Source organism: Loxodonta africana, chromosome 1 (assembly GCF_030014295.1).
Source record: "Loxodonta africana isolate mLoxAfr1 chromosome 1, mLoxAfr1.hap2, whole genome shotgun sequence".
Lineage (NCBI taxonomy): Eukaryota > Metazoa > Chordata > Mammalia > Proboscidea > Elephantidae > Loxodonta > Loxodonta africana.
Genome location: NC_087342.1, coordinates 199,617,162 through 199,689,250, shown reverse-complemented (window position 1 = coordinate 199,689,250; position 72,089 = coordinate 199,617,162). Strand labels below are relative to the sequence as shown.

Here is a 72,089-nt window from a genome sequence, read left to right as displayed (position 1 = left end):
ACACATATTTTTAATAATAATACATGTATCTAAGAAACATAGTATTTTGTAGACAGGAACTTGTGGAATGAAGCCTTCCTTCATCCGTGATGTGTCTTGTTCCAAATGTAACTTTGTACGCAGCTGGCTTACTTTTGTAAATAAATGAGGTGTAGAAAAGAAGAGTGGTGCTGTGCTAATACTCTGGTTAGGTTTGGAGAAAATAACCAAGTACTTCTTAATCAATAGAATTCCTTTCTGCAAGGCTACAAGAAGGGTGGAAAAAGAAACAAGAAAGAGTAAATTGGAAGCATATTCTGTACTTACTGATGTGAATAAGACCTTGAAAACATCACTGGACAGTATTTCTGTAATCAGAATACTGTGTAGTGTGAGTGAACAGAATAATACCTTTTTTAGTCCTTCACATGATTTTCTTTATTATTCACGTGTGTCAGTGAAAGCTGATATTTGCAGATGAGGGAAGGAGCACATGTTTCTATAGAAACAATGCTACCGACTAAGCTGCAAGAGAACAACAGGCTTTGAGCTGCTTCGGAAAGAGTAAGAATCCGGGACCTTAACTGTGATGATTTGCAAGGTGGTCAGCAGACCTGTTTCTTGACATCATGGTCAGAACCTGGAACAGGTATTCTGCCATGAAGACTTGTCTGATGCAAATATTCCTTTCATCCTCTCTTGCCTTTACCATTTTTTCCCTAAATACTCTCAGCTCTGTTTGAAAGGCATTAATGCACAAATATAGAACAGCTTAATCCTCTACAAAGTACTTCCAAACTGGCTTTTATAAAACACATAACATGTAATCTTTATGTGACTCTATGTACCTTTACTTATTCTTTTCATTACATAAAACAAGTTTGATTTATAGAATAGTCTGTGAAAATCAGCTACCTAAACAAACATTTAAGGCAGGATTCAAATATTTGAGAAGGCAAATCATCTTCTTGATAGTTTTCTTGAACTTTTTACTGTAGCCAGAAACACTCAACATATATTTTTAATTAAAATATATGAGAAAACTGAAGGTACTCCTAGTGCATATTGTACCAGTTTGAGGATTTGCAACTTGGACACAATCTTTGGTTATATTTGGATCATGCACGTTAGTATTTCCAAGGCCAAATACAGTTTCTAGTACAAGTAAGAACTCAAAAGTGAAAAAAATTAATTTTAGTTATTAGCTTTTTTGAAAAGTATTTACATCCAATAACTGAAAAAATAAAGTACAGAAACCATCTTTTGGCCACATGCTTATTTTGAATAATAGATGCTACTCTCCAAAAGTAAGATGTAGTGTGGAATCATCAGGACCTTGGAGGCAGCCTAGGTAGCTCTGAACAGGTTGTCCTAAACAGCATGCGATCCCTAAATGTGTTTTTGTGAACACAGTCTCTGTGAAATGGAGAGGAAAACTGACCTGGGAAAAAAGGCAAAACTCCAGTGCTTATCAAACAATCTTCAGTCACTGCTAAATTCCACATCCTGCTCTCTACAAAGTACTTACAGATTGAAAAATTCAAGTTTATAATCTAGTGTTTACTGTTCAAGCAAGATATGCTTTGAAGAAGATTTCTGTCCCCAAAGAATCTAAGATACAGGTTAGAAAGGAGCCCTTCCCCGCTAAGTATTCTTCGCACTGATATGAGTATGGAAGAAAACTGGAAAATTCCAAATTATTTGACGAAACAAGTAGAAATTTCAGAGAAGAAGGTAGAGAACCAGAAAAACCATAAAAGATTACTAAATGGGAAGTTATCAGCAAAGCTTATTCACATAGCACTAGAGTCTTTTTAAAAAAAATTTTTTTCTAATTACACCAAATGCCTTAAATAAACTAACTGTTGATTAGCAAATGATTATTACTCGCCTCTCTAGACACAAGTGGAAACCCTAGTGGCATAGTGGTTAAGTGCTATGGCTGCTAACCAAGAGGTCGGCAGTTCGAATCCACCGGGCGCTCCTTGGAAACTCTGTGGTGCAGTTCTACTCTGTCCTATAGGGTAGCTATGAGTTGGAATCGACTCGACAGCAATGGGTTTAGATACAAGTGTTTGTTTTTGCCCTTGATCTTAATTCCACATTAAATATGAAGTTCCCGCAATAGTCTTTTCAATCTACATCTGCTTCCTTAGTAAACAAATTAATTGTTGATGAGTCACTCCTTAATACTTTGCCACTTACGATAAGTTTGATTGCCTTCCTAAACCACGGGTAAAAGAAGGCATATATCAAGGGGTTCATAGCTGAGTTATAGTAAACACACCACACCAAAATCTCATAAACATAAGGAGGAGTTACGAAATTCACATAAGCATCAATCACTGCATCAATAATGTATGGTAGCCAAGAGACAAGAAACCCTGCCATAACAATGCCCAATGTTTTAGCAGCCTTTCTTTCTCTTTTTGCTACTCTTTCCTTGTAGCTCTCTGAGGAGAACTGACCTTGGCTGGATGTACTTTCTATCTTCCTAGCCTGATGTTTCGCCACATATATAAACATCATGGCAACAGTAGGGATAAAGAACAGAAGGAAACAAAGCAGAACCCAATTTTGATTCAATGGAGCCTGACAACCTCCTACACAGGTGAGAGCCACTACTAATTCCTCTATGCCTTCTTCATTGGTCCCAGTGTAAAAGAAAAACTATACATTACAGAAAAGAACCAAGAGAGAACAATACACATTCCTGAAACCGATACAGTAAACTTGGTTGGATAGGTTAGAGGATAGGTAACAGCGATATACCTATCAATAGAGATACAGCATAAATGAAATAAAGATGCAAAGCAAAAAGAGGTATCAAAGCAAGTATGAAATTTACAGTAACTCTCCCCAAAGTACCAGCAGCTCTCTACAGACCTCACTGTGCTGAAGGGCATGACAGTCACTCCCACCAAGAAGTCAGCGCAGGCCAGGGACACAATCAGAAAGTTGGTAGGCGTGTGCAGCTGCTTGAAATGGAGTATAGCAATAATGACCAGTAAGTTTCCAAACACTGCCAGCACAGCCCCAAAGCCTAGCACTGCATACAGAATTGCCCGAGCTCCAGGTGAGTAAGGGGTTTTGATGCAGGATCCATTCACATTCTCATAGCAGAGCTCCACACCTTCAGTCTGTGAGAAATTATGGATCATTGTTTTCTTTGAATTACTCTAAAGCTCTCAGATGTTCTATTTCAGCAATCTCAAACACAAAAGAGATGGCAATTTCAAAGTCTTCTCTGAGGGAAAAAAAAAAAAGCCTCTAGTTAAAATGAAAGTAACTTTTTTACCTTTTTTTTTTGGGAAACATTAGCTATACCTATTTGTCTTTCCAAAATTTATTGACAAGTTTTTAAAATAGTTAAACTGGGAATTTGATTCAGAAAGCCATTAAAATTGTAGTCAAATATATAACCAAATAAATGGCTGAAAATACACTTAGTCCAATGATATATATTATAGAATATAATTTAGAGATCATTAGGAATAGGCTTATTTATTTATTTTTGTATTACTTTACCTTTTGAAAATCTCATCTGTAACCACCTGAGCTAAGAAATAATTAGGCTTCCAAAGGCTGAGTTTTATTTAGTTAACTCCCCCGAGTAGCCACTTCAGCAGTAATGACAATGTTTCATTTTTTCAAGAAGGAAGAAATAAATTACATCTTCCTCAAATTATAACATCAAAATCCCTATGGTATAGAGTGTGAAGGCGAAGGAAAAGTTTACTCATAATAACTTGCTAGATTTATTCTGGGAATCTGTTTCTTTTATTGCTTATACTTCCAGAGTTTCTGTTATTGTGTTTGTTTTTTGTCTTTTCCCTTAGTGTTCAGTCATGATTTGAACGCCTTGAGATGATTTGAAGAAATATTCTTATCAAATTGATTCCAATAAATTAGGGGCAAATCTGCTGCAAAAACCTCTTTAAAATCGTTAAAAGCAAAGATGTCACTTTAAGGACTAAGGTGCTCCAGACCCAAGTCATGATGTCTGCAATTGCTTCATACGGATGTGAAAGCTGAACAGTGAATAAGGAGGACCAAGGAAGAATTGAGATCTTGGAATTACAATATTGGCAAAGAATATTGAATATACATACCATGGACTGCCAAAAAAAAAATGAACAAATCTGTCTTGGAAGATGTACAGCCAGAATGCTCATTAGAAGCAAGGATGGCAAATTCTGGCGTACATAGGGTCACTATGCGTTAGAACTGGCTGGACAGCACCTAACAACAACAAGAAGAAGCCAGTTGTTAATGCCTAAAATCACTGAGGACTGATGAAAATAAGCAGTAATTCCCCTTGCACCTCACATTCCCATGCTTGAAAGAACAGGATAGCTTTAAACCAACTCTGAAGAGTAGATGTCAACTGGGGTGGACTAGAGTGGTCTTTTTAGATTTGCCATGCCTGGGGAAAGAATGGATTCATGCTGTCATCCAAAATAAAGACCAACTTGGTTCCCTAAAACCATATGCCCCAGAATGAGAGCCATAAATAAGTGCAGCTTTGCATTTAAATCTTAATCTGCTGAGCTAGAGACTGGACTACTTTTATTGCCATTTAATCCATGAGAGAAATCTGGGCTCTATTGAAAGCGCAGGGTCCTATGAAAAGCTATATGCTTACACAAGTGTGTGTGAGTCTTTTGGCACAGTGTGAGAGCTACGGCTGCTAACCAAAAGGTTAGCAGTTCAAATCCACCAGCCACTCCTTGAAAATCCTATGACGCAGTTCTACTCTGTCATATAGGGTTGCTATGAGTTGGAATTGACTCGATGGCCAACAGATTTGGTTTATTGATTTTTTATGCTCTCTAGTACATTTTTTTTTTTTTTTTTTAGTACATAGGTCAAGAGATAACCATTTGAACAGAACAAGGGGATACCATGTGGTTTAAAGTCAGGAAAGGTGTATGTCAGGGTTATACCCTTTCACCATACTTATTCAACCTGTATGCTGAGCAAATAATTTGAGACTAAATAAAGAAGAACGGGGCATCAAAATTGGAGGAAGACTCATGAACAACCTGCATTATGCAGATGACGTAACTTTGACGGCTGAAAGTGAAGAGGACTTGAAGCACTTACTGATGAAATCAGACCATAGCCTTCAGTTGAATTACACCACAGCATAAAGAAAACAAAAATCTTCATGACTGGACCAATAAGCAACATCTTGATAAACAGGGAAAAGATTGAAGTTCTCAAGGATTTAATTGTACTGGGATCCACAATCAACACCCATGGAAACAGCAGTCAAAATATCAAAAGACGCGTTGCACTGGGCAAATCTGCTTCAAAGGACCTCTTCAAAGAGTTGAAAAGCAAAGATGATACCTTGAAGACTAAGGTGCACCTGACCCAAGCTATGGTATTTTCAATTGCATCATATGCATGTGAAAGCTGGACAATGAATAAGGAAGACCAAAGAATTGAAACCTTTGAATTGTGGTGTTGGCGAAGAATACTGAATATACCACAGACTGCCAAAAGAACAAACAAATCTGTCTTTGTAAGTACAAACAGAAAGCTCCTTAGATGAAAGGATGGAGGGACAGCATCTTACATATTTTGCACATGTTGTCAGGAGAGATCAGTTCCTGGAGAAGGACTTCATGCTTGGTAAAGTAGAGGGTCAATAAAAAGAGGAAGACCCGCAAAGAGATGGATTGACACAGTGGCTGCAAGAACAGGCTCAAGTGTAACAAGGATTGTGAAGGAGGCATAGGACCAGGTAGTGTTTCGTTCTATTGTACACAGGATCTCTGTGCATTGGAACTGACTCCATAGCACCTAACAACAACAATAATACTCTCTAGGGGAGCCCTGGTGGCACAGTGGTTAAGCACTATCCAGAGGTCAGCAGTTCAAATCTACTATCAACTCCATGGGAGAAAGATGTGGCAGTTTGCCTCCATAAAGATTACTGCCCTGGAAACTCTATGGGACAGTTCTACCCTGTCCTATAGGGTCACTATGAGTCAGAATCAACTCAGTGGCAATGGGTTTATACTCTCCAGGGGAGCCCCTGGTGGTACAAATGGTTAACATGCTTGGCTGCTAATGTTTGAAGTTTGAGTTCACTCAAAGGCACCTGGGAAGAAAGGCCTGGCAATCTCCTTCCAAAAAATCAGTCATTTAAGACCTTTGGAGCACACTGATAGATACTCTGACACACATGAGGTCACCATGAGTCAACATCACCTGAACAGTAACTGGGCTGGACTCTCTTGGTCATATACATATATATCTCTATGTGTCACACAACTCACCCACCTGTGGTATTTTGAAGCTTCACTACTCAACGAGTTTTAGATCATTTTCATTTCCCAATTTATAGTCAATTAAACACTCACTGGTTTGATGATAGAAAATTAAGTCTCCTCCTTTCAAAGTGTCTCCTGGTTCCTCCTAGTATTCCCCAGATGGATGCATCCCATGTACTTGCAAGCTAGTCTGCTCAATAAAATCTTCATTAAACACAACAATGTTCTTCTGTTTTGCCTCAGGTCTCCCAGTAAAGTCCACCACATCTCTTGTTTCACTCTGAAACCAGCTAAAGAAATTTCACCACTGCCACCATAGATGGTGCCCTGCCTGGGAGTTTGGGTATGTGTACAAAAGATGCTATCTCCCGAAGTTTAAAAATCCCTGCTTCACTAGTGCTCAAGTAATGCTGGTGGTGGTATGCAAAGGAGTGACCCTTTCCTCAGCTCTTTATACTAGGACCCTAAAACAGCACCCTTTTATCTCATAGAATGTCTTTACAGTTGCTCTTCCCTAGAAGCAAAGGCACTTGTACAGCAAGGCGCACTCATAAGAAGTGGAGTTTGGGCCTAAAAATTTACCTTATTATCAAGTACCCTAGGTGATTTTGATGTGTTCTAAAAGTAGGGACCACTGCTCTGGCACTTCTTTAGCCCAAAGCGTACATTTTAGCAACCTGAGAGGATAAAAAAATAACTCCAAATGCTTATACTAGAGTTAAGACAAAGAACTCCGTGAGACATGTCTGAGGATATCTGGACCTTGCAAACTGGCAACTAGTCCAGGAGTACTTTACTTTATATATAATACCTGGCTTTTGAAGTTGTAGTGTGAATATCCTGCTTTCTTTTTCCCCTCTCTGTTAAAGCAAGCGCTGAAACAGAAATGCTAGTGGAAATTATGGAAGATAAAGACATTTTAAAAAATAATTTACAATTTATCTTGTCTTGTGAAACTGTTTTCAAACATTGGGTTTATTACTAGAGATAAATACTTGTTCAAATCTAAGGCTCTAGTAGGAGCTGGAAATAGTTCTAAAATAAATACTTCCATGACCTATGTAAAAGCAATCTCTTCAAGATCTATAGGAGGGATTACGTGTTTTCAAGGTGAAAATACCTTCCCTCTTCTCTTCCACTTGTTTTCAGGATGAGAAAAATAAAAGTTACTCTGAGTCTAACTCTTCTCTCTCCAAGAATTATGTGCTTTCAAGCTAACCTGCTCAATAAAATCATCATTGGACACCAACACGTTTACATGGCAATGTAAACAAGTACTTAATAGCCTGGCTTCACAGCTAGTTGACCTGAATATAAGTCCAGGCATTGCCACCTACTTAGCAGTAACTTTGGGCAAGTTACTTGATCTCTGTGAACCTTAGTTTCTTAATCAGTACAATGCAGATAATAATACCTATCATTCAGTATTATGTAAGGATGATTTATGTCAGTGAATGTGTTGATACACGTAAAACATTTTATGAGACCCTGGCACATAGCAAGTGCCCAGGAATATCATTATTCTTATCCCAAAGGACATCACACAGGGAAAATACATTGATGACATAAAGCCAAAAGAACATGGTTATCAGGAAGCAAGAGATACTCTAGTCTCTTTGGTAGATAAAATACTATAGAAGGTGAATGACAGATTCCTTGAAATACAGGAAAATAAAGTTTTGGGGAGCCTAGGAGGCTGGGCCATATCAAAGTACACCCTTTAACTTGAAGGAAAGTCATTTTACCTTGTGCCTGCCACAAAAAAGTACAATTCTACTCCTCTGTTGCCCTGATTCAATGACATCGATGGCATCATGGGATGTTCCTAATCACAAGGGCCTTATAGCCACACTCAGAGAGGGCCCTGAAGAGCTGTGGAGAAGGGAAATGTCTTTCTTCCAGGGGACAGAATGTTGAGTGGTATGGTACATTTCAGTGCACGCTTTGCCTAGAAAAGGAAATATCTTGAGGAATGGATCTATACTGACTCCTGGATAGGTCTACGGATTTGGCTGGGAGATCTGAGTCTTGGAAGAATCAGAATGAAAGGACTGATGACAAGGAATCTTGAGGGAGAGGTATGTGAATAGACGTGTTAGAGTGGGCTTGGAGGGAAATAATTGTATCCCATGAGAACATCTATCAAATAGGCACACCTGCAGAGTAGCAAAATGGTCCTCTTATGGAGGTCAGTTATTCTCATTCCCAAACACACCAGTGCTTGGTCAATAGTTTTATAAGCCAAGTGGCCATAGTAGCAGAGATGGAGGCCAAGCAGGTTCTCAGCAACATGGGATTCCCCTCAATGAGCTGATCTGACTACCACCACTCCTGGATACACCATCTGACACAGCAACAGGAGGAACAACCAGCCACCTAGAAGCAAGTTAAAGAGAATCCCATCCATCATACAGGAGATAGCCATTTGTTACTATGGGATAGATACTTACCTGGGTTTAGATTTGTTTTCTTTGCTTGCCATGCTCTGTCAGCACCAGCAACTATTGGTCTGCTGAATATCTGACATACCATCCTTACAACTTTGCTTGCAATCAAGGAAAGCTCTTTATGTTGAAAGGAGTGAAGCAATAGGTTGATACTGCAGTATTTGTACAATTGTACTCAAAAATCCAGAAGTGGCTGGTTTTATGAAATGGTGGGATGGTTTATTGAAGACTTAGATACACTGCAAGATGAAAACAACACTTTGGAGATTAGGCTAACGTCCTGAGGCACGCAGTATGTGCTCTTAACCAGCCAGCAGCATACAATGCTCTTTATCGCACAGCCAGTTTATGAGTCTTGGAGCCAAGAGTTGGAATACGGGTGGCATTTCCCATTAGTATCCATTTGAAAAAATATTTTCCTGTGATAACAAACTTGGTCTCTGCTGGTTTAGACATTCGTCATCCAATGGAGGAATGTTCCCACCTTAGTGTCAATGAATTTGACACAATGACTTGATTGGACTTGAAGCTAGGCTTCCCAGCTGGCCGTTTAAAGCTCCTAATGCCACTAGGCAAACAGGAATAAGGGGTCAGAATATTTGCTGCTGCAGCAACAATCCTGAGTGGCTGCTGTATAGTGAGTGCAGGGAGAAGTATAACTGGAACCCACGACCAGTGGTAAATGTTGAAGGAGTAACATAGTGATCCTAGAAAGATGGGATTTCTAAAAAGTAGATTTTCTTGGAAGTGAATTCTGAGAGCACCCCCGCTGCATAGAGAAACCTGATGCCTGAAGGACTGTCTGTCTGAAGGTAAAAGGAAGATGGAACAGGCAGTGGGAAGGAAAAGACAAATGTCAACTACAGCTTCATGACCAGTTGTAGGGAAAATGGGTTGTTTCATTTGAAGTAACATTTTTTCTTGCTATGTAATTTTTAAATGTATATGGAATCATTGTTTTTGCTATTTGCTTTTATCTCCCTCAACTTCACTACATTATATAGGGTACATTAGTGCTGTTTTACTTTATAATTAATTCCACAACTTTCTGAATATTGAGAGAGGATTGTAAGAGAACTAGAGGGAAAACTTACCTTCCCCAGAAATCACACACTTGGATCCGGAAGCAGTAACTGGAAGGACTGAGTTGCCACCTTGTGGGCAAGAGGTAAGTATGTTTTGAGTTACGTACAGAATTATTGCATGAAGAGAAACCGAAGCACTTTTAAACGTAAATATGGAGAAAAGAGTGTGTTGACTGTGGGGGACATGTATTAATCTGAATGCCCAATATTCAGGTATCTTTCACATTTGTGAGGAATACCAAGAGAGAGGAAACCAGGGCCCATGATATAATATGAACCCTTCCTGTACCTCTCACTCTAATGGCTCAAGCATGGATATGTGCTCCCATTCAGAACTTGAAGGGGCGATGCCAGTGCACAGGGTGAGCGAGAGATTCTTCACAGAAGCTACAGTGGAGTCAAGGCAGCAGTGGTCATGCTGTCCCATGGGCAGGGTGACAGTCTTTCTAGCTAAGGTTGAAAGTTCCTGTGGTGGCTTTCTAAGTAGGTTACTCAGTGGTGGAATCTTCCCTCGGTTCTTTTCTGAACTTGGTCTTCCTGCTTTCCTGCAAATTTTAAGACCTATCCTAAACCTTTCTATTAAGTTAAATTCTGCCTAGTACAACCTAAAGATGGCCTAGATGTTGTGGATGAGAAAGAATGAGAATTCCAGGATGATTCTTCACGTTCTGGCCTAGTGGAGGAGAAAGCCTGGGTAGGGGGTGGGAAGGAGAAAGGATTTCCGTTTGGGAAATGTTGAAATTGAAATGCCTTTACACAATTAAAGTGAAACTGTCCAATAGACAAGCGTATACATCTGTCTAGAGTTCAAAAAGCTAGAGATAGTTTTTGGGGGGTCATTATCTTATATGTCACAAGTAATCACTTGGGAAACTAACAGTGTTAAGGAAGGACCATTTTTTATTATAAAGCTTCTGTGTTCTAGGAATCTAAGTGCCACTATAAAATAATGAAGCTGCTTTTCTCAGGTCACAAGAAACTCAGCTAATAACTTTATAATTCCACACTATGGCCTGAATAAAATTGTTGTAGATGCAGGAGTCATTTTTTGAAGTATGGAGCAAGTTATATATAATAATGGATCTGAAATTACCATTATTAGATTCTTTCCTTGACCACAACTTTATTGATACAATGCTTGCCATCATATAGTCCAAATAATACAATGGTTTGTTTTTCAACAATTAAAAAAAAAAATCCACTTTTTGACTCATCAGTTTTCAAAAGTCATGTAATACACTAAAAAGAGATTTTCAGTTGGGATAGTTTCCTTGATATAATAATTTTCTTTTTTTTTTTTTGTACCTCTAAACACTATTTTCGTGGTTTTAAATGAACTTAATCCATAATACTAGAAGTAATTTACTTCACAATAATGTAAATTGTGATTCTTGAAAATAAGATCCTTAAATTAGAAGATGAAAGTATGAAGGCGATTGGGATATATTACTCATCATTTCTTTCTTACTGAACTATTTTAAAGGTATTAATGCCTCCATTCTGTTAAAACAAAACAAAACGACCATCGAGTCTACTCCTACTCTATAAAGAGTAGAACCGCTCCATAAGGGTTCGTACGCTGTAGGGTCGCTCTGAGTCCAGTCGACTCTATGGCAACGGGTGTTTCGAATCTACTGTCCCCAGGAGCGGCTAGCGGGTTCAAAACGTTGACTTTTTTGGTTAACAGCGCATCGGGCTCCTTCCAGTCTGTATTATGGCTCTCTGCTGCCCCTTAGCGTTCACTCTGAACAACGCTGAACTGACTAAACAAAGGACGAGAAGGGAAGGGAAACCCGTGGCGGTGGAGTCGGTTCAGATTCCTTACCGACCAGATACTATAAATAGGACAGAGTAAAACTGCCCCATAGTTTCCAAGGAGCGCCTGGTGGATTTGAACTGCCGACCTTTTGGTTAGAATCCCTAACACTTAACTACTCCCCCACCGGGGTTTCCAAGGGAAATGCCTCCAAAATGAGCCCTCCAACGAGCCCTCCAACAATCACTTTCGAAACAGACCAAGGTGACTATCTACTCTCCCTTCCAAGTCACTTCTCTATAAAAATGACTCAAAGGAGGGTTTTGGAACGAACTCTTGTCTTCATTAGAATCACATGATTCTAATATTAATATTTCCAGGCCCTACACCCAGAAGTTCTAATCTTTAGGACTGAAATGAAACCTGCAAATACGCTTTTTTTTTTTTAAATATCGAACACGATATTGACTAGCGAAATGACTCTAGCACGTGGTCCGTAGAACACATTAGGAGACAAACTCTTCCCAGGGAGTAGCAGGGTTATAAAGGAAAAAGCTCTAAAAGTACAGCTGGAAAAATTGGATTCATTCATTCCACTACTTGCTAAGCCCCTTCTAGTGCCAGTCATGCGAACCCAAAACCAAACCTATTGCCCTTGAGTCCATTTGTACTCACAGAGCCCCTGTAGGACAGAATAGAACTGCCTCATAGGGTTTCCAAGGCTGTAATTTTTATGGAAGCAACTGCCACATCTTTCTCTTGCTGGGTGGTTGGTGGGTTTGAACCACCTACCTTTCAGTTAGCTGAGCGCTTGACCACTGTGCCACCAGAGCTTTTGCCAGTCATGCTAGGTGCTAAGAATGCAGATAAAAGGCACAGTCCCTGGCCTAATTCAGTTCATAGTCTAGTCAGGGAGAGGCTAAGTAAACAATTACAGTGCCCCGAGATAAGTACTCTGGGAAAAGAAAGAAGGCACACTTGAGGGAGTGAAGTGGGGTGCAGGGGAGGGCCTTGGGGACAGCCTGGGTGAAGATATTTATTGTAGAAAGTTCTCTCATGAAAGCAACTCTGAACTGAGTTATTAAGGACAAGTGGCATTCAAGTTTCAAATTTGTGTAACCTTACACATAACCGCCAAACTCTTCAAGCTTCAATTTGTCATTTGCATAAGGAAAAAAAAACAGGTTTTGTACATGTGAATTTGTTACGGTTGGGCTGTTTCTAGTGCTTCTCTCTTTTACTTGATAGTGTATTTACAGTAGTCACAGTGTGTTTGCAATAAGTAAGTGACCCAAAAATGCCCTTCACTGACTCCAAATCAAACTACCCCATTGCCGTCAACTGAATTCCTACTCATAGTGACCCAATATGACAGAGTAGAACTGTGTTATAGAGTTTCCAAGGTTGGAAACCAATTTTCCGATCTTTATGGAAGCAGACAGATCCTTACTCCTGCAGAGCGGCTGGTGGGTTTGAACCGCCGACCTTTTGGTGAGCAGCTGAGCACTTTATCTACTGTGCCACCAGGGCTCCTTGACTCCAAATAATGCCCACTGAATATTTTATGATCCTACTTATATATGTGGAGCCCTGGTGGCACAGTAGTTAAGAGCTACAACAGCTAACCACAAGTTTGGCAGTTTGAAAACACCAGCTGCTCCTTGGAAACCCTGTTGGTTTCAGCAGCAATGGGTTTGCTTTGTTTACTTATACATGTGATCCAGATGTCCTATTAAGAGTAGTTTGCTAGTCTTCCAACTAAAACAGTAAAGATCATAGAACTTCAGTTAACCTTAGTAAGGCCCAAATGGAAAATGAGATGAGATGAAGGGACATGGATATGACAGAGATAAGAGTGAAAGGAAAAGGGCAGAAAACCAAGGATAAGACAGAGCCAGAGAGAAGTAATGTCCCACACTACCTCCATATTTCAGTAATTCTTCCTCCTTCACAGCTCCGCAACGCAAAACTTGCTCTTTCCCAAGAGCCTTCCTGTGAGCCATCTATTATTATTTTACCCCCAGTGAGTCACTTATTTATTTTTATTGTGCTTTAGGCAAAGTTTACAGAGCAAATTGTTTCCCGTTCAAAACTTTATACACAAGTTATTTCATCCCATTGGTTGCAATCCCCACAATGCATCAGCACTCTCCCCCGTTCCACCTCAGGTTCCCCGTATCCGTTTGTCCTGTTTTCCTGTCCCTTCCTGCCTTCTTGTCTTTGCTTTTGGGCAGGTGTTGCCCATTTGGTCTCATATACTCAATTGATCTAAGAATCCAAGAAGCAAGGCCTTTAAAAGGGGAGAGAAGCTCTAAGAAGCAGTTCCTCAAGTATATTATTTGTTTTATAGGCCTGTCTGATCTTTGGCTGAAAGGTGAACTTAGGGAGTGGCTCAGTTCGGAGGCAGAAGGCTGTCAGCGGGCCATAGTCTTCAGGGTTCCTCCAGTCTCTGTCAGACATGTAAGTCTGTTTTTTTTTTTGTGTGTGTGTGTGTGTGAATTTGAATTTTGTTCTATGTTTTTCTTCTTTTCTCACCAGGAGACTCTATTGTGATACCTGTTGGAGCAGTCAGTGGTAGCAGCTGGTCAGCATCTAGTTCTTCTGGCTCGGCTGGTGGAGGCTGTGGTTTATGTAGTCTACTAGTCCTTTGGACTGATAATTTCCTTGTGTCTTTGGTTTTCTTCATTCTCCTTAGCATCAGAGGGGATGGGACCAATAGAAGTTTAGGGGGCTGCTCTTAAGCTTTTAAGACCCTAAACACTACTCACCAAAGTAGGATGCAGAACATTTTATGAACTATGGCATGCCAGTTGACCTAGATGCCCCCCAAGACCATAGTCCCCAGTTCTCAGCCCCAGTAACTCAGTCTCTCAAGGTGTTTGGATGTGTCTAGGAAGCTTCTATGACTGTGCCCTCTTTGTGCTCTATTATACATGTGAATATACATGCTGTACAGATAAATATGTATGTAAAAATATCCACAGCCTAACCTATATATATATGCAGAGCACTGGTGGTGCAGCGGTTAAGAGTTTGCTGCTAACCAAAAGGTCAGCAGTTCTAATCCACCAGCCACTCCTTGGAAACCCTATGGGGCAGTTCTATTCTGTCCTATAAGGTCACTATGAGCTGAAACCAATTCAACAGCAAAGAGTTTAACCTATGATATACGTGGGTATACTCCTATATGTCCTCCTTCCCCTATTCAGCATACTTATCTGCCTGTGAATCTGCTTGTAAGTCATTGTTTTTTTGTAATTGTAGGGTTGTATATTCTATAGTGGAAACCCTGGTTGCATAGTGGTTAAGTGCTACAAATGCTAACCAAATGGCCAGAAGTTTGAATCCACCAGATGCTCCTTGGAAACAGTATGGGGCAGTTCTACTCTGTTCTGTAGGGTCGCTATGAGTCGGAATCTACGCAGTGGCACTGGGTTTGGTTTTGGTTTTTTATATGCTATAGTATTTACTGTGCTTGTGCCTATTTTTGTTTGTTTCTTATGTTCCTCTAAGTGCCTTCCTTTGCCTTGATCAAGTTGTGTGCTGGCTTCCCTTATATCGTGTATGGTCTTTCCCTTCATGAAAGTTAATACTTGTCTACTATCTAGTCGCCATCCGTGCATGGTTTTTATACTTGCCCGTGGCTCTTATAGTAATGAGAACTAACACTTATTGATCACTTACCCTGTGCAAAGTACTTACAAACATTTTAGACTGTTCACTCATTTTATTGTCACAATTATGTGACATAGGCAATTCCACAATCCCTCCCTGACATGCAGAAACCAAGGTATAAAGACCTTGAGTAACTTGTTCAAATTCACACAAAGAGTAAGCAGCAGAACTAGGGTTCAAAACTGTCCTTGTCTTCTATCCTTACTGTAAGCTATTTGAAGAGAAGAATTTTTTTATTTCCGTCTTTTCTTTATCCTCAACTCAATGGCTTTTGAAAACCAAGGCGCCAATAAAATAAATAAATAAAATAAAAAGAGCAGTTGGAGGGAAAGTGGTTTAGCAGGTTTTGAGAAAAATGTGGACTGGCGGTCACAAGTAGGAATGCTTAAGGACAAGGCTCGCCCTGTTATCTCCTAACCTTTAAGTTGTGTATTAGCTGATTAACTATTGTAGGAAGATCTTCAGCTTTTTATAACATTTAAATTCTTAATGCCTTTTTTTTTTTTTACTCTAGAGTGACCTTGCCAAAAACTGAATCTACGCAATCATTCTCTCTTTAACTACCAAAACCAAAACCCATTGCTGTCGAGTCAATTCCAACTCATAGTGACCCTACAGGACAGAGTAGAACTGCCCCATAGAGTTTCCAAAGAGCACCTGGTGGATTCAAACAGCCAAGCTTTTGGTTAGCAGCCATAGCACTTAACCACAATGCCACCAGGGTTTCCTGGCAGGGTGAAATATAGCCCCAAGCTACAGTATCCCCACCCCACCCCACCCCATTCCCTTTCTATCTGCATATCTTTTGTTTATCTTCAAATAGGAGATGACTTTATTTTTCCCCCAATGAATTTTGTAATAACAAAAAAATTGAACATTTTACAAGTATACAAAAGTTACAATTTAAATGTATATTCTTCCAGATATTGTGTATAGTTTTCAAAAAATGATATTTTAATATATATTTCATTTTGTACCTAAATTTCCACATTTAATAATATGTGACAGATAATTTTGGATGTCATAATACAAATCTAATAAACTACATTGTTACTCCTGTATTACAAAGAGTCACGTGTGCTTTGCATGTATTAACTCATTTAATCCTCCCAACAACTCTATGAGATACATATATCTCTATTTCCCAAGTGAGGAAAAAAAAACACAGAGAGGTTAAGTAAACTGCCTGAGATTACACAGCTATAAAAGTCCTGAGGCTAGAGTTTATACCCAGGCAGTGTGGCTCCAGAGAGCATACTCTTCATTACTGGCTGTGTACTTCATCTCTGTTATCTTTTTTTTAATGACCACATAATATTCCATTTTTATATATGTGCAAAAATCCAAATGAATCCCCTGTTCATGGACGTTTATGTAGTTTTTAAATGTTTTATGTCATTTCAACACACTTGGGATAAATTTCTAAAGGTGAGATTGATGGACTGAAGAATTAGTACCTTGCATTTAAAATTTTGCAGAAAGGCTGTGCCAATTCACAGTGCCACCATACTATAAGAGAGTGCTAATGCCCCTAAAGAATTACTGCTTGTCCATGTTGTATATTATCATTTTTTCTCATATTGCTGATCTCTTAGGTCAAAACAGCAACAACAAAATACCTTGTTTTATTTTGTTTTTCTTTGTGCCAAATGTGATTATTGGTTATTTTGATTCACTTGTCCAGTTATGAGCCTTCTCGGGTTTGCTCAGTCCCAGCTTGCCTTCAGGACTTGAACCATGTGTTCCCTGGACAGCCTCAGCCACCAGGGAAGTTACTTTATTATCTAACATGGCTAAGTCTCTAAGCCTTCCCCTGGATGAGGCTGGATTCTAGCAAAGCCTCCATCATGAGCCTTGAGTGAGCCACAGTTCCAAACCAACCAGACCCCCAGAGTTATGGCTCTCCCCCCAGTTCCCACCACAAATGATGCATAGGTCTGTGTTTTGGATCTGACGTTTTCAGGAATGTTGGGCAACACAACTAGAAGTGTAGGGGACTTAATGCCCAATGGTGTGAACTTTGATCCATGTGAAGCAGAAGAGGAAAAGGATGCAACAGGAATACCTTTCCCTTCTCCCCTCTCTCCCACATCCCTCTGAATTTGTTCCAAGCCACAGTGGCCCTACAATACCTGACTGGAAGATTTTCCAACTCACTTGTCCCATGAGACTAAAGCCATGTTTTCTTGGGAGACTGTGACAGTCTTGGTAATATGCCACTTTGTATTTTCCCTCCCTTCTTTCCTGCCTCATATCCCCTTTCATCTTGCTCTTGTTGCCCTAGGATTACACCTCCCAGTAAAGCCTTAGTGTGTTAAATTTTGCCTTAGGGTCTATTTTTTTTGGAAACTTAGACCAAAAAAAAAAAAAAAAGAACACTTCTATTGTGAATTGTTTATTCTGAGCTTTTGCTGATTTTTCTAGTCTGGTGCTTTAGGTCAGTTTTGCTAGATGTAGAGACTGAGGAAGGAAAGAACAGAATTTAGGGGAATGCTTACAGAAGAAGGGAAGTAAGATAAGCAGGGGGAAAAGCTTAGAGTCTCAGTTGGAGACTAGTTTTCGTCTGATTCCACAGGAAGCTCTGGAGTACAATTACACCATACAATTGTTCTACCATAAGTCCAGAAATGGTGTCATTCAGTCATTGGCCAAGGTCTGGGGTACAAGTGATACTGATTCCTGGGTTGGGCAGCTCCCGTGGGCAAAGGACAATTCTACAGAAAAGAAGACAGCTGTAATTTGTTTTCAGTTAATACTCACAGCAATGATGGGGTGGAAAGTAAGGGAATCTGGTCTGGGAATCGATAGCACCTACTACCTGAGGTTTGTGTTTCTTATAATTTATAAGAAGATGTAAATCATTTGTAATAGAGTTTGCAAATAATTTCTCTTCATTTGTCATCTTTTTTTTACTTTATGATTTTAATGAAGAAATTGTAAATGTGTGTGCCATAAATATGAATCATCCTATTTAACATTTCTGTTCTTGCACTTTTCACAAGACTTAAAGAAAAAAAAAGGTAGAAGGAATATGACATAAGTGAGAAACTTGCATCTGCACAAAGAAATAAAGAGCATCATAAATGGAGTAAATGAAGATAAAATTTTTCTCTTAAGTTTTAAATAGCTCTAAAAGATGAATGACTGTGTATAACAAAAATAGAAATATATACTATATGCTTATCCAAAAACCAAACCAAACCCGTTTCCGTCTAGTCAATTCCAATTCAAAGCAACCCTATAGGACAGAGTAAAACTGTCCCATAGAGTTTCCATGGTTGTAATCTTTGTGGAAGCAGACCGGTACATCTTTCTCCCACTGAGTGGCTGGTGAGTTTGAACCTCTGACCTTTTGGTCAACAGCTGAGTACTTCCTATGCTCATAGCAGATGTAGAAGTGAAATGCATGACAACAGTGACACATGGAGTGAGAGAGAGGATTTGGGGGTATACTGTTATAATGTTCTTACAAGTATATTGTTTGATGGTTGTTGTTGTTGTTAGGTGCCATCGAGTCGGTTCCAACTCATAGCAACCCTATGCACAACAGAACGAAACACTGCCCGGTCCTGCACCATCCTTACAATCGTTGTTATGCTTGAGCTCATTGTTGCAGCCACTGTGTCAATCTACCTTGTTGAGGGTCTTCCTCTTTTCCGCTGACCCTATACTCTGCCAAGCATGATGTCCTTCTCCAGGGACTGATCCCTCCTGACAGTGATTTGATGGTAGATTCAGATTAATTTTAGAAAGAAGTATAAATTCTTTTTTAAAGAAGTATAAATAAGTCAATAAAGGAGATAAAATCATTTGAAAACTTTTAATGAAGCCCAGAGAATAAAGAAAAAGAGGAAAAATAAAGAACAAATGGAGTAATTAGACAACTAGTAAGATGGCAGATATTAATTAAAACATATCAATAATAACTAAGTGTAAATTATCTGTACAAAGACTTTAAAATAGAATAAAATAGCAAGACCAAAACATATACTGTCTACAAAATACCTCCTTTAAATATGAAGACACTGATAGAGTAAAAGTAAAAAGATGGAGAAAAATATGCAAACATTAATCAAATGGAAGCTGGAATAGTTAAATTTCAGATAAAGCAGACCTCAGAACAAAGATTATTATCTGGGATAAAGAAGGACATTATATAATGATAAAGGAATCTATTCACTAAGAAGACATAAAAAAACGAAGAACCAAACTCATTGCCATCAAGTCGATTCCAACTCATAGCAACCCCATAGGACAGAGTAAAACTGTCCCATAGAGTTTCCAATGAGTGCCTGGTGGATTCAAACAGTCAACCTTTTGGTTAGCTGTCTTAGCTCTTAACCAGTATGCTACCAGGGTTTCCAAGAACACTTAACAATCCTACATATGTATATATATAACACAGGAACTTCAAAACACATGAGGCAAATTCTCCCAGATCTGAAAGGAAAAACAGGTGAATTTAGTTATAGTTGGAGACTTCAGTTCTCTTCTCTCGGTAAGTGATAAAGCAAGTAGGCAAAAAAATCAGTTAGGAAATAAATGACCTAAACAATACTATCAACCACGAACTGACATTTACACATTCTTTTCTAGTGCACATGAAACATTCACAAAGATAGACCATATTCTGGATGATAAAATAAACCTTAAATTTTTTTTTTTAAAGAATTGATATTATGCAAATTATATTCTCTGACCATAAAAGAATTAAACTAAAAGTTAATAAAAGAAAAATATCTGGAAACTCCACATTCAAAAAGAATGTCTCAAGGATATTTTAAAAATATTTTGAATTAAATGAAAGCAAAAATACAACATATCAAAATGTGTGTGATGCAGCTAAAGTGGTTCCTAAAAAGTTCCTAGAGGGAAATAAATAGCAGTAATTGCTTATATTAGAAAAGGAGGAAGATCTTAAGTCAAAAACTTGAGTTTTCAACTTAAGAAACTGAAAAAGCAAATCAAATTTAAAGCAAATTCTTGTTGTTGGTAAGTGCTGTCATAGTTTTTGACTCATTGAGATCCCATATGACAGAATAGAACTGCCACATGGTGTTTTCTTTTTCAGTGTTTACAGAAGCAGATCACCAAGTCTTTCTCCAGTGGAGCTACTGGGTGGATTCAAACTGCCAATATTTTGATAGGTCATTTGTTGGTCCATTTTATCTAAGTTGTTGAATTTATGTGTACAGAGTTATTTGTGGCATTCCATGATTTTCCTCTTAATGTATCAGGGATCAGTAGTGATAGTTTTCTCTTAGTCTTGGTATTGGTAATTTGCCTCTTCTCTCTCTTTTTTTTTTCTTGGTCAGTCTGGCTGTTGGTTTATCAATGATCTTTTTTAAAAACTAGCTTTTGTTTTAGTTGATTTTTTCCAATTACTTTTCTGTTTTTTATTTCATTGATTTCTCTTCCAATTTCATTGTTATGATTTCCTTCCTTCTACTTGCTTTAAAAAGGAGCCCTTGGTTGCACAGTGGTCAAGCACTTCGCTGCTACCCTAAAGGTTATCGGCTTGAACCCACCAGTCATTCAGTGGGAGAAAGATGTGGCAGTCAGATTCCATAAAGATTACAGCCTGGGAAACCATATGGGGCATTCTACTCTGTCCTACAGTGTCACTATGAGTCATAATGGACTCAACAGCAATGAGTTTGGTTTTACTTGCTTTAAAAGGAGGCCTGGTGGTGCAAACAGTAAAGTACTAGGCTGCTAACCAAAACGGTGCTGGTTTGAACTCTGTGGGAGAAAGTCCTGGTAATCTGCTTCAATATGAGAATATATCAGTAACAGTAATAACTACTATAGGCAAAATATACTGATGACTGCTAAAATTAGCAGGCCAAAACTTTAGGCAGAAATAGGGTATATGCAGATACTCCAAGTAACTCCAAATACTTATTTACAACTGTGGTGCTTTGAACATATATCCACAAAATTTTAATATTCCTCCCTTTATGAAAAATGAAGTGTAGCTTAATTCTCTTTCCCTTGATCATGGGCTAGAATTGGTATTCTTGTCTAATAAATAGTATAAAAATAGAAAGGGGAAAATCGTAACTTCACATTGGAAAAACCTGGAAGGCACCACCTTAACCAAGTCATCAAGGTTAACATCGCTAGTAAATAAATGCTGTTATCCTATAGTCCATGACATGATACAAGAGAATGCTTCATCTCTGTGGTATTCCCAAAAATCTGTAATCTAATCCAAACATGTGAAAATATCAGACAAACCTAAATTGAGGCACATTCTACAAAATACCTGACCAATACTCTTCAAAAGTGTCAAGGTCATAATAAGTAAGAAAATTCTAGAAAATTGTCACAGATTGGAGAAGACAAAAGAAACATGATGTAAAAATACAGTGTGATATTCTGGATTGAATCCTAGAATAGAAAAATGACAATAGTGAAAAAGCTGGTGAAATATGAATAAAGCCAGTAGTTTAGTTAATAGTATTTGTTGTGAGCTGAACTGTGTTCCCAAATAGATATGTTAAAGTCTGAATACTTTGTACCTGTGTATGTGATCTTATCTGGAAACAGGGTCTTCACAAGTGTAATCAAGTTAAGATGAAGTCATAGTGGATTTCTCTCCCCAACTCACACACTCTGCTCTGCCCAAAACATTTTTATTTTAAATGAATACATTTTGGAGCATGTTGCAATTATAGGGATGGCATGAAGCCTAGAGTAATGTTTTCAGATTTGTGCTTCAAATAGTTCAGTGGAGACTTTGAGTTCATTTGGGTAGCAGTAGAGGTGAGGCTGTCGTAGTGACTTAAGACACAGATAATGAGCGACAGACAGAAAAGAGCACACATGAATAATACTGAGAAGGTTAAATTAGAAACAAATTATATCTATAATCATGCAAAATCATCCATGTAAGATTTCTATAGGGTGCCTATTAATTTTCTCTGTCTTTAAAAATTGGAGCCAAATCTGTTGTTTGGTTGGCAAATGACCAAGCATTTGTGAGGTTTTAAATAGATAACATTGCGAAGAATGAAGAATAGGAATTCCAGAACACTTAATTGTGTTAATGCAGAACCTGTAAATAGATCAAGAGGCAGTAGTCATTCGAACAGAAAAAGGGAATACTGCGTGGTTTAAAGTCAAGAAAGGTGTGTGTCAGGGTGGTTTCCTTTCACCATACTTTGTATGCTGAGCAAATAATCTGTGAAGCTGGATTATATGAGGAAGAATGAGGCAACAGGATTGGAAGAAGACTCATCAACAACCTTCAAAATGCATATGACACAACCTTGCTTGCTGAAAGTGAAGAGGACTTGAAGCACTTACTGATGAAGATCAAAGACCACAGCCTTCAGTATGGGTTGCACTACAACATAAAGAAAACAAAAATCTTCATGACTGGACCAATAAGCAACATCACGATAAACAGATAAAAGACTGAAGTTGTCAAGGATTTCATTTTACTTGGATTCACAATCAACGCCCATGGAAGCAGCAGTCAAGAAATCAAAAGACGCACTACTTTGGGCAAATCTGATGCAAAAGACCTCTTTAAAGTGTTCAAAAGCAAAGATATTACTTTGAAGACAAAGTTGTGCCTAACCCAGGCCATGATATTTTCAGTTGTCTCATATGCATGTGAAAGCTGGACAATGAATAATGAAGACCATAGGAAAAATGATGCATTTGAATCATGGTGTTGGCAAAGAGTATTGAACATACCATCGACTCCCAGAAGAATGAACAAGTTTGTCTTGGAAGAAGTACAGCCAGAATGCTCTTTAGAAGCAAGGATGGTGAGACTTTGTCTCAGATCCTTAGGCCATGTTATCAGGAGGGACCAGTCCCTGGAGAAGGACACCATGTTTGGCAAAGTAGATGGTCAGCAAAAAAGAAGGAGACTCTCAATGAGATAGACTGACACAGTGGCTGCAACAGTGGGCTCAAACATCGCAATGATTGTGAGGATGGCACAGTACTGGGCAGTGTTTCACTCTGTTGTACACAGGGTCGTCTTGAGTGGGAATCAACTCGATGGTACCTAACAACAACAACAACAAATAGAAAACAAGGAGGACAGGAGAGAGATGTGGGAGGAGCTTAAAAATAAGGCACAATGAAACTCTTATTAAACACCAATTTAAGCTGCATTTTAAATCTAGCACGGTGGTTTTACCATTGTAACTTAAAAAAAAATCGTAAGTCAACCTATACCTGTCATTTATCACCAACCCACAGAAATTTCTTGTCTCGCCGTATTTACATTTTGAGTACATTCTTGTTTCCTTGTTTCAGTTGCAAATCTCCTAACCCAGGGGTCAAGTTTTACACTTCTCTGGCTCTCCTACCAGTCTACGTAGTAGGCACTTTAAAAATATGTTTGGTTTATAAAAAAAATAATAGTGACTGTTAAATGAGCAGGCAGTTACAGTCTACCATTCACTAACATCATTGTTCCAGATGCTTGTCAACACAGCAGTGAACAACCTCTATCCTACACGGCAGAGGTTATGTAAGTGGTATTTATATTAACGACATGGTAAGTATGCAGACGATCAATTCCCACCCAAGGACTTACTGCTGATTGTTCTTCAAAATCTCTGCCAGAAGGACAGAATATCAAGAATTGCAAACTCTGAATATTCTAAATCACAAGATTTCTGCCATAGGTAAATCTTGCAAGTGCAAAGGATTTGTTTTTGGGAAAGGTGACATTCCCCCACCCTAAAAAAACCAAACCCATTGTCATCAAGTCTATTCCGACTCATAGTGATCCTATATACATTAGAACTGCCCCATAGGGTTTCCAAGGAGCAGCTGATGGATTCGAACTGTTGACATTTTGGTTAGCAAATGTAGATTGTGGTGGCTCTTAATCACTGTGCCACCAGGGCCCAGAGGTGACATTAAAAAAAAAAAAACACCAGTGCCATCGAGGTGACATGGTGACATTAAAAAAATTAGCACTTGTTAAATCAACATTTTGAGCCCTACTAGGTCCAAGGCACCTGGCTGAATTTCACTAAGTAGCAGGCAGAAACGCCTTTAGAAGACATGTATCCTCTAGTCCTCTGAATTTTGCAGGGTTCCCTGTACTTTTTTTCTTTCCATTTGAATACAAAGAGGTGAAATCTCATTTTTAGTTTTTCAAAAGACCTGGAAAGAATCCACTCATAACGTATTTTAAAACATGGGAAACTGGAACAAGCCCAAGAAGAGGAGTCAGACAGCTGAGATTTGTCCCCAGTTCAGTCAGAAGTTAGCAGGATAACCCAAAGAGGCCACTTAGCCTCAGGTTCTTTTTCTATAGTGCCTAGTACCTTCCTCTCCCACAGCCCAGGGTTCTATCAAAGGGACCAGGAAAGGATGTTTGGGAAGTGCACTAGACTTCATGTAGATGTAAGTTGCTTCATGACATTTTCTCAAATGATTGAGATACTTCTTCCTAAGTTTACCAAAGACTTCCTAATTCTCAAGTCCAGTTCGCGACTTTCAGTTCTTCGTTTACTTGAACTTTCTGTGATATGTGACATCATCACAGACTATTCCCTTTTTGAAATGCATTCCTTCATTCTCTACTTTACTTTTTCCTGATTTATTTCTGATCTCTCTCATTACAAATCTTTGCAGGGTTTCTCTTTCTCTGTCCATACCTGAAACATAGGTAGTTCATAACATCTGACCCTTCAAGTTAATGAGCTCATCTCTTACCATAGCTCCAACCAGGACTCTATTTTGAATTTAGCTCACATTTTCAAGTGCCCGATGACACTTGGCATGCCCTACTGGATATTGCATCCCCAGAATCTTTTTTCACTGTTGTAAAAATACAGATAGCATGACATTTGCCAATTCAATATTTTTCACGTATATGATTCCATGACACCAATTACATCATTCCCCAGAATCTTAAATACAACACCTCACTTCACCACTCTATCCTCAAACTGCAATTGCTTTCTTAGTAATCTTAGATTTTAGATAACTACATCATATTCAGCTCAGTTTTGCATGTCATAAGAATAGGAGTTATCTCTTCATTCTCCATATTTAGTTGATTTCCAAGACTTCTTAAATATTTCTCAAACCAATCTTCATTTCTTCTCCAATGTATTTGCCTTAGTGCAGTCCTTGAATATCTCTAATACTGAGGAGACTCTTAATAAGGGAATGTTACTATTACAACAGCCTTCTAAGTGGTGTCTCTCCGCCTTCAGTTCCCTTTAATTTTCCCCACTTCTCCAGAATTTTCTTTGTAAAGTGGAATTATGAGTGCCTCACACCCTTGATTAAAATCCTTTAATGGCTCAACTTCTATTAGATCGTCACTTAATATAATACAGAAGCTTTTCATTACCTAAGCCCAAATTGCTTTCCAGATTTCCATCTGTTATGGATTGAATTGTGTCCCCTGAACAATATGTTGAAACCTGAACCCCCGTACCTGTAAGTAAGGCCCTGTTTGGAAATAAGGGTTTTCTTTTATTATGTTAATGAGGTCATACCAGAGTAGGGTGAATCCTAAATCTAATCACTTCTGAGTGGTGTTTTATAAAAAGAGCAGAATGGACACAGACACGCAGGAGGAAGAGATCGTTCAAGGAGTTGTCCGCAAACCAAGGAACGCCCAGGGCTACTGATAAGGAAGCACTTTCCCTTAGAACAGATGGCCTAATTTTGGTTTCTAGCTTCCAAAACCACGAGGAGATAAATTCCTGTTCTTTAAAGTCACCCCGCTTGTGGTATTTTTTGTTATGGTAGCACTAGGTAACTAAGACATAATCTGTTATGCTTTATCTAAATAAATTTATGTATAGATCCCTAAAAGTTTATGATTACCTCTGATTTCATGAACATTTATATGCTCTTCCTTTTGCCTGGATGTCCTTTCCCTTCTTGTCTTCCTAGTGAAATTTTACACATCTTTCAAGGTTCTGCTGACAATTCTTTTTGGAGTCCGCTGTACCCACAGTAAGGCACCTCCATTTCTGGGCTCCCACTGTGCTTTGTACAAATCTCTACCATATCACCTTTTTACAATGTCCAGGGAAGGATCTCATTCTTTGAGCTCCCTGAGGGGAAATACTATATCCTATTGATCATGATATCCACTGTGCCTAGCACAGTGCCGGACACCTGGCAGGCTCTTGGTAAATATTTGCCAAATGAATGATGATGGAAAGAACTCTAGACTCTGAAGTAGGCTATAGGGACCTGTGCTGCTCAAAATTATCTGTGTGGCTTTAAGTTTCTTTGGGTTTTAGTTTCTTTAGTCTGTGAAAAGAGGAAGTAGTGCTAGATTTTCTGTAATGTCTTTTCCACCTTTGATACTCTAAGGTTGATGTGGTTGTCTGTTATAGAGGTTGACCACCACCTGTCTCTCAGTTTGTTATGCTGTGGTGGTCTGCGTGTTACTATGATACTAGAAACTATGCTACCAGTATTTTAAATACCATCAGGGTCACCAATGGTGGACAGGTTTCAGTGAAATTTTCAGACTAAGACAGTCTAGGAAGAAAGGCCAAATGATCTACTTTTGAAAATTAGCCAGTGAAAACTATATAGATCAGAACAAAATATTGTCCTATTGAACTCAAACATGCCAACGATTGTGGAGAGGGCACAGAATCTGTCGACGTTATGCTCTGTTATGCATAGGGTTACCATGAACTGGAGCCAACTTGATGTCAGCTAATAACAACAAAGAGGCTGAAACACACACATTTTGTCTGATCACAGAATGTTTTATGAAAATTAGGAATACTGGAAGGAGAGATTTCACATAAAAATCTGAATTTCCATCATATCTTCTGAAAAATCAGATAATTTGACAATACTGGTCCAATTTTGCTGAAAGGCTGTAGTTGATTCTAGCTGAATCATGCTGTCCCTTTGGATGGGGTGTGTGCTTTCTCCTTAACCAGCATGCCCACCTCTCCCTATTTCACCCACCTCTTCCTATTACCCCTACCTCATTGAGGCAGTATGTAAGTTGCTGCTTATTATCCCACTTTTAAAGTAGTTTTCTTTACTAAAGATGAGAGAAAAAACATTTCTTGGACCTATTCCTCTGTCAAAATGAGAAAATGAGGAATAGACTGAGATACTTGATGTCTTAGCCCTGAATGACCTTACTAATTTATGTATATTGTTTTTACATATAACAGGAAACCCTGGTGGCTTAGTGGTTAAGTGCTACAGCTACTAACCAAAAGGTCAGCAGTTCAAGTCCACCAGGTGCTCCTTGGAAACTCTATAGGACAGTTCTACTCTGTCCTATAGGGTTGCTATGAGTCTGAATCAACTCAACGGCAGAGGGTTTGGTTTTTGGTTTATATGTATAACATGGAGGCCCTGGATGGGGCAAAGGCTTAAGCGTTTGACCACTAACAGAAAGGTTGGTGGTTCGAACCTACCCAGAGACACCTAGAAGAAAGGCCAAAGACCACAGCTTTGACAACCCTATAGAATGCTGTTCTATTCTGTACACATGGGGTCACCACGAGTCCAAATCAACTTGAGGGCAACGTTTTTTGTTTTTTGGTATGTAAAACACCAAACACAGCAACCCTATGTGTTACAGGCTAGTAACCTTTATGCAGTAGTAATCTTTATACAGATAACCAGGCCTTTTATTCTATGGTACCAATGGGTGTGTTCAAACCGCCAACCTTTAAGTTAGCAGTTGCCATGAGTTGGAATAGACTCCACGGCGGCAACTAACAACAACAAATACCAAACAATCTAGAATTTTTTCAGGTAGTACCAACCCAAAATGTTCTGTCCCCCCCCCCCCACACCCAAATCTGGACTTTAAATATCATATATCCTGATGATCCTTTCAGGAACTATCATTGTCTTAATATAGGGAAAGGCCAAGCCAATTTATCTTCTAATTAATGCAGTGAATTATTTTTTTTTCACCTGAAGCAACTGATGCATTGCATTATACTTATGTTTGCTTATTTGTCATTAGAACATTCCCAGCTCTTTTCAAACCCTATGAAAACTGCGCCTGACCTTCAAGAATGCTTAGGATGGCTTGTCTGTACAATGAAAACTTGGTTACTAAGTGAGCACACCGAAGTGGCTCTTCACTTACTCTTTCATCGTTCCCGCTAGGTTCGTGTAACGTGTTTCGACACCTTCACGGGGCTGTGAATACGGGTCTATTACCGGTTAGGAAATAAGCATGAGCTGATGGGGCGGGGTGAAGACACGTGTCCAGGAAGACTGGCTTCGCCAGATAAAGAAGACAGCTGCCCTCCACGTCCTCCCCTTCTTTTTTGCAAGCAGGCTAAGGCGTTCATCATCAGTAAGTCAGGCCGAATGAAACACCTCCACGCCAGTGTTGCTCGTACCCCCGCCATTCCTTAGCTCCTAACCAGAGGGGGCGGGAGAGGGACGCTGTCACTCAGCCCCGCGGACCAATGGGAGAGAAGCGAGCCCCGCCTCCGTCCCTGACCTGAGTTGCAGGCATGCGCATTGGACTTGCCAGCGCCACCGCCCATCAGCTGAGAATTGTAGCGCTCTGAGGGTGGGTGGCCGTGTCCGGAGGAGGAGGAAGCAGAGCAGATCTGGGTAAGACGACCCCGGGGAGGGGACGCCCTGGCCCGGTGTCCCGGAGGCGCGGTGCCCCTGCTGCGGCTTCCGCGCCTCCTTGTTTGTGCGCGTTGTCAGGTAGCCGCCGCCCAGCGTTCTGCGGCGGCAGATCGCGAGGGTTGGGCCCGGGCTCCAAAATCGCCAGCTCCTGCCCACGCCCCCTGGCCCGGGGCGGCACACATTCCTGGTGTGCTCGGCCGGCGCCGCGGGGAGAGCAGGGGCGGCCCCGGCCGGCCCGGCCGGCCTGGCGCCCGCCGCGCTTCGCTGCATCCGGGCAGCTGCGCCCGGTCCCGCTGGCAGAGGCGCACTGGCGGGGCGGACGCGGAGCGACGCGGCAGAGGTCCGGCATCCAGGGACCGTCTAGACCAATACTTGTGCCTCCTGGAAACGCTTGGGCCTCTTCCTCTTTTTATCTCGGGGATTTAATCAACACACTTTAAAGTACTCTTCCTGAACAGAGAGGAACTGAAAAATATGTGGCTATAGTAAGCAAACCATGTATGTTTATTGAAGAAGCTCATCGTATTCGGTTTGCTATTTGGTTTGATGACATTGGTTGACACCCCAGCTTTCTTTGACCTTAATACTTGTCTTTAGCAGGTTTACTTAAAGACCTTCAAAACTACATAAAATATCCCAGAAATTTTTTTCCCCTTGTCTTCTAGGTAGCTTACTTTCTTGAAAACCTTTCTCTCTCTCTCTCTCTCACACACACACACATACACACACATATATACAAGAAGAAGAAGAAAAAAGCACATTGCCTTTCTGGTCAAATGCTGTATTTTTTCTTTCAGGTTTCTTACATTTGCTTGGCTCATATATTTACATTACTTTTTGTTTACTTCAGATTATTGTGTCCTGTCTATATAATTTCTTTCTTTTTTTTTTTTTGGTCTATATAATTTAAAACTTGCACGAAATCTGGAAGAAAAGCACATAATTATGAAATATTGTGCTGTTTAGTAACAGAGATGGACACTTCTGCTCTGGGGAAGCCTGACCTGCACCTGGGCAGAGACTGGTCACAACAGTGTTAAACTGTGTCTTGTGACAGGTGGCTTTGCAGGCCACTTTGAGAAATTTACCTCCTACTTTGTTTGTGACTAGTTAAGAATTATGCTCTAGTTTCAAAGTTTCTGTGGAAGTTAATATGATACCATATTAACTCATTGTCCGCATCATCTTTTTTCTTCAAACATTTTACTTCTTCTCCCAATAATAGTCAGCCCTATAAATTCAAAATAAAGAGGAAATGTTTGAATTTTGGTTATACCCTCAAACTTCAGCTAAGTGCCGGTGATCGAAAAGTAAATCATAAGATACCTTTGTAAGTCTCAGTAAAGTCTGTTGTGATTCCATTTAATTTGACAATTTAGTGTATGAAAGGGTAATCCATGGTATTATAAACTAAAACCAAAGAGTATAATAGTTCAGTGATAGAGGAGCTGAGCTTAAAGAAGTTGGTGGAACTCCTATGCCTCAGGCGCTGTGCATACCACAAGTCAAGGTCTTTCATATTTATATTCCAGAGGTAGGATTAGATAATAAACAGTATACTGATTAAATCATTTTAAATAGTGGTGAATGCTATGAAGCAGTGAGAGAGATTGACAGAGAGTGGCACAGGTGGTGAACTCAGGTCAGATGGAGAAGGTTTCTCTAGCATAAGACCATACTGATAAGAAGAAGCTCCGTCACAGTCACATGGAGATCATGTGGAAGAGCCCTCTAGGAACAGGAAATGACCCTGAGCAAAGGCGGGAGGCAGCAGAGAGCCTGGGATGTATCAAGAGCTGCAAGAAGGGACTGGAATTCAGTGTCTTAGAAATAGTAATATTTACCCTCAGACAGAGTGTGTGTTCCTATACTTCTCTTCATTGATTCAACAAATATTTATTAAGCACTTAATTTGTAGCCAGGTACTGAGGATAGAGCGGTCCCCAAAATAGACAGCCCCTCTCCCAGCCCTGGAACTTACATGTTATGGCATAGGGTGGAAGGAAGTCCAGTGCTTTTTGCTGGTGCTCACAATTAGGAACATGAAACTCACCATTTCAATCCCTTTGCTTATGATAAATTTAAAGAGCGTGAAGGTTTATGGTTAATGCAAATCAAGGATTCTACAGTATGTCCAGTAATAACTGAGGGTAGTGCTTGACATGCAAGATTCTGTTATAAAATTTCCTTTGTTCTTTGTGCTCTTTAGAAGCAGATGAGAAGACTCACTATGTTTATTGCACTTTGAGCCTCCCTCCCCTTATTTCTCTTTATAGTGTTTTTATATCTTCAGAGAAAGATAATTTTTGCTGTATCTAGATGAGCACCGACTAACAGAACTTTCTGCAGTGATGGAAATGTTCTATACCTATGCTGTCCAATTCAGTGGCCACTAGCCACATGTGGTTATTGGACACTTGAAAGGTGGCTAGTACAACTGAGGAACTGAATTTCTCATTTAACATAATTTTAATTAATTTCACATAGCCACGTATGGTTAGTGGTTACTTCGTGGGACAATGCAAGTCTAGATAATGATTATATACTTGTTATTCTGAGTGATAATAGTAAGTTGTAAAAAAAAAAAAAAAAGGGCTCCAACTGTAAAAATGGTGTGGCAGCAGTATTGTTGTCTGACCCCATCATCTCACTTCACAAGGGGGTGAATCAGGATTATCAGCCCATGGCTGATTACTGTGAAGCAAAGGTCAAAAATTCTTTCTTTCTCCAGCCTTTTTACCAATTCTGACACCAGCCGTCCCTCCCACGGTACTCTCTACTTCTCTGCTGGGTGTGATAATTCGTTGCAATGGCTACACAGAACTCACAGACAATACTCACGATTATGGTGTTTATTGGGAAGTAACAGGTTTCAAATCAGAATTAGGAATGACTCAGGATACAGTTCTTCAGTCAGGACATCTTCGCAGCCATGCCCACAGGCAGGCCTCTCCCTGGCCATTGGCCTCTTGACCCTGGGTCCCTTGCCTTTGGGCCAGCCCAGCCTCTGACCTGCTCAAGCAAATGTTACAGAGTTCTTTAACCCCACCAGTAAGTGCCCAGAGGCATTCCACTCGGCCAGTAAGCTTCTGCCCACAGGTGCTTAACTCTCTGGCTCTGTGGGTTAGTGACCCTAGCTCTGACAAGTGCCTGGAGGCACCTTACTCTGCCAGTAAGGGTCCTGCCAGAGGCATTCAGTTTTCTTGCTCCATGGGCTAGGAAGCTCACTGTACCATCTCCTGTCAGTCTCCTGGTTCTGGTGCCTCTGCTGCCGCCTTTCTGTGCCTTGCTTCTCACCATCTTTCACTGTCTCTGGTGTCACAGCTCTCTCTCACTCTCTCTCTGCCTCCTGGGGTCTAGGAGGTTCTCAGCAAAGGGATTCCGGGTCCAGAGGACATGCTTCACTCCTAGCTCTTTCTTGGTGGTAGCTAGGAGTAGCTTCCCTTCCTGCTTCTGGGATGGCAAAACTGACCAATTCCTTTGTTAGGGTTCCATACGCCTTATTTGCATGTCTTCACCCCCACAAGGGTACCATGAAGCTTATCTGCATTATTAGCAAGCTGTCCAATCCCCTTGGTGGGCCACAAGCACCTTATTTTACATAATCTCACCCAATCATTTGGTGTGAGTTACAAGACTGGTGAGAAAGGCCATATAAAAGAGATCCATTGCATCTCATAAGTATTCTAAATGGGCTTTCAAAAGTATTCAGTAAGAATAGTGCAGCTTTGGGCTAGGCACTGGAGACTGATGTAGAAAGCAAATATCTGTATAACTGCCATTGATTTAGCCTATAGATAAAGGTCATAAACTTTTAAGTCAGTTTATAGTTAGCCATCATGTATTTGTGTATATTGTGTTTGTTATTAGCCATCCAGTCGGCTCCAACTCGTAGTGACCTTACATATAATAGGAGGAAACTATGCCCAGTCCTGTGCCATCTTCATGATTGCTGTTATGTTTTGAGTCCATTATTTCTGCTACTGTGTCAGTCCAACTCAGGGAGGGCCTCTCTCACCTTCTCGGACCCTTCATTTTGCCAAACATGATGTCTTCCACTATATGAAATGTAAACATTTCCCTCAAGTTGCTAAACTCATTCAAGGCAGTAGTCTGTAAGGAAGAGATGTAACTCTTCCTGACTCCCCTGCTACCTACTTAATAATCCTTCAAATTGCTTAAAAGTAGCAGACTTCATTAAAATTGCATTTATCTCCCTTTGCAGTTAACAAACTTTAACACCACCAACTATAGCATAATGTGAATTTTAAATGTGGTCTTAAAACACATGCATGGTAATAGACAGCTGTATTGAATGATAATGCAAGTAGCTGTTGTGTTTCTGTTATACAAAAAAGCCAGGTTCTAAACTCTGTTGATTGATCCTGACTTAGTAGTGGTCCTTTTAGCTTTAAATGTTACTTTGGTTCTACAAGGCAGTTAGGTAAGCAGATATTAGTAAAAGGACCAGGAATTTTATTTGATTTCAAAATGCATTTGTGGACCTGGAGAGATCTGAATAGGAGGGTGATCTGAACTTGTTGAACAGAGAGAGGCCTTTCTGATATCAGAAGTATGGGACCTATTTTTCATTCTGTCTCCCAGTAAGCTATCTATCTTGGTGGGCCATTCCCACTGCCCCAGGAATGCATCCTGCTCACCCCCTGCCTTTGTCCGTGTTGTTTACCCATTATTTTAAGGAGCCCTGGTGGCGCCATGGTTCAGCCATTTAATGGATTAAAATTTTAAACCATATAATTCACAGGCCTTTATCCCCAAAGAACTTGTTGTTGGTATCCATGGACAGAGCTGCATAGATGAGCTGAGAAAAAAATACACTTAAAATCATGGACCTTAAACCATACAGAAACATTAACTCAAAATGAGTCATAGACTTATGCAAGAGCTAAAACTCTTAGAAGAAAGTACAGGAGTAAATCTTTGTGACCTTGGGCTAGGCAAAGGCATCTTAAATAACACCAAAAGCACAAGTAAGAAAAATATATATAGATAGATAAATTGGACCTCATCAAAATTAAAACCTTTTTGCTTCAAAGGATAGAATCAAGAAAATTAAAAGACAGCCCACAAAATGGTAGGAAGTATTTGAAAATACTGTGTCTGATAAGGGACTTGTATCTAAAATATGTAAAGAACTCAAACAACTCCATAGTAAAGAAAACAGCCCACTTAAAAAATGTGCACAGGATCAGAATAGACATTTCTCCAGAGAAGCATACAGATGGCGAGTAAGCACTTGAAAAAATGCTCAGCATTATTAGCATTCAAAAAAGGCAAATCAAAACCGCAACAAAATTCCATTTCATATTCCTTAGGATGGCTATTGAGCCCTGGTAGCACAGTGGTTAAGAACTACAGCTGCTAACTAAAAGGTCAGCAGTTCAAATCCACCAGCCACTCCTTGGAAACCCTGTGGGGTGGTTCTGCTATGTCCTGTAGGGTCACTATGAGTCAAAATCGACTCAACAGTAATGGGATTTTTTTTTTTTTTAGGGTAACGTAATAAAAATAAATGAATAGATAACAAGTGTTGGCAAGGATGTGGAGAAATTAGAACCCTCATATATTTTTGGTAGGAATATAAAATGGTGCAGCTTTGGAAAACTGTCCGACATATCCTCAAAAGATTAGAGTTACTGTATGACCCAGCAATCCCTGTCTAGGTATATACCCAAGAGAAATGAAAACATGTCCGTTTGTGTATGTCCATGTACACACTTGTACATGAATATATTTATAGCAGCATTATTCATAATAACCAAAAAGTGCAGTTAACCCAAATGTCTATCAACTGATGAATAGATAAATGTGGTATAATCGTACAGGGGAGTATTATTTGGCAATAAAAAGGAAAGAAGTAATGATGCATACTGTAAAGTAACATGGATGGACCTTGGAAACATGTTAAAAGAAGGAAGCCAGTCACAAAGACCACATATTATATAATTCCATTTGTATGAAAATTCCAGAATAGGAAAACCTATAAAGACGTGTTAGTGGTTGCCTAGGGCCAGAGTATGTTGGGGGAAATGGAGAGTGACTGTTAGTGGGTATAGGGTTTCTTTTTGAGGTGATGAAAATGCACTAATCTGATTGTGGTAATGGTTGCCTTGTGTTTGTTAGACGCCCTTGAGTTAGTTCCGGCTCATAGCGACCCTGTGTACAACAGAACGAGACTCTGCCTAGTCCTGCATCATCCTCAAAATTGTTGCTATTTTTGAGCCTATTGTTGTAGCCGCTGGGTCATTCATCTTGTTGAGGGCCCTCCTTTCTTTGGCTGACCCTCTACTTTGCCAAGCATGACTTCCTTTTCCAAGGACTGGTCCCGCCTGGTAACGTGCCTCAGTACGTGAGATGAAGTCTTGCCACCCTCGCTTCTAAGGAGTATCCTGGCTGTACTACTTCTAAGACAGATTTGTTTGTTCTTCTGGCAGTCCATGGTATATTCAGTATTCTTCACCAACACCATAATTCAAAGGCTGGTCTTCCTTTTTCGTTGTCCAGCTTTCACGTGCATATGAGGCTGTTGAAAATACCATGGCTTGAGTCAGGTGCACCTTAGTTCTCTAGGGAACATCTTTGCTTTTTAACACTCTAAAAAGGTCTTTTGCAGCAGATTTGCTCAGTGCGGTGTGTTATTTGATTTCTCGACTGCGTCTTCCATGGGCTTTGATTGTGAATCCAAGTACAATGAAATCCTTGACAACTTCAATAGTTTCTCTGTATATGATATTGCACAACTCTAAATATATTTAAAAAACCATTGACTTGTACACTTAAAATGGATGCATTGTCTGGTATGTGAATTATGTCTCAATAAAGCTCTTATTTAAAAAAAATAAAAGGTGCAGAACTTAGAGGTCCAGTTGGTGCCTCAGAGGATAATCAGGATGGTGTTGGTCTCATTGAATCCCCAGATGCGACCTTGTTCTGTCTGGGTCCCAGGTCTTCAGGTTTCTTGCTGACCCAAGTCCAAGGCTACTTAAAACAAAGTTTACTCTTGCCCCCTGCCCCTAGCAGTTCAGCTCTCTGAGTTGAGGTTTGAGTTTACCCTTTTGTTAAATTGTTTGGATTTAGGGAGGGTGATGGGCCCAAAGTAGATAAACTGATCCTATGAAACAATGCAGAGGAATGAAGAGCCTCTAAAAGCTTCCAGGGCCACCACGGTGGACGGGCAGCTTTCACTATGCACCAGTGTAAGGCACGGAACCTGCACTGTTCCACCAGTCTCAACAGTTCACCTGTTGTACTTTTCACCAGCACTATCGCTTTGAGAACAAAGACATGTGTCTCATTACGGCCTCTTCTCCTCTACCAGGTACCTACAGCAGCTTCTTATTAGAACATTTTAACTCAGCCTAACAACCACGGCCCTCCCTTTTCTGTGACACTGGTTTTGTGTGGTAGCAAGCATGAGTAGCTTTGGAATCAGAATGGATTGAGTCCCACCTCCACCTTGTGCTAGTTGAGTTACCTTGGACCAATTAATTTTTATGAACCACAGTTTGCTCATCATTAAAGCAAGGATAATGCTACCTACTTTAAGGGAAAGGTTGTAAAAATTAAAGGATAATCTGTGGAAAGCTTATCACTTCAAAGATGTGCAGTAAATGTTAGGTCATTCTGCTCTTTCTCTTTCTGTTTTGTCTCCCCCCTCCTTGATTCAACAGTGAATCATCTGGTCCAGGGTTAACCAGGGACCTCCACTTCCTTTGGTAAATACCCAACTGCATTTGCCCTTTCCACATGTTCTAGGCCTATCTACTCCAGTCTTCATGTCTTTGCCTTTATTGTTCTCATACCAGCCATACACAGGTATGTGTATTTCATACATCCTTTCTAGATAATTTTTGGCTAGTACTTAATGTTTTACTGTTTTTTTTTTTTTTTTTTGCTGTTTTACATTTTAACTTTATCCTGTCTCCTAAATTACATTCTTTATCTTTGTTTTTGTTTATTTTTATCTCCCAAGTCCTTAGTTTAACACTAAGCATGTAGCAGGCTCTTAGAGAGTTGGCTTGGAAACTGCCCATTACTTTGTGGCGTTCCAGTGCATGCTCAGAGGAAAGATGGGTGCAGGGGGAGTTGAAATTCTTTCCTGTGCACCATCTTGTGTGCAGGGACACCCTTTTTGGACCTTCTTTCCAAACCCTGAGTGGTGGGGTATGCATCGAAGAAGAAAAGAACTTCATTTTACTTCCTTCCTCTAGCAGGATCCCCACTTTGCTTCCTATCCTAAGATGCTGGTCTCCGAAGAGGAGAGCTGTTTGTTCTCTCTGCTTTGTGGGGAAGGTGTGATGAGCATTTTACAGGACATCTTTCTCTTCTTGATAGTTGACTTTGCTATCTCAAATTTGACCTTTTTTCCTTTAAAATTAGAGATCTATTTTTTTTTTTATTAGTCATATGTTCCTGAGTTCTTCCTTTGTGTGTTAAATTCCATGTAATGACGTTTCTAGGGATAGCCTGAGGCCTGTATTCATTGAACAAATATGTAAATGCTTGTTCTGTGCCAGGAAGTGTCCTAAATGTTGGGAAAAGAAAGACACAATATGTAAGGCTTACTTTATAGCTGTTTACAGTTTAGTTAAGGAGAAAATATATAAACAATTAAAATGATATACACAAAAGGGGCCTCATAACTCTGCCTTAGAGAGATAAAGGAAGTTTTTAAAGGGAGTATGCAGTTTGAACCTTATTTTAATTGCTTAACATATTTAACATGACTCTGTCCTTAAAAGACCAGGTTTTTCCCCTAGACCTGAGAATTTTGTTGTTTGTTGTATACCTTTGCTAGATTCTTTTGTTAAATTAATGAAGTTTATACTTAGAACCTCTCAGATTGATAACATAGACTATATACCAATAACTTTGAAAATATAGTTATGTGACTGACTTTTCCTTTTTATTGTTTAGGTGACTGCTTGGAAAACAATCTCAAGAGCCTACCATCATCTGATGAAATTAGTGAATAAGCAAATAAGCCATGTCTTACACTCCAGGAATTGGTGGTGACCCTGTCCAGCTTGCCCAACGCATCTCTTCCAACATCCAGAAGATCACACAGTGTTGTGAGTTGATTTTTAAATTAACTTGATTCTTAATTGAATTGAACTTGGTGGAGGTTCATGTAGAGTGCTAAGGGCAGGCACATAGTACATTATCTCATTAATGAAGTAAAGATTGAAAAGGATAAATACGTAGATTTGCTGTAAAACCATTTGGCTCTAGATAAGATTAATGAGAACTTGTTACTAAATTCCATAGTTCTAGAACTGCAACACACTACCAAGACCTTAAAGGGTATATGTTTATTAAAAATAAGGCCTAATTGGATATAATTTTGGTTAATTTTGTAAAGGACAAATACATGATACGTTATTAAGGAGCAGGGAAGAATTTAAGGGGAAACATTTTAACTATGGAGCCAGATGTTGTAAAAAGTAACTACCTGTATTTACCACAAACTACATTTGCTACATTTGTCAGAGACAAAATACCAGTAGAATGACCCAATGTAATATTCCTTATTTTGTTAGAAAATATTGCTCTTTTTAGTATATATAAAATTTAAAAAGAAAAAAAAAAAACAGTGTAGCAGATTTGGATTTTTTTGTTCCTAATCACAGGCTGTCACATAGAGTGGATTATTCTAATCAGCTTTCTCCCAGTATTTGGTACTTTGGGCATTACCTCAACCCTGAAACTGTCAATACAGCTTCCTCCTTCAGCCTACTTCCTTGTGGTTACATTCTTTACAGGAATGTGTGAACACACTGCCGAAATACAGGGTGATTTCAAATGACCGTATTATGTATATTCATCTAATCATTAACTTCCCAACAGTTTTTACTGTACCTGGTTGGTTTAAATGTGATGTCATTGATTTTTGGAGGGAAAAGTAATTCAGTGAGGATACAGATGACTCTAAAAAAGAGCTGCTGTGCACAGCTGTGTAAAATAACTTGTATTCTGATTTGGGGTAATTCTTGTTTTCTTTGGCTGTTCTTAGAGTAGCAAGGCAGTGAATAGCATGAAAGTCTTATGTTGCCCACAACTGGTATTGTGGGGATAGTATATCATCACGAATTGTTCCAGTTTGTCCCAGGGCACCAGCACTGGCTCCACCTTGCTCTTGTGGCTTCAGATCTGTTCTGATGAGAGCAGCCAAAGAACCTCTACTTTTTATGATTCCCTTGCTGCTGGGGAGATATGTCCCTGGTATGCCTCAGGTGAATCTGCTCTGCTACCTGGGTGAAAATTAAGGGTGCCTATAATTTTAATTTACATGTGTAGAAAGTCGGGAACTTTATTCAAGAAAGGAGACCAAGAGGTCTTATTCCAAAAAATAGGGCAACTATCCTATGTTGGCAAAGGTGAGCTATGTCAGGCATTGAGGGAAGAGGATGTCTTGAGTGGAGAGGCAACGTCTCTGGAATGACTGTCCTGAGATTATAGAGATAGAAAACACTTGGTGGTATGAAAGACTTATGGATTGGAGATTGTGGATGAATATGAACTGAAAGGGGGTAAGGCTTAACTTAAACCAGGACACACTTCCTGAGAAAAGGATCAGTTCATCCAATCAGATGAGAAGTGGTTAAATTGGGTCAGAGCTGAATATTCATGGCATAGTATGATAGCTGAGTGTGAGACTGCATTATGATCCAGGGCAATCATGGAACGGTGGCTAGTGACAAGACCCATAACTGTCCCACGTGAAGAGCTGTTAAAGAGACTGGGACTCCTCAGCCAAGAGAAGGTACAATCACCTCCTGTAGATGTTTGAATCACTATCGTGTGCAAAACAGAAGAAATGTGTTCTGCATGAACATAAAAGCAGTTGCTGTCAAATCGATTCCAACCATGGTGGCCCCACGTGTGTCAGAGTGGAACCATGCTCCATAGAACTTTCAATGGCTGATTTTTTGGAAGTAGATCACCAGGCCTTTCTTCCGAGGTGCACCTGGGTATATTCAAACCTCCAACCTTTCGGCTAGCAGCCAAGTGCATTAACCGTTTGCACCACACCAAAAATAAAAACCTGTTGCCATCGCGTCGATTCCGACAGGGACTTCAAATAGTTGCTGTCAAGTTGATTCCAACTCATGGTGACTCGACACGTGTCAGAGTAGAACTGTGCTTCGTAGGGTTTTCAACAGCTGATTTTTCAGAAGTAGATCACCAGGCCCTTTCTTCCAAGTTGCCTCTGGGTGGACTCGAATCACCAACCTTTTGGTTAGCAGCCAGGTGCTTAACCAGTTGTGCTGCCGACATAAAGCTGCCTACAAATAAATAGAAGCTACAGGGCATCAGACTTGAACTTGAAAAGGAAAGGTTTTTGAATAACCAGAGTTGTTTGGGGGTAGAGTTGCCTGCTTTAGGAAGAAAAAGATCCCTGTTACTAAAAGTGACTGGCATAGAAAGGTCAGATACTTTCCAGGTCTATTATTAAAAGTTTTAAACATTGGCATAATGGTTCTGATTAGGTGACTTTTAATTCTGAGATTCTGTCTTGATTCATTCACACAAACAATTTACTGAGCATCTACTGTTTGCTACATACTGTTCTAGACTTTGGGAATATAGCAGTAAACAGATCCATAAGGCCCTGCTTTTATATAGCCTACAGTGTAGTAAGGAGAAACAGGCAGTAAGCACAGTTAATGAACAACTTGATTTCCTGTGAAGAAAAAATGGGGGTGATGTGAGAGTGAGTTACTGGGGGAGGTGCCTTAGTTTACATGATCTCCTGAATGAGGATGAGAACAGAATGGTGGTGAGAAGGTACAGGGACAGAGACGGAGCATTTCAGATGGGCGAATGACTAGTATTAAAAATCTTAAAACTGTGCAGAGCTTGGGGTCTTCAGACAATTGGAAAAAGAAAAAAGACTGTATAGGTAGAACACAGCACCTGAGAGAAGGAATGTCAGGAGATGAGATTAGAGTGGAGACTAAGGTGGCTCACGTAGGGACTTTTGGGCCCTGTGGAGATTTGGTTCAAAGAGGCAGTGAGAATCCACTGGAAGATTTTAAACTGGGGAGAGACAATCAGATTTGCATTTTGAAAAGACTACATTGGCTGCTGCTTAGAGAACAGACTTTGAGGAAATACGAGGAGCAGGAAGGGGATATGCAGGCGAGAGACGATGTGTGATTCTAGTCAGCTTTCTCCGAGTGTTTGGTCCTTTGGGCATTACTTGCATTCTTTGGGTATGCTAATCAGTTTCCTTCTTCAGTCTACTTCCTTATGATTACTTTCTTTACAGGAATGTGTGAACACACTGCTGAAATACTAGATGGTTTCAGATGACCATACTGTGTATAGTCATCTAATCGTTAACTTCCCAATAGTTACACCTCTACCTGGGTGATTTAAATGGGTTGTGAGTGATTTTTGGAGGGAAAGGCAGCTCAGTTAGAATACAGATGGTCCTAAGAAGGAGCTGCTATGCACAACTGTAAAATATCCCTTGTTCTGATTTGGGGTCATTCTTGTTTTCCCTGGCTGCTCGTAGAGGAGCGAGGCAGTGAATAGCATGGCAGTCTCGTGTTGCCCACAACTGGCAGCAGCAGAAACGGAGACAAGCGATGGATGTCTTTTGAGGTGGAGCCAACAGAACTTGCTGATGCATGTAGGCAGGGTGGGAGAAGAAGAGAGGAGTCAAGGGTGGCTCCGCGGGTTTTGCTTTGAGCAGCCAGGTAGACGGCGGTGAGTATGTACTGAGATAGGAAAGACGAAGGTTCAAGAGAAGTGGGGAAGAATTTTGTTTTGGCCAAGTAAGCTTTGAGATGCCTTTTGGACAACTAAACGGAGATGTCAGATATCTAGTTTGGATTTGTACATTTGGATTTCAGGGTGTCATCAGAATATAAATGGTATTTAAAACCACAGGCCTAAAATAATCCCAAAGGAATGAGTGGAGTTAAGAGAGGAGATCTGTGGCATTAAAAATATAGATGTTGGGATTGACAGGGAGAAAGGAGCACAAAAAGTCTGAGAAGGAGTGAACAGTGATGTGAGAAGAAAAGTCAGTATATGGTGAATTTCCAAAAAAAAAAAGGTTCAAGAATAAGTAAGGCACCATCTTTGTCTAATGCTACTGAAAGCCTGAGTAAGAGGGAAGCAGAGACTCAGATTCGCACAATGGAGATCACTGATAACTTTGAAAACAGTATCCCTGTTTCAAGTATAAGGAGGAAGAAGCATATATTCCTTCCATCCCAGAAGCCTACTCACGTCTGCTTATGTTATTGACCAGAACCAAGGTTGTAGGCATTAAAAAATATGGCTACACCTAGCTGCTAAGAAGGCTGAAAGGACTGCAGCGTGCTCACAAAAATTCGGGTTGTCTTCGTTTGAGAGAGAGGGAAGAGTAGATATTAGATAGTTAACAAACACTGCCATAGAAGTAGAAATAGGGTCAAAGAAAGGTTTGTATTTTTTCACCACAAAAGAGATATTATAGCATTTGTATTCTAGTGGATGTGATCCAGAAGAAAGGAAGAAATTAGAAAACAAAAAAGTGAAGGTGTAATTCAAAAAAAAATGTTTTTGAAAGAGGGTTTGGGGGATGGAGCACTAAGTAAGTGGTTTGTCTTTGATAGGAACAGGGCAGTTCCTTCTCTCTACAGGGCCAAGTGTGCTCTGGGTGATAAGTGTGATGGGTAAAGATGGATGAGTCCCTGTCTGAGTGGGTCTCTTTTTGAATGAAATATGAGGCCAAGTCATCTGATAGAGAATGGGCAGGAGGGTTGTCGAAAGTCATGGAGAGAGAAAAAAGTTGACTACTTGTAGCTTTGATAACTGAGAGACTGAATATACTGGGGAAGGAGAGAAGGGTTGTTGACAGTTAAGTACTTATTTGAGATTTGGGGTTATGAATTAAGTGAAACCAGTCAGCACTGTGTATTTTTTCCAACTCTGAGATTCAATGTCTAGATGAAATGAAGATTTAGATAGAGTAACTTACCGTAAAAAAAAAAAAAACTAACCTACCATCCAGTACGAGTTACTGGTAAACCTGCAGAAATCACATGGAAGTGAAAGGCAGAAGTGTGAGATTTCAGTTCACATTTTTTTCCCCCAGCTGGTAATGCTAATAATACTGGATATGATTAAATAAAATGATACTTTGCACCACATATAGGTGCTTTTCTTCACCGTACTTTTGCATTTTTTTAATTTTGTGTCAGTACAAATTATTGTTAGGTGCCGTCAAGTTTGTTCCAAATCATAGTGACCCTACATACAACAGAACCAAACACTGCCCAGTCCTGCATCATCCTCACAATTGTTGCGTTTGAGTCCCATTGTTGTAGCCACTGTTTCAGTCCGTCTCATTGAGAGTCTTCCTCTTTTTCTCTGACCCCCTACTTTACCAAGCATGATGCTCTTCTCCAAGGACTGGTCCCTCCTGATCACATGTTCAAAGTAGGTGACATGAGACACGAAGCCTCACCATCCTCTCTTTAAGGAACATTCTGGCTGTACTTCCTCCAAGACTGATTTGTTCATTCTTCTGGCAGTCCATGGTATATTCAGTATTCTTTCCCAACACCATAATTCAAATGCATCAATTTTTCTTCAGTCCTCCTTATTCATTGTCCTACTTTAATATGCGTATCAGGCAATTGAAAATACCATGGCCTGGGTCAGGCGCATCTTAGTCCTCAAAGTGACATCTTTGCTTTTTTAACACTTTAAAGAGATCTTTTGCAGCAGATTTGCCCAATGCAATGTGTTATTTGATTTCTCGACTGCTTCTTCCATGGGCATTCATTTTGGATCCAAGTAAAATGAAATCCTTCGTAACTTCAATATTTTTTCCATTTATCGTGATGTTGCTTTTTGGTCCAGTCGTGAAGATTTTTGTTTTCTTTATGTTGAGGTATAACCCATACCAAAGGCTGTAGTCTTTGATCTTCATCAGGATTATTTTGTTATTAAGAGGCCAATTGCAATATCTAGACCCATAGTGTGTGCTTATAAAACAGCCATTCGTAAGATCAGCTAGAGTTCCACTAAGATGTGTGTCTGCTTATTTCTAAGTATTAGGAGATAGGAGAATTGTAGGGACAGAGCAACAACGGATTTGCTATGAAAAAAGTGTCAGAATTAACTAAGTTATAAGTTGAAGGAAATTGATAAATAAAAATGAGAACAGCTGACCATGAAACATAGTCCATGAGATCAAATTTTTCCATATGTATGTATTATAGTCTTACCACTAGTACAAATGAGAATTCTGGCATATGAGTAAGATTTTTTTTGTTGTTTTTTTAAAGCAAAATCAGAAAGAGGAAGATGGAGAGTGGCTAAACCTTAGTCTGGAAAATGAGCAAAGCAGATCCATTGGTAGCATAAAACCGGTTCAAAGCCCTGGCATAAAATCTGCTCATCATAATGTATGGTACAGAAATTTTCTGCTAAAGGTTATATAATATATCTCTGTGTGTGTGTGTGTGTGTGTTTTCCAGAAAATTTGGGAAGGCAGGACTTTTCTAAAACCCACTAAACCAAACCCACTGCCACTGAGTTGATTCTGACTCATAGCCACCCTATAGGACAGAGTAGAGCTGCCCCATAGGGTTTCCAAGGCTGTAACTTTTACAGGAACAGACTGCCACATCTTTCTCCTGCAGAGCTGCTGGTAGGTTTAAACTGCCAACCTTTTGGTTAGCAGCCAAGCGCTTAACCACTGTGCCACCAGGGCTCCTTAGGACTTTTCTAGGGAGGCATAAAGTATGAACTGAAGCTTGTGTTATAAAGGTTAAGAAGTGGCAAAAAAAAATTTATGTTGAATCTTCATGGTCTGATTTTTTATTGCATGTTTCCTACAGATTAAAAGCTATTCATCCATCACAGACTTTCTTAGAATTGAAAAAAATATTATTGATGGTAATTAGCTTTCCAGGCTGTGCTCATACTTTATTTGTTAATAAAAAGGTTCAGTGTATGGTTCTCATCCCCATAAAGTTGTTAGGACTCTGAGATAAATTAAAAGCTCTGTGTAAAATATGAGTCATTTTGTTACTTTTGAGACTGAATACAGTTCTTTTAATTAGAGTCTGGTGAAGAGGACATTTGTTTTTGTGTTTTAACACATCACTGCACAAAAGGGAAGCTAATACCGATGACTTCTCTTTTTTTGGTGCCAGGGAAAGTTTTTCTTTAAAAAAATTTAGGGCACCAGTCTTGAGAAACTAATGAGTTTGTTGGAACTACATATTTGCCTAAGGAAGCCATTGGGGCGTAGTGGTTAGGTACTAACGGCTGCTAACTAAAAGGTCAGCAGTTCGAATCTAACAGACGCTCTTTGGAGAAACTCTATGGGGCAGTTCTACCCTGTCCTATAGGGTGGCTATAAGTTGGAATCAACTTGATGGCAGTGGTTTGGGTTTGGGTTTTGGTATTTGCCCAGAAATTAGAACATTTCTTTTTTTCCTTGGAGTAGTGTTATGGATTGAATGTGTTTGCCAAAAATGTATGTCAACCTGACTAAGCCATAATTCCCAGTATTGTGTGATGTCCCTCATTTTGTCATCTGATATGATTTTCCATTGTGTTGTAAATCCTACCACATCTGTGATGTTAATGAGGCAGGATTAAAGGCAGTTATATTAATGAGGCAGGACTCAATCTACAAGATTAGGTTGTATTTTGAGTCAATCTCTTTTGAGATATAAAAGAGAGAAGCAAGCAGAGACACGGAGACCTCATGCCACCAAGAGAGAAGAGCAGGGGCAAGTGCATCCTTTGGACCCAGGGTCCCTGCGCTGAGAAACTCCTTGACCAGGGGAAGATTGATGACAAGGACCTTCCCCCAGAACAGAGAGAAAGCCTTGCCTTAGAGCTGGTGCTCTCAATTTGGACTTCTAGCCTCCCAAACTGTGAGAGAATAAATTTCTCTGTTAAAACCATCTGCAGGTGGTATTTCTGTTACAGCAGCACTAGATAACTAAGACAGATAGGCTGTTGGTAGATGGCAAGAGTTTTATAGAGGAAAAGAAGTTGAAAAACTTAGCTTTTTTTTTTTTTAATTGTGATTTTCTTTATGCCTAAGGTATTGACAGAATGACTTCCACCTAAGGTTGTATGTTTCAAAGTTGGGGTACTTACCGTTGATGTTGCTTACATAAATGAACCCTTTTGAGTTCAATATAGATCAAATAAAGTGTGATGTTGTTGTTAGGTGCTGTCGAGACTGTTCCAACTCATAGCGACCCTATGTACAACAGAATGAAACACCGCCTTGTCCTGCACCATCCTCACAATTGTTATGCTTGAGCCCATTGTTGCAGCCACTGTGTCATTCCACTTCATCGAAGGTCTTCCTCTTTTTCGCTGACTGTCTACTTTACCAAGCTTGATGTCCTTCTCCAGGAACTGGTACCTCTTGACAACATGTCCAAAGTATGTGAGACGAAGTCTCGACATCCTTGTGACTGATGTGCATTTTGGCTCTACTCCTCTCTTTTGGCAGTCTGTGGTATATTCAGTATTTTGCCAGTACCATAATTCAAAGGCATCAGTTCTTCCATCTTCCTTATTCGTTGTCCAGCTTTCACATGCATATGAGGTGATAGAAAACACCATAGCTTGGATCAGGTGCACCTTAGTCCTCAAAGTGACATCTTTGCTTTTAAACTACTTTAAATTTGCCAGGGCAATGCATCATTTGATTTCCTGACTGCTGCTTCCATGGGTGTTGATTGTGGATCCAAGTGAAATGAAATCCTTGATAACTTCAATCTTTTCTCCATTTATCACGATGCTGCTTATCGGCCCAGTTTTGAGGATTTTTGTTTTCTATATGTAGAGGTGTAATCCATACTGCAGGCTGTGGTCTCTGATCTTCATCAGTAAGTGCTTCAAGTCCTCTTCACTTTCAGGAAGCAAGGTTGTGTCATCTGCATATCACAGACTGATTACGAGTCTTCCTCCAACCATGATGCTATGTTCTTCTCCATACAGTCCAGCTTCTCAGATATTTGCTCAGCATACAGATTGAATAGATATGGTGAAAGGATACAACCCTGGTGCACACTTTTCTTGACTTTAAACCATGCAGTATTCCCCTTGTTCTGTTCGAACAACTGCCTCTTGATCAATGTATAGGTTCCACATGAGCTCAATTAAGTGTTCTAGATTTCCCATTCTTCACAATGTTACCCATAAATTGTTAGGATCCACGCAATCAAATGCCTTTGCATAGTCAATAAACACAGGTAAACATCTTTCTGGTATTCTTTGCTTTCAGCCAGGATCCATCTGACATCAGCAGTGATATTCCTTGGTCAACATCTTCTTCTGAATCTGGCTTGAATTTCTAGCAGTTTCCTATCGATGTACTGCTACAGCTGCTTTTAAATGATCTTCAGCAAAATTTTACTTGTGCGTGATATTAATGATATCGTTCGATAATTTCCACATTCTTTTGGATCACCTTTCTTTGGAATCAGCATAAATATGGATCTCTTCCAGTCGATTGGCCAGGTAGCTGTCTTCCAGATTTCTTGGCATAGACAAGAGAGCACTTCCAGTGCTGTATCCATTTGTTGAAACATCTCAATTGGAATTCCATCAATTCCTGGAGCCTTGTTTTTCACCAATGCTTTCAGTGCAGCTTGGACCTCTTCCTTCAGTATTGTGATACTGAGTGTGTGATAAAACTTGTTAAATATATGTTTCAACACTCCACTCATTTAAAAATTCTAACTACTATTAGATTTTTTCATCCTAAATACATTTTAAATACATTTAATATGATCAGTAATTGTATTACACAGTAGCTTCTCTTTTGTTTAGATACAGGTCATGGTTAGGTCAGCTTCTCTTTTATTAAGATATAGGTCAACTGTCCTGTGATAGTGCCCTTCTACATGTTTTAGTTGATGGAAGTCAGACAGCAGCAGTTAGGTTTAGCTGTTTCGTTTTGATATCCTACAATGGTGTTTGACAGTTCTGCCCTCATCTCTTTGACAGTTCTGTCCTCATCGATTTTCACCAATTATACAGCTGTATTTGTTGTTAAAGAGTAATGGCCTTTTGTGCTTTTCATACTGTTTAGTTTTTTTCTTAAAGCAGTTACTAATTGATTTACTTATTAACTGATTTAGAATACTTTAAAGATTATACGGTATAATGTTCTGTAAGTCTTGGTGTATTTATTTTTCCCAGTCTTCATTCCTGTTACAGTGTTGTTATCATGGTCATTGGTGTTTGAAGAAATCATCAGTGTGACACGCTGATACTGAATATGGCCATCTACTTAGCTGGCATAGTTTGGCCTATGTCACACATGAAATCAAAGAGAATGCCCATAAACATTGCCTAGATCCCCCTGAGCCTTGTACTTTTTGTTATTTTTCTGCTGCGGACCCTGGGAGCCTTTACCTAAAAATGCAACTGAAGCCTGGATATTTGAGACCTGCCTTGCTGCTATGTCCAGGGAGGAGAGCTGGGCAGGGTGGCCCAGATGCATTCAGTGATTTTAATTGTATATTCAGTGATTTTAGTTGTATAGTATTGCTTGTACACCCTGCTTTATTCAGTGCACCCACTCCTCACTTATCAACATGGTTAGGTTCCAAGACCAGGTCATTATGTGAAAATTGGCGTTATGCGAGATACTCACAATTTCCTGTCCCTGGGTGCTGCTTGCTGGGTGCAGGAAGTGGGCAGTTTGCTGCTGCCTTGGCCAGGTGGCAGCTCCACCAAGGCAAGAAACCACCTGCCGCCCATGCCCTGCTCCCAGCACCCAGTGCCTGTGTGCGAGGTGAGTACAGCGCGGAGGGTGGGGTGTGCCAGAAGTGGAGGGTGGGGCACCTGGGTGAGAGCCAGGATGAGAGAGGGGAGGTGAGAACTGGAGCATCAGGAGCCCTGCAGGTTTCAGACCGGGGTTAAATGCCCTGGGGGTGATGCCATTCCTCCTTCTGGTATCCTGGATTTTTATTTTTGTCATAAATGCAAAATGTTGGATAAGGAGATAGTTGATAAATGAGGAGTAGGTGTATTGTCTTTCTGGAAGGTATGTAAATTAGTATTCTTAGCCCATCTTTTATTGACTATTTACTCTGTGCCTTGTATTAGGCATTTTATATCCATTTTGTATATGGTTATTTGATATTCCCTCCAATGCTGAAAAAGTTGAGGTTGGGAGAGGTTAAGTCATTTGCTCAAGTTAATAATCTTGGTAAGTGGCAAGGCTGGTATTTGAGCCTAGGGCAGTCTAATTCACATAACACTATACATTTAGATCATGTCTTATACCAGGGTATTACTTGTCCATTTCTGTTCGTTCATTCCACAAGTATTTATTAAACACCTATTATGTGTGTCTAGTTGCTGGAGATGTATCAATGAAGAAAATAAACAAAAAGATGTACAGCTAACCCTTAGTGAGGGAAAGCAGGCATAAAATAAACAAGTGAATTATATAGTTTGTAAGGAGATATTAAATGTTATAAAAAGCAATAACAGGAACAGAACATCTTGACAGGGATCCAATATGCTGGAGAGGGCATTGCATTTATAAATAGAGTACGGGGGAGTCGGGATAGTCCTTACTGCAGTGGTGATAGTTGAGCGAATCTTTCGAAGAAGTAAGGGAATGAGTCCTGCAGTATCTGGAGAAAGAATGTTTCGACAGGAGAAGAGCAAGGCCAGGGGCCCTCTGGTGGCAGCATGCCTGTGCATTAGAGGATGAAGAGGTGGCCAAGATGCCCAGAGCACAGAGGGTATGAGCCAGGCCAGATTGGGTAGGGCCTTGTGGGCGATTGTAAGGATTTAGGCTTTACAAGAGTTTTGAGCAGAGGAGTGGCATTTCAGGTCCAGAGAAGGCATAGCGTTGGGCTCAGTCAGAGATTTAGATCTGCCAGGTGGTTAAGATGAAGCAAGATGGACTTCAGGATTTATGCAAGGGAGTGATTTGGTGACTCACTGTGGAGGTAAGTCAGATCAGGAGACAGGTGAAGACATCAGGGGCTAAGAGAAAGTGGCAAAGTGGTAGGACCAATGGATTGTAGGGCCTGATGGGTTGGAGGATTGGTGAAGTCAAGGTGTCAAGTGGGAGTGAGCTGGACATACACGAGGTGGTGATTTGTAAGTGATATATTTGAAACTAATTATGAAAGTTACAGTTTTTGATAATGAGAAAAAATTTTATATGATCTTTGAGTGAGTGGTTGAGGTAGACGGAGAGCAAGATCATTGGAGGAGAATCGTTCAGAGAATTGTGGCTGAGACGGTGGAAGGATTATCAACATGTATATTGGAATTACTGAGAATTAAGAAAGGGTAGTTTTTTTTAGTAGTAGCGTTAAACAAGTAACAGTGAGCCAGGAGCTAAAACTATCAAAAGTTGAGGGAGAGTGCCCAGGGGATCGAAAATGACAAAAACTATAGTCAATATTAATAACGGGATGTGATGCTGCCTCGTGGTGCAGTGGTTAAGAGCTATGGCTGCTAAGCAAAAGGGTGGAGCCCTGGTGGCACAGTGGTTAAGAGCTTGGCTGCTAACCAAAAGGTCAGAAGTTCTAATCCATCAGCCGCTCCTTGGAAACCCTATGGGGAGTTCTGCTCTGTCCTGTAGGGTTGCTGCGAGTTGGAATTGACTCAACGGCAACAGGTTTGTTTGTTTGTTTGTTTGGTTTTGTGTGTGTCTAGTCTTTCTTTTCCTTCTCGTCATTTACTCTTCATTTCTGAATTTGTCTCTTTTTTTTCCCTGAGTTTCTCCAGTTTTTACTCCTCAATGCCTATTATCTCGTCATCCTATTCATGAGCTTTTTTTGTGTCTACTCTGTGATCTTCCCTTAAAACTGTAATTGCTTCATTGAGTTCTTAAAATTTGTGTTAATATTTTGGGTTATCAGTTGCACTTTATCTGCTATGTGGCAAGATTTTTTTTTTTTTTTGCCTGTCACATTTTCTTTGTAGGGAGCTTTACTGTTCTTGTCCATGTTTTTCTTACACTTTCTGGTGTGGTTGCTATATTCTTTTTTTGTTATTCATTGGAAGGAGTTTGATTTTCCTAGCAGGAGATTTCTGTGCAAGGAGAGGGACATGTGTAGCTTCTGACTTGAAGGCTCCTTTCTCTCCTCTAGTAGTTTCAATAAAACTGGCCTTCTGTGCATTCAGACCTCCTCTAGCTTGGTGTAGGCAGGCCTCCCCCTCCCAGTCCTGATGTCACCCATTGCTTCATTGACCCCAAGGTGCACAACGACCTCTTTCCAAGGGGTCCCTCTCCTTTTAGAGAAAGGTGATACTTCCAAAGGTTAGCTGCCCACAAGCCCTGAGTATGTTCCAAGCCTCCTTTTCCCACCTCCCTCATGAGAGTGCCCGTTCCTTCTCAGCTGTGCTCCTGGCAGCTCCCACACAGAGTAGGAGCTTCTGCTTCTGGTAGTGACTGTATGCTGGTGACTTTGGAGCTTTTCCTACGCTATACCTCTCTGCAACCCCCAGTATTCAGCTCTTTTCTGTTGCTTTTGGCCACATGGACCATTTTTTAGAACATTTTTCTCTTAGTTTCTCTGAAAATGTAATTTTTATGAGTTCTTTTTGTTTTTTTATATGGTGTGAGGAGGGAAGACTCAGAAACAAGCGTCTGCCATGTTCCCATAGGAAGCAGAAGTCCATTTTCAGTGTTTTAAGAACATCTAAGTAGTGATGTCTTGCCAGTTAGAGCTGATCAGAAATCAGGACTGATTGAGGTTAAGATTTGAGAATCACTGAGTTGGAATTGACTTGACAGCAGTGAGCTTTTGGGGTTTTTGGTCGTGTAAAATGGTGGTGAACCTCATGCCATGGGCTAATACTCAAGTGCTTTTGGAACAGAAGGAGAATTATGGGGGCATCTAACAGATGACAGGAAGGAAGGTTCCTAAGGAAATGGCCAAGGTTGCCAAGATAGCAGAACTAGAGGGAGCAGGGCTTCACCCCTTGTGAAGTCCTTGCCTGTGTTTGCTGCTGACAGAAATCCCATTCTCAAGGGGCCAAGTCCTCCTCTGAGCCCTTGTTTCTAGACTACCTCAGAGTAGGCAAACTGAGAAGGTCCTTGTGATAAAATGTCAGGACCGAAATATCTTTGCCAGGAGTGAGAGGGCTTGCAGTGTTCTGGCCATCTAGAAATCCAAAGTATTGTTTGCATACATCTTTCAAGTGCCTTGTTTTGCCCTTTATTTATTTATTTTCCTGTTGTTATAGAGAGTATATGTAGCAAAACATACACTAACTTAACAGTTTCTATACATGCAATTTAGTGACATTGATTACATTCTTCAAGTTGTGCAACCAATTTCACCCTCCTTTTCTAAGTTGTTCCTCCCCCATAACATAAACTCACTGCCCCCTAAAGTTCCTGTCTAATGTTTTGGTTGCCATTGTCAATTTATTTTAAGAACTGTGCCTTTAGACGTAACCCATTATTAATCTACAATAGCTTTAAAATGCTATAAATTCCCACTTTGTTAACCTATTTTTGACATATCTGGCAAGAAAACCAGTGAGAAATTTGAGTGAATGTATTTGTTCTAAATTTGAGATTGCTTCTGCAGAAGCAGGATATGCTTCTAGATAGTCTAGTGCTGGGAAGAAGAGCACAGTAAAACAGTAGACTCAACTCCAGGTCAGCTCAAGAGTCATTCTTTGGAAGACCCTTCTCCATCTCTCCCACTTTCCACAGTGTGTTTCTGTTCTTTTAGCCGTAAAAATGATAAGCTCACTATTCGAGTCACAAGACAGAGCATGAGATAGAAAGCACATTAGAAAAAAAAACACAATTAGGAGCTGTCTTTCAGATTGTTTAGGAAGTTTTTGCCACTATTTTGTGCTTTCTTTTTATTTTTAAAGGAGCCCTAGTGGCACAGTGGTTAATCGTTTGGCTGCTGGCTAAAAGATCGACAGTTCAAATCCACCAGCCACTCCTTGGAAACCCTATGGGGCAGTTCTACTCTGTCCTATATGGTCGCTATGAGTCGGAATCGACTCAACAGTAACGGGGTTGGTTTTGGTTTATGTGCTGTCCAGAATTATAGTAGTTTTTCTTGTTATATGAGATAGATGAACAAATTCACTTGACTTTTCTTAAAACCTTTTTATATTGATATTTTGCTTATTTTCGACTGCCTGTTAACAGATATTTTCTATGCACCTTGTACTCTGTAATGAACTTGGATTCTAATGCTAATTTTAGTAAACTTACTCATAATAGCAGCTTGTATTCTTACAGAGACCTGTGCCATTTCCAAAACGTTTTTGTATGTCATCTCATTTAATACTCCAAACCACCCCTTAAAACAGGTGGGGGGTTGGATATATGAGGACATATTTGAGACTAAAAGGGAGTTGGTTTCTTCTAGTATTTAGATTTTTTTTTTCTAGTTCTGTTTCAGTTATCTCACTTGTTTGAATTATATCACTTGCATGTTGTTGCTAGATACTTGTCACTGTCAGATAGTGACTGACTCTTTGCTCCTGATTATGGAATGTAACTGTCTTGTATCAATTGATATTATTATCACTGAAATTTTCATAACCCTATCAGAGGTTATTAAGTTTTAGTATCTTCCTAAAGTATGGTTCATATGAGATCATTAAGATATGTTGATAAGGATATTCTTAACTGTTCATTTCTAACTCTCAGGAGAAAACCATAAACTATTTCATGTTGTTAGCTTTCATTTATTAAGCTCTTAGTATTTTCAGCATACGGTACTTATGTATATTTTTCTCAGTTTTCATGATAACTGAGAAATAGGTGGTTTTCTCTCCATTTCATTGTTGAGGCAGTTATAATGTGGAGAGATAGGTGAATTGCCTAAGGTCAGCAGCCAGGAAGAAGTGAGGTCCTGTTTCTAAATCAGACCATCTGGCTCCTAGCAGTTTGCTGGTCATCATTAAACTGTACTTCCTCATTGTGATGCTGAAGGGAAATCTCAAAATCACCTGTCCAAGGGTTTTACTAACAAGTATTTTTTCTATGATTGACTATTACAACTCTGAGTTGTTTGGAGTTGGGCAACAGAGATGTTTTGTACTAAATGAGAAGATAATTGTGCTCTCTTCTCAGTTATATGGGGACACTTACTTAAAGGCTCTCTTGTGTGCATTTTAGGGCTAGCCTAGGGTGTCCCATAGCCCATCCACTCTCCCTGGTCATCACCCTCAAGAGCTTCCCTGTTCCCCAGTGAACTACAACAGCTTGCAACGTTATATAGCCGTGATACAAAATTCTGTCTACAGTTTTATGACAAAAATATTCTTTGCCATAAAGCGTTTTTTGTTACTCCACTAGATGGCATTAGATCCCTGTGACAAGAATGGGCCTTGTACTCAAGGTGGTGAAGAGAAAGGGGACTGCTTTGTTTCTGGGGAAATAAGAGTATACCCTTTTTGGATGTGTAGGAAATAGTGTTCTCTCACCGTTAGGAAAAATGTAATATACTCTTCCATTTTAAAGTAACTGCTCTTGAAGTGAAGGTCACAATGGTCCCAAATTGTATAGAATGTAAAAAATAATCTGTTCATTTTTATAGAGGTGAATCTTAATTTAACCCTCCCTTTTTTTTTTTTCATGTATTAGGTGACTTTTTCTTCAGGGAACTATTTATGGTTATATAAACATAGCTGTATGGTTTATATGGTTATATAAACTAGCTTCTGCTAGCCACCATAAACATTGCCTTCTGCATCCTCCAGACAGGACAGTGAAATGTGGATAGAAGAGGCATCACCTTGAAAGGAAAGCCTCTTTCAAGTCTTTGTGGCGAGATTTCTGAGCATTTCCCCTGAGAACAGGCATTGCTCTTGGTTTACTGTTAGAGTGTGGAGCTTTCAGGGACTTCCAGTTATCGGACTGGGGCTGCTGAGTATATCTGTTCAGAAACTTGGGAGATAACCACAGGGCAGATTTAGGTTCCCACTGAGCCTATCAGAAGCAGTTCTACTTCATTCTTTTCATGGCTTCGTAATTTTCTATCTGTTTTTGCTGTTCATCTATTCAATAAATGTTATTAAAGATCCTGTCGCTGTTCCTGGGCTTTTCTATTGGATTGTCTGACCTTTCCTCAGTTATTTTATATCTTCATGCATTCTAGATAGTGCTCCTTCATTTTTTATATATGTTTGGTAGTCTTTTTTGTTTTTAGGCTTTTGATTATAATAATTTATATTCTCATCTACCTATTTTTCTTAATATTTACCAATCCGATATGTGAAAAGTTGATTATCAGTGAAGATGAATTTCTTATATGTTTATTGGGCTTTTGTAAAATTCAAGATTATATGCTTTGTTTATTTTTTATCAGTAGAAATTTTAGAAATATTTATATTAGAATATAATATATAGCTGTAATAGAAATATTTATTACCAACTTATGAGTTTTTTTGGTATTGAAAATATTAACCCTGCAGCTTATCATATGCTATAGATATTCTCTCATGTACATACACACGTATACACACACACGTACACACAACACGTGTACACACATATGTACACACACATTTGCCATGTTTTTAAAAATTTTTTATATAGTCTAATTTGTTAATATTTTTCTCCATGGTTTTTAGTTTTTTAATCACACTCAGATAATCTTTTATCACTGACTCTAAGATTGTATGAGTCAGAATCTACTCGACTGCAATGGGTTTGTTTTTTGAGTTTTTTAAAAGCAGTTTACTATTTTAAATATTTAAGTTAATAATTTAGTGTGAATTTATTTTGTTATATGATGTGAGGTAAGGTTCTGTTTTCCCACCAATGTTTAGTCCATTTTTCTAGTGTCATTTATTGAATAATCTATTTTTTCTCACTTCATGTGACTTTTTAAAAAAGCAAAATATGAGATAAATGCCTGTCTCTATTGTAGAGTCCCACGCTACCATTTCTCATATAAACAGGCTTTTTTTTTTAACTATATAAAAGCCTTAACCCTGTATAAGGTAGTTTCAAGAAAATCTGTTGAGGTTGGAAGGGAAATATATAACTGATTACGAGCAGCCATAAGTTAAAAACAACGGGCAAAAAATTCTCTACCCTACAAATAGAAAACCTACTGTACACACAAAATATAAGCAAAACGAAATTCCTTTGAAACTGGCTAAGTGATAACAGTTGCTTTGTGACTCCTTGCGAGTATTTATATTTTTCAGCTTCACCTTGAGAGCAGTGTTCATTACAGCATCCTCAAGGAACATAAATTATCCTGAGTTTTGGAATGCTATCATTTCAGTGATCCCATAAATAAACGACTATTTAAAAGCATTAAAGCTGCCTAAATAAGCCATTCATTTTAAATAAAAAGAATGAATGGGTCGGATCATTTCTCTCCAGTTCTTGGAAATGGGAAATTCTCTACCTTGAGATGGTTTTTTAACTTGTTTCCCCTTGACATTTTATTTATATGCACACTTATATAAAACTATAGGGCCCCCCTTTTTCTGAAAAGCCTTTCTTTAGTGGTCATAGACTTTCTGGATTATGAGTTTAGCGTGAAATTTTGAACCCTCAACTTTTAATTTAAAATATTTTAAACCTACAGAAAAGTAAAAGTATAGTACGATTAATATTTTGTTTACTCATAAGCTAGGTTCACTGATTGCTGAAATTTTACAATTTTTGTTTAATACATCTTTCTCTTCATATTCACATTTCTCCAAGTGTCCTCACAATTTTATTAACAGCTTCTTCATTTTTTCTGTTTCGGAATCCAGACAGAGATTATACGTTGCTTTTGGAGTGTTTTAGTGTTTTGGGTACTTCAGTGTTCTTTAATTTCAAAGAGCTCCCTTGCCTTATTTTACTACTACTATTTTATTCTTTTTTCCTTCGTTTTGAGTCACTGATGTATTTGAAAAGACCAGACGGCAATCTAGATTAGTCTGATTTCTTCCTCATGATTAGATTCAGGTTAAACGTTTTGGCAAGGAAAATACGGAGGTCATCCTGTATTTCCTCATTGCCTTGTGCCGGGAGGGGAGCCTCATAATGCCAGTTTGCCCCGCTGGTGGTGCTAAATTTGATCATCTGTTTTTAAGCAACAGAGTTATCTATGATAAAGTTATCTTTTTCCTTTTGTAATTAATGTTATGTGTTGAGGTTGTGTGAATATCCGAATGATCCTTGCCTAAATCAATTATTACATAGGTAATTGAAAAAAATTATTTTTTTCTAATCCCATTATTCCTTTCATGTTTATTAGCTAATAATTCATTCATTTTATATGCCAATGCCTTATGTAATTGTTGCAGTGGTCTTCCTCACAATTTTTATGCTAACGGAGTTAAGTGAAATTCTGTGTGCTGTTGTTGATGAGAAAGGACAGAAGATATTAATTTTGGATCATAAGTGCAGTTCCACATGTTAACATCCCCACATAGTTTCCTCTTGAAAATTAATCCATTACTGTCACTAATTATTTTAAATAGACCATTTAGTTTTTTAAAATTAATGTCTTCATAATTAATCTCTGTTTTTATATCTTTTTTTAACTGCCTAATTGCTTGGTTTAATTCCTAATCTGTTATTTCTGTTACCCTAATATTTGTAAGTAATCATACATTAATTTTCCATTATAATAGCTGTGGAAATACAAAGGACTCTGAATCAACTTGGAACACCTCAAGATTCACCTGAATTGAGGCAACAGCTGTAAGTATTTAATTAGAAACAGAAGGAAAGAAACCTGTTGTGTTGCTTTGACAGCGTGTACTGTTACGTTTACTGGAGAAGACAGTGCTACCATAGCCATACATTTATAACCAGGTTTGCCTCTTTGTAGGATTTTTCCCTGTCCAGCGTAGGCAAGTCTTTTTCTTTGTTTTAAAGATCTGACTTACTCCATCAAATGGAACTTCTTCAGGTGGCTTTCTTATACTTTTTAATAGGTTGTTTCAAGTTCTGATAGCCTTTGAAAAATTGTACTCTAAGTGTCTCTGTTGATGTGATTTATTTCCCATAGCTAGCGGTCCTGACCATGACCAAATTTTTATTTGGTTTAGGTCCAGTATCTACCCATCGTGAACTGTACCCCACCAAAGCTGATATCTGCATCCTCAAATTTTAGAAAGCATTGGCCTCTGTTAAAATTATTAGAATGAAGTTATCTAATACACATTCCAGTTAATTAAAATGCTGTTAGAAGAACAGCAATGGTACTTTGTCTATGGTGTGTTATAGATTCTATGAACTGTTTGCACACATCTTATCTGTACCTTACACACTTACAGTGAGAGAGAGAGATCAAAAGAGCTCTTTCTGTTTTGTTCACAAGGAAAATCCGTCTCCTGCAGGTTTGATGGTTTACCCAATGCATCAGTACCTGAATTTTAAATCTTAATTCAGTGATGTTACTGCTACAAATTTCAAGTAATATGAACTAAGTGGTATTTCCTGACACCATTAGCAATAGAAGGAAAAACTGCAAAAAGGAAGAAATTAAAACGTAGGTAATAGGAATTCATATTTATTATGAAGTACAATCTGAAGAGTTTATATTGTACTGTTTCTATAGTGGATAGATGTCAGGGTGGTAAAAATGTCCCAAATCTAAAATAATAAGCCATCATTTATTAAAGTAAAATGGAATGGGAGTATATAATTCTAATGGTTACAGTATTTTGGTAGACTTAATACCAGGGATTCTGAACATATTCATATGATCATTAAGGTCCTTTTTAAAAGAGTTTTGCTTATATTACTGTTTCCAGAGATTTAAAGAAGCAACTTAAAGATAGGCTACTTGGTAAAAATTATAACTAAAGTTATGCTTTCTTACCACTCAAATACAGATAGCTAAACTCAAACATACTTATGTAGTATTGCATTACTTTAAAGGATCCTAAGTGTGACCAATATGTGTTTAAAATGAGAGATTTTATACATTTATATATATATAAATAGGAGAGCCCTGGTGGCACAGTGGTTAAAGCACTCAGCTGCAAACTGAAAGGCGGGTGATTTGAACCTACCAGTCGCTCCATGGAAAGAGGATGTGGCAACATCCTTCTGTAAAAATTTACAGCTTTGGAAACAAAATGGGGCAGTTCTACTCTGTCTTATAGGGCCGCTATGAGTCACAGTTGACTCAGTGGCAGTGGGTTTGGTTTTGGGGTTTTATGTGTATTATATATGTAACGGGTAGAAATCTCACATATACATACGAGGAACGCTGCTGTTGTAATTTGTAAGACATCACATTAATACAAGCTTTTTTTTTTTCTTTTTAGTGCCAAGCTATTTAATTAGAGATCTTTTTGCTTTTTAAGCTACATAGATATGTAATTTACCTCTTTTATTAAGTGTTTTGTTTTCTTTACAAGGAAATGCGGGTTTTTTTTGTTTTTTGTTTTCCAGAGCAAATGTAGCTAATAGTACATTTGTCCCCTTATTCACCTCCTCCCATATTTTTATTTTCTAAGTACCTATGGAAACCCTGGTGGCATAGTGGTTAAGAACTATGGCTGCTAACCAAAAAAATCGGCAGTTTGAATCCACTAGGTGCTCCTTGGAAACTTCTGTGGGGCAGTTTTACTCTCTCGTATAGGGTCGCTGTGAATAGGAGTCGACTCGACAGCAATGGGTTTGGTTTTTTTACAGGGTAGAAATGCCCAGGTAGAGAAATAGGAGAGGCCAGGTGTACCCTAAGACCTGGAAAGTGGCCAAGTCTAAGGCAACAAATTCTCTTTACTTGCTCGACTAGTGAATCCCAGGTGCAGGACGCAGATAAAATACTCCCCCACCACCGAAATTTCACATGTAATGGATCAGACATCTGCAGTCTTGCGGTTAAATTCTCTTCTAACTGGAGTCATCCACAATTTTAAATGACTGCTGATATTTACTCCTCTAAACTTTGCTACCCTGTATGAGTAAAGATCCCTCCATGTACTATTGTGTAGTATCGGAGAATAGAACCTGAAAATTGTGTTTTCATGGAGAAAATTTAGTCAGTCTATGAAAAAGCAATTTTTATAAAATTATTCATCAGGGTTGAGACAAGTGGCAGAGCTGTAGCTTAAAGAAATATCTAGTTGTTTGGCTGTAATGTGTGTTTTCTCACTTTAGGCAGCAGAAGCAGCAGTACACTAACCAGCTTGCCAAAGAAACAGATAAGTACATTAAAGAGTTTGGATCTCTGCCCACCACCCCCAGTGAACAGGTATCAAGCTTTAAGACACCTTGTTAATGTGCTGAATATGAAAGAAATCAGATGTATTGTAGGATCTTTGAACTGTCAGCAAGGAAATTAGAAGAAAAAAAAAATCTACCTGAGATTAGTTAGCAGAACACAAAACTATATTTAATTGCTCAGGTAGTATCCTGTGGCTCAATAAGGCAGAAATTATTTCCATGCAGTTGCCCTGACCCATAATTAAGTGCTCGGAAAATGCTTCCTGAGTAATTGTTCCCCAGCCTTCCAGGACCAACTGCATGCAGCACGCACGCTGGCTCAAGGTGTGAGGTGTCCTAGGTGCTCGTATTTATTTCCTTGGGGTGGAAGTTATTACTCAGGCGAGAATATAAGGCTTTATTTGCCTAAAGAAAAATTACTTTAAAATAACCTCAAAATCATGACCCAGTTTTTGGGAGCATGGAAGTGAGAAATCTAGCACTGTGTGCTTTTTGCCTCAGGTTAAATATGTGCAGTATTTGACCATATTGTCGAAGTATTATTGAGAGTTAATCACAAAGCTCTGTTATTGAGGAGTGAATGAAAATTCAGTATTAAATAAAGAGCTGTTGTTGTTGTTTGCCTTTGAGTTGAGTCTAACCCATGGCGACCCCTCACTAATGATAAAACTATTTTCGTGAATCCCATAGAACTTCACAGTTTGATTCTAGTAGTTTTTTCCCCCTTTTTCTCTAGCGTCAAAGAAAAATACAGAAGGATCGCTTAGTGGCTGAATTCACAACGTCACTGACAAATTTTCAGAAGGTTCAGAGGCAAGCTGCTGAGAGAGAGAAGGAGTTTGTTGCTCGAGTAAGAGCCAGTTCCAGAGTATCTGTAAGTATTTAAAAATGCATTGTAAAAATGAACATGGTATTCACTAAGGGTATTTAGAATACGTATACACACATACACACCGCATAGGTGTACACATACGTACATAATCAAAACTACACTGCCTTTGAGTCAATTCCGACTCCTAGCAACGCTTTGGAACAGAGTAGATCTGCCCCACAAGGTTTCCAAGGCTGTAATCTTTACAGAAGCAGACTGTCACATCTTTCTCCGACAGAGTTGCTGGTGGGTTCAAACCGCTGACCTTTTGGCTAGCAGCTGAGCACTTTAATCACTGTACAACCAGGGACGAACATAAATCAGTTTAGAGTTTTATAAGGGAAAATGTAAGAGCTTTTTGGTTATTATTCTTGCTTTTCTTTGCCCCTTCTCAATCCATCTTGTTATTAAATTTTTCAGGGTGGCTTTCCTGAGGACAGTTCAAAAGAAAGGAATCTTGTATCCTGGGAAAGGTAAAAAACACAAGTCATATATAGATCAAAGGATAATTTTTTCAAATGTGTTGATACATTAATACTCCCTGGAACAGAGATAGAACTTTCATGAATATTACATCTATCCTAAATTATTTATGAATTGAATACAGATAATAAATTTGAGTGCTTATTAAAAAGTTTTAGATAATTATACAATATTATTGCTATATTGGAAAAGTAAGTCCAAATAAATATTTATTGGCTTAATTATTAGTTAAAATAGATGATTCCCTTTTATGAGATTTAATTCAACCAAGAAGAAATATCCAGTTGCCAAGTGCAGCTTCCAATAAATAAATAATAGCCCTAAAACCTTTATGTAAAGTAAAATAGTATCTGTTATCAGTGGAATGAAAAATAAAACTTGATTAGTATTCCTGTTATATTTTTCGACTTTTTTTTTAAGTGAACGGTTCTCTGATTTTGAAGAGCAAAATATTTCACTTAGTATTTATTAGATAGGAGGTAAGTCCCATTGTTTTTAATGCCAGTCTTTCCTTTTTCCCTATTCTTTGTTATTAGCCAAACTCAACCTCAAGTGCAGGTGCAGGATGAAGAAATTACAGAGGATGACCTCCGCCTGCTTCATGAGAGAGAGTCTTCTATTAGGCAACTTGAAGTAAGCCTTAGGCTTGTAGAGTTGGGCTGATGCTCTGTGCTTAGTTTTCCCTCAAGATCCTTAGATAATGCTGAAAGAGGGATCCAGAAAGGAAAACTAAATAAATATGTCAGTGCGGTAGCATTTCTAATACATAAATTAGAATAATTTCGCTTAGGAAGAAAAATACTAATCTCGTTAGTATTTGTGTTAAGACGATAGCACATATTCCTCACCGTCTCGCCCCACCCCAATTTTTGTTGTTGTTGTTGAGTCATCTTCAGGTCACCTTAGCACTGAGAAAATATCAGTCTAGAGATCAGTGACTGTCCAGAGAGACTGGATGGTGTCCCATGGCACACGATACACATCATACCTGGATGAATAAGGCTTTTTACAAGGGATTTAAAATTGTTTTATTTTATGTCTGTGACATGAAAGCAATCTAAAGGGCTTATTGAATCTTAATTCCTGTGGAACCTATCTGTTTTATAGAAAGTAGGCTAGTAATAGCTAATAGTAGCAACAGTTTATTGAGTGCTTTCCATCTACTAGGTACTGTGTGATAAATCCTGTTTGTTAATTATGTCATTTTGTCCTTACAAAAACTCTATGAATTAGTTAACTTACCACCATCACCGTTTTACAGATGTGGAAACCAAGACACAGGGGGATTGTATAAATTGCCCCCACCCACCCTTGATAAAACATTTCCGTTTTACTCTTTAATCAGGTGAAATAATAGCTACTATATATTGAAGAAAAGTAAGTTTATAACTTCTTTATCCATCATTCCATTGCATTTTCAAATTTATTAATGTGAGACTTTAAATCTGTGCTTTATGTCCTATTCTTTTAAAATGTCAACTTGATATGTGAATTATTACTAGAATTAAGTCACAATAAGAATATGTTCTTGTGAGTAGGCACTGTATAAAATAAAACTACCAGGTTGCATAAAACAAAGTTGTCTCTGTCCTGTCATAGGTAGGGATATATCTCTGCCTGTCCCTATCATAGGTCCTCTGCTGCCTCTCCTGGTATTTTTAAGGTCATAGACTTATTTTCAAGGACCGATGCCTGTTCAAGGCCTATTTAGGATTGTTTACAGTAAACTATTTTTCTATATTCCCAAAACGTATGGATCAAGTCTAGATGTGTGCTAACATATGTGTGAGTGGTGGTTTAGAATTTTTTCATTTTCCCCTTTTGTAGAGCAGGAGCTGAATTTTTATTACAATGCTATTATGTTCTTTTTTCTCTTAGGCTGATATTATGGATATTAATGAAATATTTAAAGATTTGGGAATGATGATTCATGAACAAGGAGATGTGATAGGTAAGCCCTACTGATTTAATTTTGTGAGTTGGGAACAAGCTACATGCAGTTTACCTGTGATAACTCTCTCAGGGTGGAGGCCCTGCTTCCTCACCCTCTGTTGGTCCTCCCCCACCCCCACCACCCCTCCCCAGAATCAGAAATACAGTCTCTACAACAGAGCATCACCCTTGACCTTATCTAAAACACACCTCATTTTTGGCACTTACCAGTTGAAATGACCAGCTTCTTTCATTTATAAGCACCAGACTTAATGATACTATGGCCATGGAAAGAGCCCTGTAATGTCCTTCTAGCTTATTTCCACTGCCTCTGGTTTCTGTCACATCCCAATTTGATTGTCATCACTTTCCCAGTGACTTCTGGGAAACTTGTACTACTTGTAATTGTGTGCGCTATCTTGTCTTTTAGATTGGAGGAACTAGGTAGCCATTTGCCTGACCATTCCTTCTGATAGCTCATTGGTAGATTAATTTAACAGTATTACTTAGCTGATAGGAATTCCTTTAAAAAATTCTTTAAAACAAAACTAAAAAAGCAATAACTAAGATTCTCTTTAAATTTTAAATGTAATTGTTTTACATTATAATTATAAGCATTGATCAAGATCCTAATAATTTTTACCATTTTGAAACATGGAGCAGTGTGTGTTTAGAGATCCATTTAATATATTTTCCGAGTTTAGTTCAGTTGAAATACTTGCACCTTTAGTTTAATATACCTATAACGTGACCATTCTTACCCCATCTCTAGCCCCAGGACGTCACAAGGTAAAATTTAAAAAACCCATTCATTCAATCACTCAACAAATATTTACTGAGCACTAATATCGATTGGAGATAATCTAGGTCCAGGGAAGAAGTCTGGCCTGGGGTATGAATATGGGAGTCATCATAAGGAGCCCTGGCAGCGTAACAGTTAAGTGCTTGGCTGTTAACCAAAAGGTTAGCAGTTCAAACCCACCCAACGGCTCCACAGGAGAAAAGACCTGGTGATCTGAGCCCGTAAAGATTATAGACGAGAAAACTCTATGGGGCAGTTCTACTCTGTCACATGTAATCACTGTGAGTTGAAATTGACTCTCTGGCAACTAACAACAACAACATTTGCACATAGATGGTATTTAAAGCCATGGGATTGAATGAGATCACCCTCGGATGAAAGTGTAGAGAGAGAAGGTAAGGGCTCTGAGGACTTAACCCTGAGTTCAATAACCATTTAGAGTGAGGTCAGCAAACTGTATCCGTTCATGTATGTACTGTCTATGGCTGGTTTTGCACTACAAAGGCAGAGCTGAGTAGTTGTGAGGGAGATCTTAGGGCCTGCAAAGCTTGAAATATTTATTATCTGGCTCTTCACAGAAAAAGTTTGCTGACCTCTGATTTAGAGCTCAGAGAGCTGATGAAGAACCAACAAAAAAAGACAAAGAATAGCCAGTGATATAAAGGAGAAAACCAAGCGAATCCGAGTGTCTTAGAAATGAATGAATAAAATGCTTCAAAGTCATGCTTCAACCACTTGAGAAATAGTATAGGGAAGAAGTATAGCCAGCTTAAAGAGAAAAAAAATTCAACTTTGTGATATACTACTAATATTAACCTTCGAATATTGGGCATAGTCATCTTACCTTGAATGAAATGTAATGATTTATGCAGCTGTATTCCTGAAGCATCAATGCATATCTAACAGAGAGTTGTGTTCATGTGTTTTATTCTAAAGACAGCATAGAAGCCAATGTGGAAAGTGCAGAGGTACACGTTCAGCAAGCAAACCAGCAGCTATCCAGGGCGGCAGATTACCAGGTAATGTTCACTGAAATCACTTTTCTTAAGTGTGTGTGTAATTTTCGTTATTGTTGATAAAATAGAATCAGCTTTAAGTGACTGGAGATGTTAAATAACACTTAAAATCCCAAGAAAGAGAGGTCAGAAATATGCCAGTCGGTTTAGAACTGGTTTTAACTCATATATTCCTAGGTTTGAACCAGCCTTGTGACCCTCAGGGCTATGAAGTTTAGTGTTCAGAGTCCTAGGGTAGCAGCAGAGGGCTCTAGGCTTTGCTAGTGGCTGGTGATCTCTGGTGTCATCTCTCTGATAGTATTCTCCCTACATTTCTTGTTGTTCCCTTTTGCCTTTACTTTCTTTTCTGTCAGTTGCATTCTGGACTAAAGAGGCAAGGTCTTTGTCCTAGAAAAATCTGTATCAAATCCTATGGAAATTATATCAGCTTGGGTTGTCACTGACCATCAGGTATTCTGTCGGCAATCAGCAGACACTTTACCAGGAATGAATTTATTTCTTAAGTGGATCAGGTTAATATAGGGAATCCGTATGTATCTGTCAAATATAAATTATGTATAAAACCAAAACCAACCCATTGCTGTCCAGTTGATTCTGACTCCTAGTGACCCTATAGGGCAGAGTAGAACTGCCCTGTAGGGTTTCCAAGGAGTGGCTGGTGGATTAGAATTGCTGACCTTTTGGTTAGCAGCTGAGCTCTTAACCACTGTACTACCAGGGCTCCAAATTGTATATAAAGCACTGTACAAATATTAGGACCTTGAATTATTAATATATAAAACAATTTATAGACCTTTGATGTTCAATAAGGATAAGACCAAGCTCTTTGAGTATCCCTAAATACCACCATAGCATTTGATTTCCCTTTAGAACTCCATGTTTTGGTTGTTGTTCATAAATAATATTTTCTCAGACCTTGTTACCTTCTTAGAAAATAACTATGATACAGTCACCTTCTTAGATATTTTCAATTCCTTTTTGCTTGTCTCACTAACCTTAGAAATTGCCTTTCATTGCAATGCCATTTTTTTGTACTGCAGAAATCATTGCAGTGATATTTAGGAAACAATAAAGCTATGTAGAGATTGCTGAGTTGTAGCAAGTCCTAGTCACTAAGCAACTCCTGTGTGCCAGCTTCGTGCATGTAATTCAGACAGGCAGCTCAGAGGAGTTAGTAACAGTATGCCATGGACTTTAGGTGTCACTCATGGATAGTTGAAAACACATGTTCACACAAATAGTAAGCCATAAATGCCAAGGGTCATGGATTTGTTGGTGAAAAAATTGGTCAAACTAAATGTTTAGCGGGATTCATCAGTGACTAGGCTTACATGTTATTTTGTTTTGGTTTTGGATTTGGGGGAATGCAGACGTGTTCCCAAGTTTACTTTTCCTCTTCCTTGTGTAAGAGTGAGCCTATATCCATACTGGGAAAAAAACACAGCTTCCCAAGCTCCTCCGGGTCTGAGGAGAGGAGCATTCAACACAAGTGCTGAAAAAAGAGACAGCTTTCAAATTGATGATTCTACTTGGAAACCATGCTGTTAAGCTTGTGAATCTACAAAATGTGGCACTTGTGAATTGTTGGGATGAATCATGAGCATACAAGAAGGTGATCAGTGCTCTTACGGCACTGGAAGACCGTACTACCCCACACTAGGGAGAGTGCCCCAGGCCACACGTATACCGTGGAGGAATACCTGTGAGTGCTTATAAAGATACATCACCTCTGTATCTGTGGTAACCAGGCAGAGTCTGGGAAAATATTTATGCATGATGATATTAAAACTTTTGAGAAATTGTGTTTGATTTAATACATGAGGATTATTTAGTTGAAAAACTAGATGAATACATAGAGTCAGGATCATTTCAGATTTCAAAACATACCTTTTTTGGTAAATTCTATGGTAATTCTAGTTGACGCAAAGTAAATTTACCAATTTTTCTACTTCGTAAGAAAAATGATTCCTGCATGCTGCTGTGAGACACACAGGCCGTTAAAGAAATTTGGAAATGTACAGCTGGACCAGGATTGAAGAATGAAACAACATTGTTAACCTTTGTATTTTCAATGACAGTATTATAATTTTTAGCTCTTTGTGTTTTATTTGTATGTTAAGATTTTGAATTCTGTTTCTATTAACACTAAATAACAGGAATGATTTTAGAAACTGATAAATTTATTTTAGGGATAGTTGCCACATTTACACTTGCCGATAGTTTCAGGGAACTCAATTATTGAGAGTAGCATTTTGAGACTATTAAATTAAAAATTATATAAGCTTTTTAAGCTGTTCCTTATTTTCCTGTAAAGGTAACTTCAGTCTGTGGCACCAGATAGTAACTTTTATTTCTGCATCTTTTTTAAACCCAACCACATCTCCAGAGAAATTACCATCAAATGTTGAAAAACTCCTCTCTCAATTACAGCATTAATTCAAGAAGAATATTTTTTGAAAGAATAGTGCCATATGTATTGAAGAGATTTTTGAGAGGTAAACATACAGCCAGAAATGTGAGGGGAATACACTACTATTGATTTTATTCTAGGAACGAACCAGGTCATTTTCAGTTGCTGTGGGAATGTTCTACTAAATCTGTAAAAATGTCTTTGTTTTTGTTTTTGCATCTGCAGCGCAAATCCAGAAAAACCCTGTGCATCATCATTTCTGTCCTTGTCATTGGAGTTGTGATTATCGGTCTCATCATATGGGGAGTGACTAAGAAAGGCTGAACTTATAAAAGGCACGCACTATCGCGCTACATTATCTAGATTATGTAGGAAGAGTCCTGCAATCGTGGATTTTTTTTTTTTTTTTTTTAAATTATAAAGCCATTAAGTAAAGAATGGTTCCCAAACTTTGTTATTTTTATTTGGGCTCGGGGCTCCTTTGGATTAAATCTGGCGTTTTCTAATACTGAAAGGTTTTCTAAACATCACTGCTGGCAGAACTTCTGTGCTTCTCAATCTCATAACTATTAGATTTTTGCCCACATTGTGTATACCACCTTTCTTTTATAATTTATTTACCCTGTTGACTTAAGTGCTGAGAATTAGTAGACTAAAGGTGTTTGTGCTCTGAATGTATTTCTCTGTCACTGTGAATACGTGCACCCAGATTTGTGTCACTTCAATTAAGTATCTCAAATCTGATTTCGATTTGGGCCAGCAGAGAAAATACTCTCAATACCCTTCAAAAATTAGCGTATCTGTTGTTTTCTTCTGGCTCACAACAGGACAAATTACATATTTAACTTTTATTGTTGGTTTTCTCTTGAGACCTTTTTTTATTTTGAATGAAATCAGTGGATAATTACCTAATATATCTCATACTCCTAATGTGTATATATTAAGTATTTGCCGTAGATTGCTTGGTAAAATACTAAAGGTAGATTGTTTATACATAGGCACGTTTTCAGTCTGATGTTTACTAGGGAAAGTGTAGTCACTATAAATGTTTAATTGGGAGGAAGAGTATGAAAAATCATTACGTATTTGTTTGGATTCTGAAGGTTCCAACTTGTTACTCCACTAAAAATCTTAAATACATTATGGCTTTGAAGGTCATTGTTTACTTTCCTTTATGCTGTATAGAGGAAACCCTAGTGGCATAGTGGTTAAGAGCTACGGCTGCTAACCAAAGGGCCAGCAGTTCAAATCCACCAGGTGCTCCTTGGAAACTCTATGGGGCAGTTCTACTCTGTCCTGTACGGTCGGTATGAGTCAGATTCAACTCAATGGCACTGGGTTTGGTTTTTTTTGGTTTATGCTGTATAGAGGAAACCCTGGTGGCGTAGTGGATGAGAGCTACGGCTGCTAACCAAAAGGTCGGCAGTTTGAATCCACCAGGCGCTCCTTGGAAACTCTGTGGGGCAGTTCTACTCTGTCCTATAGGGTCACTATGAGTTGGAATCGACTCGATGGCAACGGGTAAAATGCTGTATAGAACTATGGTTATATATGTATCCTTGGGTCAGAATTACTTTGGGGAAGTAACTTTCCTCTGAATATTGTTTTTGAGCACCCAACACATAAAATTTAGCATTTAATTTGTGTACCATTTTGTACCATTCTTCATTAGAAAAGGAATTGAATGTTTTGCCAGTTAACTTACTTGCCTTTTTTAATCAATGTTGTTTTAATGCACTAACCTGAATACCATAAAGAAGACTATCTTAGTTTATAATTTGTATTTTATAATGTTCTTGTATAGCAGTTTGATATTGAAGGCAATGTTTTACATGGCAGCAAGCTATGAGACTTCAAATGGGAACAAACACCATGTTAAGTAGCTAAATAAATTGTATCTTTGCAACCAGAATAAAGCTGATATAAAAGGTATCTGGGTAAGTCTATTTCATGAGGATTCTGATTCTGTGGGACCAGTGCTTACCCCACACTTCTGGTGCTGTGCTACCTGAAATCTCAACACAGGAGACGCAGCCACACGGCAGCCATCCCTCATCTTTCTGGAGCACCAGTTTACTCAAAGTTTTGTGTTTCTGTGATTGTAAAAGGTTTTGTCCCTAATGGGTAGAAACTGTTTGGTAGAAATGTCAACAAAAATTAATTTTTTTTCCGTAAGACTGTAGAAAACTTTTTTGTTAGTGAGTGATTGGAAACTAAGATTTTGTATCACCAGAGAATCAGATTGCTTCAGTGAATAGGATGGGTGATGGCAGGGGAGAATTCATACAAATACTCCCCGCCCCTGGAGAAGGTTATTAGTTTTGGTAAGGTAGAGGGTCAGTGAAAAAGAGGAAGACCCTCGACGAGATAGGTTGATACAGGGGCTGCAACAATGGGCTCAAGCATAGCAACGGTTGTGAGGATGGCGCAGGACCAGGCAATGTTTCCATTATGTTGTACATAGGATTTGTGAGTCAGAGCCAACTCGACGGCACCTAACAACAACAACTCCCTGTTCTGAGGTTGGTGCAAGCCCATGAGCACAGGCTTGCCTCGAACATGTTTCCTTGCAAGACCACAGAGAAGTGCACTGCTTCATGTATAAACTGATGTTTTATAACTATATAAAAAGTCCCAATGGCTTCTGCATGTCAGTTCCATTTTTTGCCACAGTTGTCCTTGATAAAGTGTTTATTGAGTTCTCCAATAATAGCAAAAGCACTAAAAAATAAATTCGACATGATTTTGGCACCTTTGTTTAAAATATAGTAATTTAGAAGTTATTTTAACTGAGGACAAAGATCAGTGATTAAAAACAGGAACTTCAGCTCTTCCCTTCTTTTAAGAAGCAGGCATATTAGTTTTGAAGGGAAAATATACACAAAATACTTAGAACATAAAAAGAATGCTCTTTGGTATAAAATGTAGTAGACAAAAAAAAATTCCGTAAAATTTTCCTTAAGGTCCCTTTTAGAATTGCTTTGGAAGGTGATAACTTACCATGTGGAAAGTAAAATTAGAGTTGTTTTCATGACGGACAACATGTCTGAATCTGTTTTGAGTCAAACTGAATCTCCAACCGAAGTTTTCTTATCAAGTGACACTTTGTTCGTCTTAGTATACTCAGAAGACATACTTGAATGACACAGACCAAGATTAGCCTCTTAAGTTGAATGACAATGTGGCATGAAGTGTGTGGCCATTGTAAAAAATAAAAACAGTTGCCCTCAAGTTGATTCCGGCTCATGGCGACCCCATGTGTATCAGTGGAGAAATGTGCTCCATAGGGTTTTCAATGGCTGATTTTTCTAGAAACAGATGATCAGGCTTTTCTTCTGAGGTGCTTTGGGGTAGACCCCAACCTCGAACATTTCAGTTAGCAGCTGAGCACGTTAACCATTTGTACCACTCAGGGATTCCATTTGGCCATTATTATGAAAGTATTTTGGTTTTTCAAAATGATTGATGGTAAAAGAATAAATAGCGTCATTTCAATATAATTCAACCCTTTACAGTAGGTGTGGAATCACCTTTTAAAAAATATAGGCATAGGCAGAAGTGGAGCTCAATCTAGGACAGCAAACCGTGGATACAGCAGCGCCCAGAGCCAGGCCCACAGAGCACACCGGGTGCCCCTGCGGTGTCTGCATCATTGACTGAGAACACTGCGTCTTGAGAAGCTGGTCAGTGTTTTCAGTGCTTTTGGTAAAAGCTTGTGCAAAAAAAAAAAATAGTGTTCTGAATACCAATCTTTTAAGACAAATTAGAATGAAAAAGAAGCGACTTTGAAGATGGCTTGTTCCAAAGTTCGTTGGTGATTTAGTGAGGAAAGTGCAAAATAGTTTTTGTATTTGATGTAATTTCTATGTGTTTCTTCATGTATAAAAAGTAATGTAATAAAAGAGAAAACCTGCATAAAGAAAATAAAGTCATTGTCCACTGTAGTAGTAAAGAATGATCCACAAAGTTAATTATTACATAGTGTATATTTTTGAAAGGCAAAGTTGAATGTATTTCTTACACAGGGCAGGTTGCTGCTATAAAATGAAGTTTCAGAATGGGATGAAGAGAGTTGATTGGGAGAAGTTATGAGCTGAATGGTAGGAGCCTTGGTGGTGCAACAGTTAAGCGCTCAGCTGTTAACCAAAAGGTTGGCAGTTTGAACCCACCAAGCAGCTCCACAAGAGAAAGACCTGGAGATCTGTTCCCATAAATATTACAGCCTAGAAAACCTTCTGGGACAGTTCTACTGTCGTGTGGGGTCACTATAAGTCAAAATCAACTCAACAGCACCAAGAACAAGCTGAATCACATTTTCAGTTCATTTACATATGATAACTATTACCTCACTAGTGGTGAATAAAGGACCTTATCTGGTATCTTTCCTGGAGAGGGAGGTGGGGGTAGTTGAGTATTTTTATGATTCAGTTAAAAATAAATAACTGACCTGTGGATCCCAAATCAAACCCACTGCCATTGAGTCGACTCCAACTCACAGCAAGCCTATAGGTCAGAGTAGAACTGCCCCACAGGGTTTCCAAGGAGCACCTGGTGGATTCCAACTGCCGACCTTTTGGTTAGTAACCGTAGCTCTTAACCACCACAC

At 39.0% G+C, this 72,089-nt stretch overlaps 2 protein-coding genes across 2 annotated transcripts; one reads left to right on the top strand and one right to left on the bottom strand.

Annotated features, from left to right (window-relative positions):
• Window positions 1–1,920: 1,920 nt before the first annotated feature.
• On the bottom strand, window positions 1,921–3,140 carry LOC100674281 (trace amine-associated receptor 9-like). Its single transcript, XM_010588400.3, is given in 2 exon segments — window positions 1,921–2,645; window positions 2,648–3,140. Coding segments are annotated over 2 exon segments (1,026 nt in total). The 3' UTR covers window positions 1,921–2,112.
• Window positions 3,141–28,547: 25,407 nt separating this feature from the next.
• On the top strand, window positions 28,548–67,905 carry STX7 (syntaxin 7). The gene is made up of 10 exons (XM_003404017.4): window positions 28,548–28,792; window positions 37,751–37,905; window positions 57,419–57,488; window positions 59,904–59,997; window positions 60,706–60,843; window positions 61,261–61,313; window positions 61,860–61,956; window positions 63,202–63,274; window positions 64,994–65,076; window positions 67,709–67,905. The coding sequence occupies exons 2-10, from the start codon at window positions 37,821–37,823 to the stop codon at window positions 67,805–67,807; spliced, it is 792 nt and encodes a 263-aa protein (XP_003404065.1). The 5' UTR covers window positions 28,548–28,792; window positions 37,751–37,820; the 3' UTR covers window positions 67,808–67,905.
• Window positions 67,906–72,089: the final 4,184 nt, after the last annotated feature.

Bases quoted from the DNA above. Each gene is read 5' to 3' on its own strand.
- STX7 (XM_003404017.4), top strand. From the start codon at position 37,821: ATGTCTTACACTCCAGGAATTGGTGGTGACCCTGTCCAGCTTGCCCAA. The intron at 59,998-60,705 runs GTATCAAGCTTT...CTTTTTCTCTAG, and splicing joins CCACCACCCCCAGTGAACAG to CGTCAAAGAAAAATACAGAA. The intron at 60,844-61,260 runs GTAAGTATTTAA...TAAATTTTTCAG, and splicing joins GAGCCAGTTCCAGAGTATCT to GGTGGCTTTCCTGAGGACAG.